This window comes from Lissotriton vulgaris, chromosome 2_1, assembly GCF_964263255.1.
Source record: "Lissotriton vulgaris chromosome 2_1, aLisVul1.2, whole genome shotgun sequence".
Lineage (NCBI taxonomy): Eukaryota > Metazoa > Chordata > Amphibia > Caudata > Salamandridae > Lissotriton > Lissotriton vulgaris.
In genome coordinates this window covers 1874562888-1874634976 of record NC_141687.1, presented here as the reverse complement: position 1 = coordinate 1874634976, position 72089 = coordinate 1874562888, and positions in this window count along the sequence as shown.

Sequence of the window (72089 nt, the reverse complement as noted above, 5' to 3'; positions counted from 1 at the left end):
TTTTAAACTGACAAAGCTGAAAATCCTTCATAGAATTCACCAACATCCACAAGTGGAATATCCTACTATTGGTTTCCTCGGCGAAATGAATGTATGATTTTTCTTTGTACCTGTTGACTTCCGCCCTAAAGCCCTAGCTCCTAATGCTATTTCACTCACCTTGCATGACCTCATGGCTCGTACTGTTTTGGAATAAAATCCTAGGATATCCTTTCTTGTTCCTGGAAGACAAAAATAAAAAGTTACAGGGGGTTACACGTGCCCTTTGGCAGCTTAAAGAGAAAATCAGTGCGATTTTAAAGGATTTCTACTTGGTTCGTGGATCAAAACATCAGGTCCAATACCGTGAAGAGATTCAAAGTTTATGTAAATCCGTACAGTTTAATGTTTTTATGCGTTATTTGCAAAGCTATGAGGTACATTCCAACACCGTTCTACAATCGTTAAATACTCCTCATTGACGGCATAAACTGTAAATACATGAATAAAAACACAATTTCACTTCACACCATTTTACTTGAAGCAACAAAGGGCCTGATAATTAAAACCTCTCAGCCACTGAGCCCACCTCTGACAAAAGTGTACATTTACAGGATGAGGTCATCTCACAAGTATGTATTACTCATGCACTTGTTATAATAGCCAAACGCGCATTAAAATGAACAAAGAAGAACATGTAAAAACACTGCAGTCATCAAGTGGCTGCAAATGAAAATTAGGCGCTCGTTAAGAATAGCATTTGGAAAACAAATGTAAATGCCAGCATTTGTAAGCGCACAGCTACCTTCAACTGAGATGTACCGGCACTGGGGGCCGTTGGGAAGATTAAGCAAGCTATTGCCCAGAATTACATGGTGCTGGGTTAACCTGCCGCTGGAGCCGGGGATCCCTGTAGTCCAGAGTTAGGCACCCTGGCGCTGCACCACACCTCTTCCACTTCCACTTCCAACAACAATACAACATTTTGAAGTTCACAGGTGCGAAAGGCAACACCAGCAATGCCAGATCTGATAAATGCTTCTTTTCAAGATAAGATCTTATTCATGCTCAAGTTATTTGAGTTATTTACAGCACGCATTTGGTAAAATAATGGGGCGTGTTAAGATTATGGAGTGCGACTCTAGCTAGCAAAGTCTCCCAGAAAAAGATGGCCTGCTAGAGACGGCTTTAGTGTGTTACCAGAGCTCATGTCATCCAGAGAAAAACAAGCACTGGAAATTCAGTACGTCTCGCATTTGTTTGAGTTAGAGCTATTGGCACTGTAAATTGCAATGCCTTTTACTTGCGTGTTATGGAGTGTATGTATGTGATGTGTAGTGGAATTATGTGAGTTTTGGATTGGATTAGTTGTGGAATTGTGTGGAGTGGATTTGTGTAGTGAAATTATGTGGCATGGTGTGCAGTGGAATTATGTCAATAGTAAATAAGTGGTATTGAGTGTACTGGAATTATGTGGATGGGCATTGTGTGCTATACTGTGTAACAATGTGGAATGTTATTTTGTGTTGTGGAGTGGTATATAGTGGAGTTTAATTATGTGGCGTGCTGTTGAATTTAGTGGCATGATGAGGAAATGTGTGGTGAGGATTGGATTTATGTAGTGTGTTATGTAATATTGTTGTTGAGTTGTATTATGTGGTTTGGTGTCTAATTATGTGGTGTAGATTTGAAATGTGTGGAGCTGAATTGTGTGGCCTGGAGCTGTGTGGATACATTTGCCTTATTGGTGATGAAAAGGCCACTTATCTATGTGTCATGGAGTTAAGTGGATGTATGTGGTGTGTATTGGAATTATGTGGGTTGGACTGTAATTGTTAGTTGTGGCATTGTGTGACATGGAATTGTGTGGTGTGGAGTGGATTAGTATAGTGGAATTATGTGGCATGATGTGCAGTGGTATAGTAATTATGTGTTTGAAAGTATTGGAATTATGTGTAGTGGGTTTATGAGTCATGGAGGGTACTTATGTGGAATTCTATTTTGTGTTGCAGATTTTTTTTTTTTTTTTTTTTGAAAACCTTTATTTATATTTCAACCAGTTACAAACATGGGCCTACAACCACCAGGGCCGGCCGCTAATCAGTGTCATCATAGCAAGTTAATGAGGACAAGACCCAGTCTCTCGGGAAGCGAGTGTATCACAACTTCAATTAACACTGGCTGTTGAACATACAATGCGAATAACAGGATACTAAAGGTTCCATTTTATAATATAATATAGAAGGATCAGGTGCCATACAATATCACAAAGTCGCCTAAAGGGCGGGCAAAATAATAGGAGTTCCACAATTAACTCGATCCCATTTGAGACAGTGGCGCAAAAGCATACAATCCAGGATAAACAAGATATAATCACCGTTCGCACCAATTAAGCGCCCGCCCAGTGATACTAAAATACTGTGAAGAGTATAGGCACAGATAAAAAGTCGACAGTTGACAGAAGAATAGACCCACTACGCTGACCCGAAAAAAGGGAGAAACGAAAGAGAAAGCGAGAGAGGATAAGAAAGAGAAAAAAGGCCATAGAAACAAACAAAAAACAAAATTACCCTCCCCCAACCCCCCACCCTGCACCCCTGCAGATGACTACGGCCTACCCCCCCTAGCAGCGTGCCTGTTGCCCCAAAACAGAAACCCGAAATATAGGGAGAACAAAGGGAAAGAAAGAAGGGACTAAACCCCTACCTGAAAGGAAAAGTGGAGGAGGGCTATATAATACTCATTCCCGGTCTCTCCCCTCCGCCTTAACGAAGAATCCCCCACTAAGCTGGCACAATCGAGCAGACCTCAATAAAAATACGCCGGAGGAAACTATAAACCCCGCCCCGGTCTCCGTTAATCAAGTGAAGCAATCCCATTACCAATGAAACCATAATGTGCAGCCCCAAACAATAGTCTCAGCCTTAGCCCCGTCGAACAATTTTGCTGATTCCCTCCGACGAGTAGAGCCCCATCGTCAAGTTGTCCAAATTTACACAGAAGTTGCCGAAACATGGTCTGTTAGATGAATAAAGGATGGCAAAACCCAAAGCAGACGATCGGTTCCAACGATGCCCCTCCCCGACTCTAAGGCCAGGCACTGTCCCGTCCGCCATCTTGATGGACCAGCTGGGAAGGGGATGCAACACAGTCCAACACAGTTCACAATGTCGACCAAAAATCTCCAAATCAGGAACAGCAGTTAAATTTTCCGGCAGTTGAATAACCAAAGATTTCGACCATATAGTTGAAACGCCGATCTCCGCGCATTCGAATCGTTCCACTTCTGTAGGGGTAGGCACAGCTCCAAGCACCGGGCCCAAATGTACCGCTGAGGTAGCTGTCGGGAAGTGAACTGGCCACCGGGCCTCGGGCAGCAAGGCAGGGTCCGGTCCCGATCCACTAATTCCATCCGCTGCCGACATCAGATTCCAGGCCTGGGCCTCCATAGTCGCCCGAAGCGCCTCAAGGGCTGCCAGCACTGACCGCAATGTCGGGCCGCGCTCAGCCCGCTCCACCAGGTTCCGCATAACAGCAGGCATCGTTATCCCCACGGAGAGGCGCCTTCCCCGGGGTAAGATTAGTCGGAGCAGGAATGAACCGTGAGGGACAGATCGGCAACAAGCGTTAGTGCTCGCCAAGTCTCCAACGCCACGGCACCGGCAATCCGAACGCCAGGCCTCCGGGTCAGGGACCACCACCACACCGCCTCGGGCGTCACTCGTCTCCTCACCTCCGGTACAGTGTCAGGCAGCAGATCGGCAGCTAAGCAATCCAAAAGGTGTCGGAAGTTCCATGGACCGGACCCAGCCGCCCTCACCGGTCCGCTGTTGTTCAACTCGGACCCGGCTAGACCAACACTCGAGACCCTGGCTTCCAGACTGGGTTAGGCCTCAATTCAAACCTCGACATTACTCCACTCCACAATGTCGTAAAATTCTCGGGATTGCTCCATCAGATTGCAAATTAGTTCACACACACGGATATGAGGCGGGAAATCAGGATAGATGACAGGATCATCGAGCGAAAGACGGAGGTCAGCGGAGCCGGGAGACTATGCGGCCATCTTGCTTGCTGTCGTAGCTCCTCCCCCGTGTTGTGGATTGTTATGTAGTGCAGTTTATTCATGTGGTGTGCTGTACAATGTTCAATTATATGTTGTGTTTTGGATATATGTGGTGTGTAGTGAAATTGTGTTGTGGAATTATGTGGTTTGGAGTGGAATGGATTTGTGTGGAGTTGGATAGTGTGCCATGGAATAGTATGGCATTAAGTGAAATTATGTTGAGTGGAATTATGTGGCATGGCGTGGAGTGTATTTATGTGGATTGTTATGTGGCATAGAGTGGATTTCCGTTGTATTGAGTAACGTGCAATTAGGTGGAGTTGAATTATGTGGTGTTGAGTGGTATTATGTGGAGTGAAAGTGTAGAATGAGCATTTTGTTTTTGTGAATGCATGGGTGAGCATTGTGCCTGTATAAGCACAGAGCGAGAATTTAGCCGGTGTGAATGCATGGGTGAACATTGTGTTGGCGCAAGTGGAGCATTGTGCCTGTGTGCATGCCTGGTGAACACTGAGTGCAGGGTCAGAGATGTGCCTATGTGATTGCAGGGTGAACGAGATGCTTATGTGAGTGTAGTGTGAGAGCTGTAGCTGTGAGTTAAGGATGAGGTGCACTTGTTTGAGTGCAAGCTGAATGTCAAAGTAGAAGCTTTGCTGTGTCTTCATGAGTTTGTAGTGAGCAGGATACTTGAAGCGTGAATGTCTGCTGTACCCGTCAGTCTTGGGTATTCAAAGAAAAAACAATGCATTTTTAAACAACTCTGCTGATCCCGCCATTCTGTTTCTAGCTGTACTCTTTTTAAAGATGTGCAAGAGTTTAACTTTTTTTCTCCTTTGCAATTTTTTTCCAATGCACTACTTAACACTTTTGATTTTAAAGAAAGTTTTTATTGGGAAGATTTCAACTAGAAGTTTAATCCTTCCATGGAGCTGTTAATGGGTGATTGATGTTATGCTTGCAATTAGATGTTAAAGAAACAAGGACAGCAGCAATCCGAAGCGCTGCTACTGCTGGCTGTACTCCTCACGCTGTGTGTGAATACCCTCCCTCTCCACAGCACTGCCTAGGAAGCTGGAAAAGGGACGTGTTGGATGACGCCTTCTTCATGATGAAAAGTGGTGGGAGGACTTCACCGCGAACCGAGGTCAAAGAAAACGTAATGCCCAAGCCAACAATAAATGGCCAGAAGAGAACTGATCCATGTAACAGGCACAGTCTCCGGGGCAGAACAAAACAGCCAAAAGGTGGGACAAATGTGAACTATTCACCAAAGTAAGAGACGGAATTTTGAAAGGCAGAAAAAAGGACCAATGGAAACCAGTAGGCGTGGCGAAAGCCCACAGAGAATATAACCACATGTCGAGAGACAGTGCATGCGCTGCTGAGGCTTGATCCAAAAACTCAAACCTCTGTGCAAACTGGCTCTTGCACCTGCCGTTTTTTATTTCCCCACCATGCAGTGCTTGTAATAAAATGTAATATAAGGTGGATTTGTTGAGCGCTGCTTGTCACCCATGAGGGTATCCAGGTGCTGTCACTCAAGCATCACCAGTTTGGTGAAAAAACAGAGGCCCCACAAATATGAGGCATAGGAACAGGCAGGTTGCAAAGGGGTGAGCATGTTGGCATGCCTTTATATTAATATGGTAGCACATTAATGTCAGAGGTCGAAGCTCAAATACTCAACCATATCTTTTAATCATGCTCTCTCTCAGTTTCCTGATAGCACAGATGACAAAGAAGATCGTCCCTGGTCAGGTATTCCATCATTTGTTAGCCTTGTCCTCTCAGAAGCAGTGCTGCAGAAAAGATGCTCTGAAGGCTGTGTTAATCTCTGGTGTTTGCCAGAGTGGGGGAAATGTTTTTCTTCTGCAGTATGCAGATGAGAATTATAGACCGAATCTGCACTTTGCACCACATTTGCATCCACCTGTACAGCACAAAGAACGCAAACTATTCTTAACGCTTACAGTCTCTCTCTTATTTGTCACTTACCTCCAAACTGCAGCATACCTCACTATGATATTCTTATCGCTTACAGTCTCTCTCTAATTTGTCACTCACTTCTTACTGCAGCATACCTCACTATGATATTCTTAACGCTTACAGTCTCTCTCTAATTTGTCACTTACCTCCAAACTGCAGCATACCTCACTATGATATTCTTAACGCTTACAGTCTCTCTCTTATTTGTCACTTACCTCCAAACTGCAGCATACCTCACTATGATATTCTTATCGCTTACAGTCTCTCTCTAATTTGTCACTCACTTCTTACTGCAGCATACCTCACCATGATATTCTTAACGCTTACAGTCTCTCTCTAATTTGTCACTTACCTCCAAACTGCAGCATACCTCACTATGATATTCTTATCGCTTACAGTCTCTCTCTAATTTGTCACTCACTTCTTACTGCAGCATACCTCACCATGATATTCTTAACGCTTACAGTCTCTCTCTAATTTCTCACTCACTTGTTACTGCAGCATATCTCACCTTGATATTCTTATCGCTTACAGTCTCTCTCTAATTTGTCACTCACTTCTTACTGCAGCATACCTCACCATGATATTCTTAACGCTTACAGTCTCTCTCTAATTTGTCACTTACCTTCAAACTGCAGCATACTTCACCATGATATTCTTAACGCTTACAGTCTCTCTCTTATTTGTCACTCACTTCTTACTGCAGCATACATCCCCATGATATTCTTAACTCTTACAGTCTCTCTAATTTCTCACTTTACTCCTTATTGCAGCATACCTCACCATGATATTCTTAACGCGTACAGTGTCTCTCTAATTTGTCACTCACTTCATACTGCAGCATACCTCACCATGATATTCATAACACTTACAGTCTCTCTCTAATGTGTCACTCACTTCTTACTGCAGCATACCTCACCATGATATTCTTAGCGCTTACAGTCTCTTTCTAATTTGTCACTCACTTCCTACTGCAGCATACCTCACCAAGATATTCTTAACGCTTACAGTCTCTCTCTAATTTGTCACTCACTTCTTATTGCAGCATACATCACCATGATATTCTTAACGCTTACAGTCTCTCTCTAATTTGTCACTGACTTCTTACTGCATTATACCTCACCATGATATTCTTAATGCTTACAGTCTCTCTCTAATTTGTCACTGACTTCTTACTGCAGCATCCCTCACCATGATATTCTTAACGCTTACAGTCTCTCTCTAACTTGTCACTGACTTCTTACTGCAGCATCACTCACCATGATATTCTTAACGCTTACAGTCTCTCACTAATTTCTCACTCTACTTCTTATTGCAGCATACCTCACCATGATATTCATATCGTTTACAGTCTCTCTCTAATTTGTCACTCACTTCTTACTGCAGCATACCTCACCATGATATTCTTAACGCTTACAGTCTCTCTCTAATTTCTCACTTTACTCCTTATTGCAGCATACCTCACCATCATATTCTTAAAGCTTACAATCTCTCTCTAATTTGTCACTCACTTCTTTCTGCAGCATACCTCACCATGATATTCTTAACGCTTACAGTCTCTCTCTAATTTGTCACTGACGTCTTACTGCAGCATACCTCACCATGAAATTCTTAACGCTTACAGTCTCTCTCTAATTTCTCACTTTACTTCTTATTGCAGCATATCTCACCATGATATTCTTAACGCTTACAGTCTCTCTCTAATTTCTCACTCTACTCCTTATTGCAGCATACCTCACCGTGATATTCATAACGCTTACAGTCTCTCTCTAATTTGTCACTGACTTCTTACTGCAGCATACCTCACCATGATATTCTTAACGCTTACAGTCTCTCTCTAATTTGTCACTCACTTCCTACCTCACCATGATATTCTTAACGCTTACAGGTTCTCTCTAATTTGTTACTGACTTCTTACTGCAGCATCCCTCACCATGATATTCTTAACGCTTACAGTCTCTCTCTAATTTCTCACTTTACTTCTTATTGCAGCATACCTCACCATGATATTCTTATCGTTTACAGTCTCTCTCTAATTTGTCACTCACTTCTTACTGCAGCATACCTCACCATGATATTCTTAACGCTTACAGTCTCTCTCTAATTTCTCACTTTACTCCTTATTGCAGCATACCTCACCATCATATTCTTAAAGCTTACAGTCTCTCTCTAATTTGTCACTGACTTCTTACTGCAGCATACCTCACCATGATATTCTTAACGCTTACAGTCTCTCTCTAATTTGTCACTTACTTCTTACTGCAGCATACCTCACCATGATATTCTTAATGCTTACAGTCTCTCTCTAATTTGTCACTGACTTCTTACTGCAGCATCCCTCACCATAATATTCTTAACGCTTACAGTCTCTCTCTAATTTCTCACTTTACTTCTTATTGCAGCATACCTCACCATGATATTCTTATCGTTTACAGTCTCTCTCTAATTTGTCACTCACTTCTAACTGCAGCATACCTCACCATGATATTCTACAGTCTCTCTCTAATTTCTCACTTTACTCCTTATTGCAGCATACCTCACCATGATATTCTTAACACTTACAGTCTCTCTCTAATGTGTCACTCACTTCTTACTGCAGCATACCTCACCTTGATATTCTTAACGCTTACAGTCTCTCTCTAATTTGTCACTGACTTCTTACTGCAGCATACCTCACCATGATATTCTTAACGCTTACAGTCTCTCTCTAATTTGTCACTGACTTCTTACTGCAGCATACCTCACTATGATATTCTTAACGCTTACAGTCTCTCTCTAATTTGTCACTGACTTCTTACTGCAGCATACCTCACCATGATATTCTTAATGCTTACAGTCTCTCTCTAATTTGTCACTGACTTCTTACTGCAGCATCCCTCACCATGATATTCTTAACGCTTACAGTCTCTCTCTAATTTGTCACTGACTTCTTACTGCAGCATCCCTCACCATGATATTCTTAAAGCTTACAGTCTCTCTCTAATTTCTCACTTTACTTCTTATTGCAGCATACCTCACCATGATATTCTTATCGTTTACATTCTCTCTCTAATGTCTCACTTTACTCCTTATTGCAGCATACCTCACCATGATATTCTTAACGCTTAAAGTCTCTCTCTAATTTGTTACTTACCTCCAAACTGCAGCATACCTCACCATGATATTCATAACGCTTACAGTCTCTCTCTAATTTGTCACTGACTTCTTACTGCAGCATACCTCACCATGATATTCTTAACGCTTACAGTCTCTCTCTAATTTGTCACTGACTTCTTACTGCAGCATACCTCACCATGATATTCATAACGCTTACAGTCTCTCTCTAATTTGTCACGGACTTCTTACTGCAGCATACCTCACCATGATATTCTTAACGCTTAAAGTCTCTCTCTAATTTCTCACTTTACTCCTTATTGCAGCATACCTCACCATGATATTCATAAGCTTACAGTCTCTCTCTAATTTGTCACTGACTTCTTACTGCAGCATACCTCACCATGATATTCTTAACACTTACAGTCTCTCTCTAATTTGTCACTCACTTCTTACTGCAGCATACCTCACCATGATATTCCTAACGCTTACAGGTTCTCTCTAATTTGTCACTCGCTTCTTACTGCAGCATACCTCACCATGATACTCTTAACGCTTACAGTCTCTCTCTAATTTCTCACTTTTCTCCTTATTGCAGCATCCCTCACCATGATATTCTTAACGCTTACAGTCTCTCTCTAATTTCTCACTTTACTCCTAATTGCAGCATCCCTCACCATGATATTCTTAACGCTTACAGTCTCTCTCTAATTTCTCACTTTACTCCTAATTGCAGCATCCCTCACCATGATATTCTTAACGCTTACAGTCTCTCTCTAGTTTCTCACTTTACTTCTTATTGCAGCATACCTCACCATGATATTCATAACGCTTACAGTCTCTCTCTAATTTGTCACTCACTTCTTACTGCAGCATACCTCACCAAGATATTCTTAACTCTTACAGTCTCTCTCTAATTTGTCACTCACTTCTTACTGCAGCATACCTCACCATGATATTCTTAACACTTACAGTCTCTCTCTAATTTGTCACTTACTTCTTACTGCAGCATACATCACCATGATATTCTTAACGCTTACAGTCTCTCTCTAATTTGTCACTTTACTCTGTATTGCAGCATACCTCACCATGAGATTCGTAACGCTTACTGTCTCCCTCTAATTTGTCACTTTACTTCTTACTGCAGCACACCTCACCATGGCTCTTCATACACAGCATTGCAACCAGCATCGCGCATAAACGCCATGTATTCGAGCTTTATTTTTCTGAAGCAGCCAGTTCCCAAAGCCAACTTACAGTAGCAATGAGTCTGCTTTCTAGAATATATAGGACTGGAATAGCCAGACAGGAGGTGGGGTAGTAAGGAATCTTCTGCTGGGAAGGTGATTTGAAACAACAGGGTGGGACTGATTTCTTTAGTGGTGAGGTTAAAACTAATTTAAAAAGCTGTATTGCTATATGGTATTACTTCTGTGTATGATAGCCTGTATCTGATGTATGAATAGGCAGCAGCACATTGGGTAGTGAACTCTGCAAGGTAAATCTTCAATGTGAACACACAAATATGGTATAAGTACAATTTGATAATAAGATACTCTGTTCACAGCTCATTCAGCAGAAATAGCAAAAGACACAGAACACTGAGTGCCAGATTTGTCAAACTTTAATGCAACACAACACGGCAATACATTTTGCTGCGCTGCGTGAAAGGGAGAGGGCAGAAATGCATCCTATTTAACATTATATGGTGCGTTCCTGTCCTTTCCTTGCGCTGGCACACAATGTGCTGCCTTGTGGCTGCATTGCAGGCAGCATTGGTTTAGTGCAGGAAGGGTCACCTTCCTGCAAAAAAACAATCTTCCGAGATTTTTCCTCCTTCTATACGTGCTGCAGCACATGCAAAAAGAGAAAAAAACGAGGAGAAATAAAGATATTTCTCCTTGTAACGCCTCCCCTGGGAAGGCGTCACATTGTCAATCATTCCCATGCCTACCATTATTTCTATTTGTTGCGGAAGAACATTTAAAAGTTTAGCGGAAGAGGTGCTTTTTAAGTCTTGCTGAGCCATTGCGTTAGGATATAAAGTAAGGGCTTTGAAAAGTGCTCCTAAAATGCACATTGGGTACAGTACATGTGAGCACAACCACGCACAATGTGCACAACTTCCATTTGCCACCAGACACTTCATGTACGCGCGCAGCGCTCCGCCTCTGCTGCCACACGCATTCAGCTCACCAGGCTGCACCCCCCCTCTCCCCCCATATGCTCGCTCGCCAATGTCCCTCCCACCCTTCCTTTGATCTCCGCTTTTGTTTGAACTTTCAGCGTGAGTTCTCACAGGCTCCTCTCCGCCCCCTTCCTTTAATGGCCCTCCCCCAGCACAGAGCGCGCATCGCTTGTTTATTTTATTTTTTTCATACCCAACCCTGCCGCATACTATAGCTTAAGCCATCATTGCTGCTTATTTATCTTATGCAACTAAAAACCATTGACAAAGCCAATAGACCCGACTTATTGTCAGTATGCTGCTACTCGTTGTATCATATATCTGGATGCAATGACAGAAACAGCCAAAATACAAGTTGGGCAGCACACTAAGCTAAGCACAATTATTATTTTTTTGCATGTTATTTAAGCCACTCCCTTTATTACATTACACACGCTACATGTGTTATCCTTTCAATCCACTTTTTGCTGCTGTACTGTCCGTCACATTTTAGCAAATTAAGGCGTTATGTGGGGCTGTTAGGGCAGGACGATGGTAGGTGGTATTGCAAGTTATTTCACCCTTCACCCCCTCTCAACTCATTGTAACCTCCTTCAGCGCTGTGCATCCCTTCACACACTCGCACATAGCTGACCATCACTGCATGCTCTCTTCATAGAGGCCAGGTATTGGATCGGCGTGTCTCCTTTTAAGGGGTGTCAATCATTCCAGTTACCTTACACAAAGTCACATTCATTTTTATTGTCCCGGGAATATTAGCTTATTCGTACAGAACTAAGGAGGTGAGCGACTACGTGACTCGAACCCGATTCCCAGTTCTAAAGTCAGCAGGTCTGGCCATTACACCGCATCCTGTGGTAAGGGGAGAGGTGCAGGCAGTGCCACATGGAGGCTCAGCCCATCAAGGGCTCGAGGTGCCAACAGGACCTTGGGCTGAGCCAGAGCCCCCACCCGTATTCAGGGAGCTGAGCCGAGCCTGCCCGGACCTCTCTGCAGGCCTCTGCTCTGCTGATGTGGACGGCATTAAACGAAGAGTGTACTGTAAGGTGATGCCTCGAGTCTCGCTTCCTTCCTGATGGCTCTGCGCACAAGGCGTCTCTTCTCCTTCTCTGTACATCTATCTCCTGTAGCGCCTCGCTCTGCACACAGCTGCTTTCTCCTAGTGCTGCATGCTTCTAGCTAACTAAAGCCTCACTAAAGCTTGACAATGAGTTCAAGCGCAGTGGAAGACCTTTTACAACAGTTGACTAGTTATCTTTCATTTGTTCATTGGTGCATTTGGATGTTAAACAGGTACTACTAATAAGGTGAAATCTTTGCCCAGATGGGGTTACAGTGAGTAAAAAAGACAAAATAGTTAAGTAATATAACAAAATGTGTTTGCATTATGCCGCATAATTTGCCTTTTCTTGCCATATATTTTAGCGGCATACTTTGGTCCATCACTGCCACATAATCCCAGTGGTCCTAGATATAATGTTGTAGTCAGACGAGTTCAAAAGCTCAGAAATAGACATGTGCATACTTTTGTAATCGTCTAGCGTGGGCGGCATGTCGGGGTCTCGCACATGACCTATCTTGCATCTATTTTCTCACATTTCTGTAGTTTTTGTAAATATAGTTGGGTAATTTAAGTGGCTCCTGGACATGTATCGCTTTGTTTGCCCTAAGTTGGCAGGGTATGCTAAGACGTGAGTCCCTTGCTTGCTTGGCCACTGGATTCAAGATAGCCTGGCTGATGAGGATTATGAATCCGAAACTGGTTCCAGGATGCATGTTTCCAGTCCAGGGAAGACATGGCTTGGCAGTTCGGGCTGGACTGTTCCCATGAGGCACGGGTCAGACTGATTTGCATCTGGCCATGTCTGAACTGGGGTGGCTGATTGAGCTAAAGAATGGCGATGGATTAAACCCAGATCAGTTGACTGGGGGTGAGTGTTTGATTTGCTCAAATGCTCCATCCATCATCCCCTTTTGTATCGCTTTGTTCACCCTAAATTGGCAGGGTATGCTCAGATGTGAGCCCCTTGCTCACTTGGTCACTGGATTCAAGATAGCCTGGCTGATGAGGATTATGAATCCGAAACCGGTCCCAGGATGCTTGTTTCCGGTCCAGGGAAGACATGGCTTGGCAGTTCGGTCTGGACTGTTCCCATGAGGCACAGGGTCAGACTGATTTGCATATGGTCATGTCTGAACTGGGGTGGCTGAGTGAGCTAAAGAATGGTGATGGATTAAACCCAGATCAGTTGACTGGGGGTGAGTGTTTGATTTGCTCAAATGCTCCGTCCATCATCCCCTTTTGTATCGCTTTGTTCGCCCTAAGTTGGCAGGGTATGCTCAGGCGTGAGTCCCTTGCTCACTTGGCCACTGGATTCAAGATAGCCTGGCTGATGAGGATTATGAATCCGAAACCGGTCCCAGGATGCTTGTTTCTGGTCCAGGGAAGACATGGCTTGGCAGTTCGGGCTGGACTGTTCCCATGAGGCACAGGGTCAGACTGATTTGCATATGGCCATGTCTGAACTGGGGTGGCTGAGTGAGCTAAATAATGGTGACGGATTAAACCCAGATCAGTTGACTGGGGATGAGTGTTTGATTTGCTCAAATGCCCCATCCAACATCCCCTTTTGTATCGCTTTGTTCACCCTAAATTGGCAGGGTATGCTCAGATGTGAGCCCCTTGCTCACTTTGTCACTGGATTCAAGATAGCCTGGCTGATGAGGATTATGAATCCGAAACCGGTCCCAGGATGCTTGTTTCCGGTCCAGGGAAGACATGGCTTGGCAGTTCGGTCTGGACTGTTCCCATGAGGCACAGGGTCAGACTGATTTGCATATGGTCATGTCTGAACTGGGGTGGCTGAGTGAGCTAAAGAATGGTGATGGATTAAACCCAGATCAGTTGACTGGGGGTGAGTGTTTGATTTGCTCAAATGCTCCGTCCATCATCACCTTTTGTATCGCTTTGTTCGCCCTAAGTTGGCAGGGTATGCTCAGACGTGAGTCCCTTGCTCACTTGGCCACTGGATTCAAGATAGCCTGGTTGATGAGGATTATAAATCCAAAACCGGTCCCAGGATGCTTGTTTCCAGTCCAGGGAAGACATGGCTTGGCAGTTCGGGCTGGACTGTTCCCATGAGGCACAGGGTCAGACTGATTTGCATATGGCCATGTCTGAACTGGGGTGGCTGAGTGAGCTAAAGAATGGTGATGGATTAAACCCAGATCAGTTGACTGGGGGTGAGTGTTTGATTTGCTCAAATGCCCCGTCCATCATCCCCTTTTGTATCGCTTTGTTCGCCCTAAGTTGGCAGGGTATGCTCAGACGTGAGTCCCTTGCTCACTTGGCCACTGGATTCAAGATAGCCTGGCTGATGAGGATTATGAATCCGAAACCGGTCCCAGGATGCTTGTTTCCGGTCCAGGTAAGACATGGCTTGGCAGTCCGGGCTGGACTGTTCCCATGAGGCACAGGGTCAGACTGATTTGCATATGGCCATGTCTGAACTGGGGTGGCTGAGTGAACTAAAGAATGGTGATGGATTAAACCCAGATCAGTTGACTGGGGGTGAGTGTTTGATTTGCTCAAATGCTCCATCCATCATCCCCTTTTGTATCGCTGTGTTCACCCTAAATTGGCAGGGTATGCTCAGATGTGAGCCCCTTGCTCACTTGGTCACTGGATTCAAGATAGCCTGGCTGATGAGGATCATGAATCCGAAACCGGTCCCAGGATGCTTGTTTCCGGTCCAGGGAAGACATGGCTTGGCAGTTCGGTCTGGACTGTTCCCATGAGGCACAGGGTCAGACTGATTTGCATATGATCATGTCTGAACTGGGGTGGCTGAGTGAGCTAAAGAATGGTGATGGATTAAACCCAGATCAGTTGACTGGGGGTGAGTGTTTGATTTGCTCAATTGCTCCGTCCATCATCCCCTTTTGTATCGCTTTGTTCGCCCTAAGTTGGCAGGGTATGCTGAGGCATGAGTCCCTTGCTCACTTGGCCACTGGATTCAAGATAGCCTGGCTGATGAGGATTATGAATCCGAAACCGGTCCCAGGATGCTTGTTTCTGGTCAAGGGAAGACATGGCTTGGCAGTTCGGGCTGGACTGTTCCCATGAGGCACGGGTCAGACTGATTTGCATCTGGCCATGTCTGAACTGGGGTGGCTGATTGAGCTAAAGAATGGCGATGGATTAAACCCAGATCAGTTGACTGGGGGTGAGTGTTTGATTTGCTCAAATGCTCCATCCATCATCCCCTTTTGTATCGCTTAGTTCACCCTAAATTGGCAGGGTATGCTCAGATGTGAGCCCCTTGCTCACTTGGTCACTGGATTCAAGATAGCCTGGCTGATGAGGATTATGAATCCGAAACCGGTCCCAGGATGCTTGTTTCCGGTCCAGGGAAGACATGGCTTGGCAGTTCGGGCTGGACTGTTCCCATGAGGCACAGGGTCAGACTGATTTGCATATGGCCATGTCTGAACTGGGGTGGCTGAGTGAGCTAAAGAATGGTGATGGATTAAACCCAGATCAGTTGACTGGGGGTGAGTGTTTGATTTGCTCAAATGCCCCGTCCATCATCCCCTTTTGTATCGCTTTGTTCGCCCTAAGTTGGCAGGGTATGCTCGGACGTGAGTCCCTTGCTCACTTGGCCACTGGATTCAAGATAGCCTGGCTGATGAGGATTATGAATCCGAAACCGGTCCCAGCATGCTTGTTTCCGGTCCAGGGAAGACATGGCTTGGCAGTTCGGGCTGGACTGTTCTCATGATCAAGAAGGGACAAGGGGAACCCATTAAATCGCTCTGGACCATGGGTAGCAAGTATTTATCAAAACAACAAGTGGTCCTGAGCTTACAAGAATGTGGAAAACAATTGTATATAGATCACAATGGAATTCTATATAGTTCAGGATTCCTTGACCAGCCGGCCAGGGAATGTTTATTAGTTCGATAAGTTTATAATCTCAGAATACAACATATAACCCAAGACATAATGGTTACATTAGGGCACAGTCCTGTGCCATACAAGAGGGGGAGAGGTGAGAAAGTGAAGGTAAGTGAAGAAAATGATCAGGCAAACAGAGTGAGCTTGCAGGTCACTGAAATAGGTTTACATTGACAGTGTATCCTGGAGTTATTCATACAAACAATAGTATCAGGGAGTTACATGTATGAATTACTCTACGGTCGACGTTTCGATCCCCAGCTCATTTACAACGGGATCATTATTAGGACAAGAGAAATAGTTTTGCCTGAACACAAGTCATTTACAACACCTGTTTTTGAGAAAAAAGGGGGGAAGAAAACAGAGATATATATACAGTCATTATTCGTATTGTCAGTGCTCACATTGTAACTGCAGTCTTTGCATTCAGAATCGCAGTGTTCGGTGTTGCCATGAGGCGTGAGTATTCTGTGCAGGCCTCTAATACTCATGCAATTTTTGATGGTAAAATTCCTTAATTTGTGAAACGCCACACATACTTATGTGGAGTAGTGGTGGTGAGTACTCATTGGGCTGGGACAAGTGAGAGTGGTTTTTAGGAACTAAAGATAAGCCGTGAAGATTGTGAGGCTTGTGGTAGTAAAACAATTGTGGTGTTTTTTGGGGGCATAATGGGGCCAGTGCTGTCAGGTGGGGGCGTGTGGCTCCTGTTGGCGAAGCGGACCTACCAAGTTGGTGGGTTGAAGTGGGATTATCTTCAACTGGGAGGTCCGTTTTGTGTCATCAACGCGATTCGTTCTGTTGGAAATAGAAGGTATTAAAAGCCGTCCTATCCAGAAGGGGAGTGGGGACATCAAGCCGGATTTGGCCTATTGACCTTCATAGGTGAACCGTTCCAATTGGGTGCGGTCGATCGGGAGTTCTGTGCAGGCGCCGGGATTAATGTGGAGTCACGCCCGATCTGTAATAGATATTGATATGACTACATGTACTTTTTGTCAAGGAGCGCTTTTTCTGTGTGGCCGAGGTGGGGGAGTTAAATTACCGTTTGTCTTGCAAGGGAATATACCACCGGAATAACGCGTCAAAAAAAATAATAGAGAGATTTTCCCTTTTTCTACTAGGGATACTATTGGTTTCCTTTGTGATTCTGACAGCTGTACTGAGATGACTTTGCTATTCCTCCTGAGACTCTTTCCATTCCATTTATGATTTTGTTGCTTATTGGCACTTTAGATAATTCTGACTTTTGACTATGTATTCTATACCTGAGCCTTCATGGCATGTATATTTTACATTTCTTTGTATTGCTTATTTTGAGATTTTGTAATACAACCCCTTTATGTTATGTTATGTTAATTCCACTTGTAACGCGCACGGATACTCATGAGTGTCCCGGCGCTGAGCCCGAGGTGGACAAGAGGAAATTAACAAACAAAGAAGTGATTCTTAAGTTTCTTTTTAAAGATGACAGGGTTCTGAATTGACCGTAAGAAGAGGGGGAGGGCATTCCAGGCTAGACTGGCCTTCACGGCAAGGGAGCTGCCCCCATCCTCCGAAGCCTGAATCGAGGTACCCGGCAAAACATTGAGTAGCGGAAAAAAGGGCACGAGTCGGGAGGTAAAAAGAGAAACGCTTCTGAAGATAGAGGGGACCAAGACCACGATGGGCCAGAACTAAAGATTTAAATCTGACTCTATCTGCAACAGGAAGTCAATGAAGAAAGCGTAATTGAGAGGTCACACTAGTCCTAGCAGAGAGGCCGAATAGCAATCTAGCGGCCGTATTCTGGACTACCTGAAGTTTTTTAAGCAGGTAGCCAGGGGACCCGACAAAGAGAGCATTGGCATAATCCAAGCGGGAAAGGATCAGGGCGCAGGTGACAGTTTCTCTAGCCGCTTGGGGAAGAAGCGGGAAGAAGGTCCGCAGAGTCTTGAGGAGACCAAAGCAACAGCCTGCCAGTTTCTTAATGTGGGAGGAAAAGGAGAGACTCTCGTCAAACCAAACTCCCAGGTTTTTAGCAGGCAGTCCTGACACCGAGGGGAGCGGGGAGTCAGGGGGCCACAGCTGTTCGCGAAAATCAGCGGGAAAGCTGCCAAACAATAAAATCTCAGATTTTTGTTCATTACATTTCAGCTGAGCATCAGCTAGCCATTTGAAGATGGAAACTAGGCACTGTTGTGCTGCTGCAACTGAGCTGGAGGTCTTATCCCAGGTGAACAGCAGCTGCGTATCGTCAGCATAGGCCATCACCTTAGCCCCAAGCTCCTCTGCCAGATGTAAGAGAGGCGTAACATAAATGTTAAAGAGGAGCGGGCTAAGGGAAGAGACCTGAGGTACTCCAGTGGTAACCAACTGAGGGGAAGAAGAAAAGGGGGAGCCAAATCTGCTCGACTTGCTCTTCCAGAAAGGACCTAAGCCAGCCGCGAACTGCTCCACATACCCCAATCTCAGCCAGACGGGCCAAAAGAAGGGCATGAGTGACAGTATCGAACGCAGCCGAGAGGTCAAGCAGGATTAATGCTGCCCTCCCGCCTGCGTCCCGACACTCCCGAATAGCCTCAACCACCTCCACCAAGACAGTTTCAGTACTGTGAGAGGTGCGAAACCCCGATTGAGCAGGGTGCAGGAGACCCTCTGTCTCCACATACTCTGTGAGTTGGCTGTTAACAACCTTCTCACAGACCTTAGCAATGACCGGGAGAAGGGAGATGGGACGATAGTTCCCAGGGGTAAGAGGATCAAGAGAAGCTTTCTTCAGAAGCGGCAATATCTTCACCTGCGTCCACCTCAGAGGAACCGCTGCAGTCCGGAGGGACATGTTGACCTTACAATTCACCTCAGAAGACAGGCTCCCAGCTCTCATTAACTTTTACTGATCTAGAACTCAGCTATTGAATGGTCCAGTCCCTATTTTTATTACTCTGCTAATTTTGTAAAAAAGGATATTGAGAAGGGCGGTGACTCCTAAAGCAAGAATAAGGGTGCATGAGTCGATCTGCCAGAGGTAAATTTTGGAGTGATCAAAATATTGGGGTGCAGTAAAATACTGGCTTTCAGATCCTGCAAAAATAATAGATGTGTATGACTGTGTAATAGCACTCCCTCTTAATTGGGGTCCATAGAAAAGTGCTGGAAAATCCCAGTGATTTCCGAGTCTTAAATGTCCAGTTCTGAGGGAGAAAGTTTATGGAACTGCCAAATGTCTGGTATTGGAGACTACCAAGAATTGACTTGCTTTGCATTCCTGAATGATTTGGAGTGTAAATATTAATAGGGTGAGTTGATTTGCATATAGTGTATGTATTTATGATGTATGTTAGAGTATTAGATAAATGGGTTTCTGTTTCTGTTGTGGGGTGTTTGGATATGTGATGAAGTTTGTGGGTTTATTGATGGATGAATTTCTGTTATACTGATGTATTATTCATAAATGTAAATGCATTTGAGGTTCTATCGGTTTGGTTTGGTTATCAAATTTGTTGAAATCCAAGATCTTGTGATACCTTGGTTTTACTTGTCTGTATTTGTGGTCTGTAGAGTGAAGGGCTGCGTACACATCCATAGGGATTCTTATTGAATAAGCTTTACTTTTCTAGGTTGCGTGCTTAATTTGGGTTGGTGATTTTTGCTCATGACTGCATGGGAGCAAGCGCATTGACTAAGGTGGATTACCACTGGACAGGAATTTGCCTAGTGTGAATTGTAGTACTTTGTAAATTGTTTCCGTCCTTGATTTTGGATTTCATCCTTGTTTTGAAGTTGTATGGTTTTGAATACATTGCCTTACTTGATTTACTGATGTTCCCTTCCTTTCTAGGGTAAACAGTCAAGGGTTGAACTAGTTTATTGATTTGAAAGAGGTTTTGTAATGGTTTCCTGTGGTACCAAGGGAGAACCAGATGTCACTGGCAGAGGGAATGCCAACCTTCGAGGTAATGAAAGAGATTGGGTACTATGCATGTGCCTGGATTTGAGACTGGAAAAAGTACACTGCACATGATGAAGTTTTGCAATTGCCATTAGAGGGTACCTCACAAAGCTATATGTTTGATGCAACCATTTGTGATATGAAGCCAATGCCTAGACCTACACAACTTTTTAATGAGCTTATGAATTCTAGACCTCCTCCATACACAGTAAGATCAGCAGCAACAGGTGGGGCTGACCTGATAAAGGTGCTGGGGGAGATGGTGGTATAATTGCACAGACATCGACAACTACTATAGGGGTACCAAGTACACCAACAGAGATAGCAATGGCTGCTGTGCCTAGTACAAGTGGAGATACACAATGAAGAGTACAGATTCAAGCTGTCGCACCAGAAAAAACTGGTAGTTGAGGAGGGGACTAAACAAATTAATATTGGCATTTTAACATTTAATTTTGGTAATATGCTATCAGGAAACACTGAGTTAAATAGACTGTTAATCTACAGTGTTGATGAAATGAAATATTTGATTAAAGAGGCGACCAGATGTGCAAATGAGGTGCATGATAAATTAGAATGCTTAGCTGGTTAATTAGAGGTTGACATCAGCAAGATGAAACATGTGAAATATGATGACATTTCAAGAGATGAGTTTAATCACATTGAGAGCTTATCTTTTAGATTTAATTGAGAAAACAAGGTATTGAAGTGATTTAAAGAAATATCGAAGAAGATGGGAGAAAGGGACTGCAAGTCAAAGGAGAATGAAAGGGATTGAGGGTAGAGCGAGAAAAATCACAATTGATTCAGAAGTTGTGACAGGAGTAGTTTTAGAGTTTCTCTCAAGAGAAATTCATGAAGGGCACTTTGTCTATGTGACCAGGACTCAAGCTGACTGGTATGCATAATGCATATACTAATCATTTTCCAAAACTTAGAGAAGACGCACAAAAATGGTATGAAGAGTTGCATAAATTGACACATACTTCCCAGATGGTGTGGGCTGATCTGAATGTGGTGTCTGAGATTGTGATTACTAGTGATTTGTGGGATGAGCGTAATGCTGTTGTGGGATCGCCTACACAAGCACCAACAACGATTACACCTAGTGGTGCCCCATCCAAAGAGGTGGCTACCAAATACAAGAATTTGATTGAGTATTTGAAAAAACAAGTTCCTGAGAAAGATATCAATTGGAATAACATTTGGGTAATTTCACAAGAGGCGAAAGAGTCAGTGCATGTTTTTTATGAGAGGCTTATGCACATTTTCAGGAGATATAATGGCGCCGAAAACCCCACAAGAGATCGGGCTAGTCAGTTAATGCCTTCTTTTGTGAATGTTTGAGGCCAGATGTTAATAATCACATTCAACAGAATGAGATGTGTTGGCAGACAAAGAGCATAGATGAGATTTTGAAATTGGTGAAATATCATAGTGACTATCTTGAAACAGAAAAAAGATCTAGAAGAAGTTAATGATTGCCCAAACAAAGCAGTTAGAGAAGGAGTCTCAGGGTCAAATGGATACATATATGAATTTTGTTCAGTCTGGTATAATTGGAGTGATTCAAATTAATATGCAAGATGGTGGTAGAGGTGATGGTATCAATATGAATGTTGAAATGATGAAAGACTGCAATGTAATGTCTATGGGAAGATAAAGACACTGGAAGGGGGAATGTTGTCAGAAATCTAACAGGATTCAGGACAATGTGGAACAACTGTCACAAATATAGAGAAATAACGTGATGGTCCTGATTAGGTACAATTCAGAACAGAATATGCAGAATCAGGAATCATTTTGAATGCCAATGCCTTCAGTGATGCAACAAAACATGAGTAACAAGATGCCCTGTAGTGCAGGGTACCAGCAGAATTGATTCTGAAAGATGAGTTGGCAGGGAGTAGTTCACAATGATGGTGCTTGCGGGAAGGAGGAATGCTTGCTTGGAGCAGTCCAAAGGTAGACTTAAATGGTGCATACATTGATGGAGAAGTGAATGAACATCCAGCTGAGAGGTTCTTGGTGGCCCTTGCAACTCTCCTGTGATGGGAATTAAAAAGCTGAATGGTAAGTGAAGAATCATACAGGATCTCCAAACATGATTGTTGTTCCATGTCCAGTGCTACCGAATCCAACAGTGAATTTGTTTCAGATTTTAGAGAGGCAGAAGGTATACAGTTGTCAAGTTATGACAAGCATTCTTCTCAGTTCCTTTACATGAGGAATCACAATTTCTTTTTGTGCTTCAGTTTTTGAGTGTTATTGAATACCACAAAGAAATCCCTTCGATTTTTAATCAAATCTTGGGGAAAGATCTAAAAAAATTTGAAGTTGCCATATAATTTAGTCTTAGCTAAAATATATAGATGACCTACTAGTCGCATCTAAGAAAAAAGAGGACTGTGAACTTGGTATGATTACCTTGTTAAATCATCTAGCAGAAAATGGGCAGAAGGATTCCACGGCTAAAATGCAGTATTGTAAGAAGAAAGTCATCTATCTTGGATACCATATTGAAAAGGGTGTGAGAAAAGTTGTTACATTCTATAATTGTAGTAGATTTAGTATTACATGTGGGTTATGTATTTGTGCCCCTTTAAGACATGCAACTTGTATATCTTCCAGGACAGTTATTTATTCTAAAACAGAACTGTGCTAAGTTATTGTTCTACCTCTATGAGTCAGTTGCATCTGGCTTTCATCTGATGTGGACCTATATGCTGTGCTGTGAATAAGCATCTTAAATTCATCCTCCTGGATTGTTTACTTGTGGAATTTACCATAATTTGGGCACGAGGATGGGATTTTACTCCTGCTATTTTCAGCACATGAGCGGAGTATTTTTGAATCCACCTATTTATTTTGTTTTTGGAATCTATCATCGTTAATTTGCTCTCTCTTGGGAAGAAAATATCAATCTATCTTGTACTTTCTACCACGTTTCGGCGATTCTGGATTGCTTCAGTGATTTTGGTTTGGCTCGGCAATTTTGGATTGCTTTGTGAATTTTTAGCGGTCTTCCTGCAAGAAGAGCGTACTGTTTTGGCACTTGGAGATCGTTGAAGGAATTCGTGAGTAATCATTGCTCATGTTTGCTTGAGGAGAAAATTTCACAAAAAAGTGAATGTTATCTGTGGCTGTTGGGTGTTATCGCCTCCGGCTGCATTATTCGAGCAGCGGTGGCATTTCATTTCACTGAGTGCAGAGCAGGTAACGCGGCCTCCGGCTGCATCATTCGAGCAGCGGCCGCATTCCACTTTTCTGGGCGTGAAGCAAGTGACGCGGTACTGTTTAGCGCGTCACCAAGCATGCGCAAACTGTGAATGATGTATTGACGTAGCATCACGTGAAATTCCTACAAAATAAAGGTGACCCCTATCATGCCCTGGTCCAGATGGAAAGAAGAGTTCTTTAATTACATGAAGGCCATTGATGGGGAGCGCATGGGGGCGGAAAGAAAGAAATGCATTTTGCTTCATTGTATTGGCTCAGAGCGTCAAGAAATTTTCAGGACTTTGCCCCAACTTTCTTCACATTCTGGTGATGGTGATTCTATGAATGTTTATGTTGAAGCCTTAACTAGACTTGACAAGAGGTTCAAACCAACAGCTAACATTGCTCTCAATAGGTTTAAGTTATATACCAGAGCTCAGAAGAATGATGAATCGTTTGATGATTTTCTCACTGCCTTAAGATCATTAAGTTTGCATTGCAACTTTGAAGCAATGTCTGACGAAATGATTTGTGATCAGATTATTGTCCACGTTAAAAACAACAAAAATCAGGATAAACTTTGGTGCATGGGCGATCCCAAAGTGGAAGAAACTATTCCAATAGCCAAATCAACTGAAATGTCAGAGAAATGGATGGATGTGGTTAAGCAGAATTCTAATACTAGCAAATCTACAAGTGATGAAGAAGTTTGTATTGTCAAATCCAAACTTGACAACCAAAATTCCAATCTAACACAAGGAAAAAACCAAAACACTCCTATTAATTTTAATAACAAGAGACAAGATCATTCTAATAATTCTTTTTCCTGTTTTAGGTGTGGTAGTAGAGCACATATCACTTCTTTCCAGGCTTGCCCGGCAATAAATAAGGAATATAAGAGTTGTGGAAGAATGGGACATTTTAGCAATGTCTGCAGGGATAGACGTTACAATAGTCAACCACGTTATTCTACCAACAATGTTGATTCAACAAAAGTGTCGTCTGTTAATGAAAGTGTAGAAGTGAATCAAGAGTCCAACAAAGGTTTTGTTGTCTCTATTATTCAAAGAAGTTATGTAATTATAAGCAGTATGAGATCACCCAAATGTTCTTTTCACATTCTCAGTATTGAAGTGGAGCTCATGGTAGACTAGGGATCACCATGGACAGTTATTACTAGAGAACATTTTAATGAAACATTGGGAAATGTATGTGACATTACTAACCTGCAACCATCAGACATTATTGCAGAAAGCTTTGATGGTTCAAGAATTGATATTGAAGGTTTTTTTAAAGTACCTTTAGTTTTTAGGGGTAGATCAGCTCGTATAAAACTGTATATTGCTGTCAAGGGAGTCAATGTTCTAGGTTGGCATGATCAGTGGGAGTTGGGCATTATGCTCAATCCACGATCCAAAGACCCAATTATTCTTTGTAGTGAACAAGACATGGTAAATGTCATGTGTCAAGGTGCTGCTGTAAAGGTGGATATAGACTTTTGGAGTCATAAATATAATAAGGTATTCTCCGATAAATTAGGTAGATTGAAAAACTTTGCACATAAAATTGTGTTAAAGGAAGGTGCTCTTCCGGTCAAGCAAAAATTGAGAGGGGTTCCTCTTAATGTCAGAGATGAGTTGAAAGAAATGTTAAACGATTTGCTTAAAGATAACATCATTGAACCCATTGAATCCTCGGAATGGGTTTCTCCAATTGTTTTGGTGAGAAAACCCGATCAAAAATTGCGTGTATGCATTGATTTAAGGGCTTCGAATTCTAACATCATAATTGATTGTCACCCTCTTCCTAACATTAATGAGCTTGTTTCCATGTTTGATGGTGCACAAATGTTTTCTACCCTCGATCTCAGATCGGCGTATCATCAAATTGAACTTACTGAGGAGTCAAAAAAATACACTGCGTTTATCAACGCCAACAAGTTTATTTCAGTTCAAAAGAATGCCATTCTGGCTGGCTTCTGCAGCCTCAGTGTTTCAAATTTTTAGAGATCTTGATTCTGTTGGTAAATGTTTCCAAGATGACATTTTGTTTTTTTCAAAGAATGAGTTTGAACATGTATCACATCTGGATGAAGTATGCAAGAGACTTGAGAATTGTGAGCTCACTCTCAAGGCACACAAGTGTAAGTTATTTAGTAGATCGGTGGAATACTTAGGACATACCCTTTCGGGTGAGGGTCTGGTTCCAGAAAAATCTAATGTTGAAGCCATTCTTAAAGCTCCACCCCCGGTCAATAAGGAAAAGTTACTCTCCTTCTCTGGTATGTGCGAGTACTATAGTAAACTTGTTGAAAACTTTGCAACTAAAATGGGACCGTTAAGGAGATTACTAAGGCAAAAAGCTATCTTTGAGTGGAAGGATGAACAAGACAAGGCATTTTTAGACATTAAATGGGATATTGTGAATTCTCCGACATTGAAACCTTTTAGAATAGGAAAAAAATGTATAATAACTACGGATGCTAGTTTATATGGTCTTGGTTGTGTCTTGTCTCAAAAGGATGGTGATTCTGAATGGAATGTGGCATTTTCTTCAAGAACACTTAATGAAACGGAGCCCAGGTATGCTGTGATAGAGCGAGAGTTGCTTGCGTGTGTGTGGGCGGTGGAACATTATAGGATTTATGTTTGGAGCAGTGTGTTCGTTCTTAGGACAGACCATAAACCCCTGATATACATCTTGTCAGTCGGTGGTGGTTGGAACTCTACAGCGAGAATTGCACGTTTGGCATCTAAACTTCAAGAGTACAATTTCACAGTAGAGTATATTCCAGGGAAAAAAAATATAACTGCGGATTGTCTCTCACGCCTTCCTTTTAAGGATAGTGTTGACAAAGTGAATGTTGTTAAAGAGGTTGATTTTGTTCTAGGCATTTCTGATGTAATTCCTCCTCAATATCAAGATATCACTGAGCAATGTTGGAAGGAGTTTCAGGATGCCGATGACAAATTTGTTCAACTCAAGAAATGCGTTTTGGAAGGTTGGCCAAGTAAAAATCATGTCAGATAAGGTTTACTACCATTTTATAATGTGGCAGATGAATTACTGTGTGAGGGAGATTTGTTATTTAAAGCTGGAAAATGCCTTCCACCCAATGGTGTACGAGATTTGATTTTAAAATTAGCACACAAAACACACCCTGGAATTTTGGCAATGAAGCGTTTGAGAAGATCATATTTTTGGTGGCCAGGCATGGATAGATTTATTGATCGTACGGTTAGAGAGTGCAATGATTGTTATGCCAGTGATAAAATGTCAAGAGTTCACACTCCTCCACTCAAAACTGTAAAATGGCCTCAAGTCCCATGGAATAAGATTGCTTTTGACATAACAGGGCCTTTCCAAATCTTACCTGAGAATTCACGCTTTGCGCTTGTCATTATTGACTATCACCCAAAATGGCCCGAAGTAAAGTTTGTTGCAAAAGCTACCACTAGTGCGGTGATATGTTTTTTTAAGGAAGTTTTTGCACGTGAAGGGTGTCCATCCACTTTGGTTACTGATAACAGGGTGCAGTTCGTTTCTTTAGAAATGGAAAGTTTCTTGAAAAGTTGCAAGATTAAACATATTCGCACTTCATTATACGAACCTCAAGAAAACGGCCAAGTTGAGCGCTTTTAAACATTTTTTTCTGATTCTATCAAAGAAAAAGGAAATTGGTTGAGTGTTCTTAGAGAGAAATTGTGGACTTATCGTATGACTCCACACACTACCAGGTAGATCATTCCTTTCAAATTACTAAAAGGTAAGGATCCTGCTTCAGATATTTGTCCTTGGTGGTTTAAAGAAAAGTGTAAAGATTTGATAGAGGATAAAATTGATATTCAGGAGACTGCCAATAAGGTTGATCTCAAGCAAGACAGAGTTAGGTCATGATACAATAATAAATGGAGGACAAGGGAACACAATATAAAAGTGGGTGATTGGGTTAGGATCTTGAACCGTTTCTGGTTAGTAAATGTATGAGCAAATATAGTAGATCTATACAAATAAAAAAAGTGTTTAAGAATACTGTAATTACCCAGGATGGTAAAGTTTGGAATTCAAGAAGAGTAGCTAAGTGTCCCGTACAAAATGTTAAACCGTTCCAAAATATTACTGTTCAGAATGATAAAGGTAGTGATGAACTCACATATGATTCAGTGGCGTCAAGGGTCAAACATGATGCACGTGTTAGAAAAAGGCCTCCTTTGCTTCAAGATTTTGTATGATTTGTTGTTCAATTTTTTCCTTTTTGTTTTAATGGGAAAGACGTGTTACATTCTATAATTGTAGTAGATTTAGTATTACATGTGGGTTATGTATTTGTGCTCCTTTAAGACATGCAACTTGTATATCTTCCAGGACAGTTCTTTATTCTAAAACAGATCTGTGCTAAGGTATTGTTCTACCTCTATGAGTCAGTTGCATCTGGCTTTCATCTGATGTGGACCTGTATGCTGTGCTGTGAATAAACATCTTAAATTCATTCTCCTGGATTGTTTACTTGTGGAATTTAACAAAAGTCTCAAAAGAACATTCTGAAATTGAGTCAGCCGACCACCAATAGTGAGACTTGGATGTTTCTTGGATTTGTTGGGTACTGCCATCAGTGGATTACAAACCTTTCATTGATTACAAAGCCTTGGTTGACATGTAATGATGCTCATATTCTGCTATCATTTGATGATGAATACATTGATGCATTCAAGAAACTGATCAGAGTTTGTGTCGTTCGCCTGCACCCCAAATGCCTGATTACAATTTGATATTTTTTCTGCTCGGATATGAGAAAAATGGTTGTGCACTTTCAATTCTCCCACAGAAACAAAGAGGTTTAATGCACCCAGCAGCCTATTTTTCTTCTGTGTTGAATCTGGTAGCTGTAAGTCTTCGATTTTGTTTGAAATCGGTTGCAGCTGTTTGCATTGTTATTGAGCAAAGTGAAGGGATTTTTTATGGACCATACTTTAATTGTATATGTCCCACATTCAGTTCAAATTATTTTGAACAGAATGAAAACACAACATACAACCAACAGCACACTGACTCACAATGAGCAGTTCATACTTGGAGCAGAAAACATCTCCATTAGGAGATGCAATATTTTGAGCCCAGCAACACTGCTTCCCAATTTAAGTAAAATCTGTGCAGACAGAGAAAATGATAAGACTGATGACGAACCAAATAACAACTGTATAGAAGTTACCGAGGGCATATGTATCAAATACTCTCTCAAATAGCGATTTTTTGAGAATCACTACTTGAGAATCGCAAACGAGATTTATTTAAAAAATCACAAATAGTTCGCGATTTCTTGGCATTCCTTAATTGCAATTAGCAAATTGCGAATGACAATTAAGGAATTTCTTCCCTTTCATTCCTATGGACCAGGAGGCCCATAGGAATGAATGGGAAGACATTCCCAATTTGCGATTCGCAATTTGAGAATTGCAAATTAAGAATGCAATTTCAGGGGTCGCAGGGTGTCCAAAGGACACCCTGATCCACCCCTGAAATTAGCATTTGTGCACAGGTGGCGCACATACATGCCCTAAGGGCACTTTGAAAAATGCCAAAAAGTGCATTTTTCAAAGAAATCGCAAATTCCCACCAACTTCAAGTTGGTGGTAATTTTCAATTTCTTAAGGAGAAATCGCACAACTAGGTGCTTCCTACATTTCATTTAAGGAATTGCAATTTGCGATTCCTTAAATGTAATCACAAAATTGAGAATTGCAAATTTTGTGATTCTCTAATTTGCAATACACTTTTGGGATGATACATCCCAAAAGGCCTTTTCCTGTTCGCAAACGACCGATTCTGAGAATCGGCCCGTTTGCGAATGGGAAAAGGGCTTGATACATATGCCCCTTTGTCATGTACAAAACCAAGACTGGACATTAATGAGACACTTTTGGAAATGGATGCTCCAACATTGTTTGTCGATGGTTCTTATTTGAGAGTCCAATAAAGAGCTGCCTATGCAGTATGTTGCATTTCTGAAACTTCAGAAGCATCTTCTTCGTCAACGTCACTTCATCATATGGGGCAGAATTGGTTGCATTTAACTGGAGCTTGCTGCTTATCAGAGAATTTGGATGTGATGATTTATAGAGACAGCCAGTATGGTTTGGAGTTGTCCAAGACTATTGTCAATGGTGGTAACAAGGGGGTTTTATGACATCTTAAGCAGTCCCTATATTAAAATGGTGTTTACATACTGGATTTGTTGAAAGCCATACAAAAGCTAAAAGAAATTGCTTGGAAACAAGTATGCAGATCCAGTGGCAAAATAATGTACATCACAAGATGAGACAGTTCTACAAGAGAGTGTTGAGAACAAAGTCAGAACAAAATGCAGAGGATGTGAATTATTACTTTACAGATTAAATGCAGACTGTTTGAGCAAACTGAGAGATCCAATGCCCCAGAAAATGAGAAAAGAAAACGGAAGAAATTAGGCTGCAAATAAATATTATCAGGTTTTGTATGTGACTGCTGAGCCCAAGTATGTCTTACCTGGCTCAACGCTATATCCTATGTACAAGTATTTGCACAACAGGTCACATGAAGGTAGAGATAGTCTAGTGACGATATTCAAAAAGTACTGGTACAAAACAGGATTTCACAATGTTGGTGCAGATGTTTGCAGCCGATGTTTGATATGTCATTTAAATGATCAAGAACAGTTACTGTTATGAATTATATTGGCAAATCGGAAGAGACATTTGCAGGACACCAAGCTGATTTTATTTAAATGCCAAATTGTAATGGGTGGAAGTATGTTTTAGGGCCTTCTTAATAGTTTGACAGTCCAGGAGGGGAACCGCCTCACTCCAGCACTGCCAAACCCATGCACAAAGCTCCTGCCAGTTTAGGAGTTTTCTCCTGTCTGGCGGGTGATTCTTTGGCATTCCCAGGGCGGTGCCTAAGAAATAGGTACCGCAATGGGAATTTCAAAGCAGGTCTTGCACAGCATGGACTGCTGAAGTCCATGCTGTGCAGGTACTGGTGTGCATGCACACAGGAGGGCACATGTTGTTCCCCCTGTGTGCATCCACATGGCACAAGGCACCAGGGGACCCTGTAGGGCCCCCTTTGTTTCCTCACTTCCACACTTTTCATGACTGTCACACAGCCATGAAAAATTTGGCGGTGAGGAAACTCATTATATGCTTGACATGGCAGGCGCCCCACAAAGCATATTGCAGCCTCCATACTGCTGAGCCACTGCCAGAGATCTCTGATTCCTGGCGGTTGCGGTGGTCCCAGGGCAGCCTGATAGCCCTGGTCGTGATGAGGCAGTCAGAAGACTGTCACCACCCTGCCCCGCGAGTCTGGCAGACCACCAGACTCGTATTAAAGCCCTTAGCAATTATCGTCTTATTTTCTAAATGGGTGGAAGCATTTCCCACCAAGAGAGCAAATAACTTTGCAGTGGCCAGATTGCTGTTCAGGGAGTTGATACCCAGATTTTGCCTTCTGACTTCTATTGAGACTGACCATGGAACTTATTTTAGAAATGAGGTTTTGCATATAATCTGCACAGCGTTTAAAAAGAACCTGGGTTGTCATTCTAGTTATTGACCACAATCTTCAAGAATTGTGAAGATAACCAAAGGCACTCTTAAAACCAAACTGGCAAAGGTCTGTGCCTCACCAGGTCTAAATTGGCTTAATGCCCTTCTTCTTTTGATGAGCATGAGAAGTACTCCTGACAAAAGGACTGGTTTACCTCCCCATGTGATTATCACAGGAAGAACAATGAAGCTTGCCTATGATTCTTCCGCTACACTAGATTCAATAACTGGTGCTAGATTATTGCAAGGATCTGGCTGATATAGTGAAATCTGTTCTCATTAGGTAAATATGACAACAGAAGAATCCAAGGATATTTCATGCCATAGCCTTAATTGTGGTGACTGGATCGTAAACTGAAAACACGTTAGGAAGGGATGTTTGGAGGAGTGTTGGAAGAGAACATATCTGACTGCCTTGACGGAGAGCACATCCATGAAATGTGCTGGTGTACCACAGTGGATCCACACTGCTCACACAAAGAGAGAATCAGCTGGTCCAGGGTCAAGCACACAGAGTCCCGTGCAAAATCAAGCTTTAAGCCAAGCTCAAATTTGCAGTGTGAATCCAGTGGGGGTTGAAAAATATGAACATTCGAAAACTGGTGAAGATAATGAGCAAAAGTAAACTGAAGGAATGAAGTTTCAAATTGGTGAAAGCTCTGACAAAGAACCTGAAAATTCTGAAATCTAGCTTCAAGACAGAGATCAGAGTGAAGAGTTGTTAAAGTGCAATAGACAAAGGCATGAATGGCAGCAAGACATATTCTCTAATCCAAGCATTGAGAAGTTGCAACTGAAGTTCAAGGTTACAAAGACCCCAAAGGAAAGAGGTTTACAGTGAATAGAGCTGACAAAGACAAAGCTAATCATAGTTTACATTCAATTTACAGTTTGAGCTCAAGCCAGAGTTCCTTGAAGAGTAAAGAACCTCTGACAAAGACTGTGGTTTAGGATAAAAAGGTTTAGACGGTTTCCAAGGAAAAGAACTTGCACCAAAAAAACATTGTAAACCAGAAAAGAAGCCTGAGAGAACAATAGAGTCTGAAACTGCTTTTGCTCATTGTCTTCACATGTTTCAAAATTTTTGCATTTTTCACCAGCAATTCAGGAAGGACCTCAAGAGCGGGATGTTCAACCAATGGGAGAACAGGCAGCAGGATCCAACAGCGACTTGAAACCCTCACGGGTGAACCAGCCACGCTTTACAAATCCTGATTGATTGATTGATATTGCAATTCCCTCCCGTACTGTTTCAACCCCCAATACTACTTCTACTGCATCAGGTAAATGGAGTTTTCCAATAAAATGAGTACTCTTAAACTAAAGCTAGAGAGCACTTCAGCAGAAAATTATTAGCCATCATAAAAAAGAATACAATCCTTCTACGCAATTTAGTCCATGTAGCACTTTGGTATCAAGTCTAGAATATACAAACTTTCCAATTGCCTAAACTTTCATTCTCGATTACCTCTCCGGGGATGCCTGGGGATGACATTGATCACAAAGTATGTTGTTTCTGTGGACAACATTAATGTGCCTTGCTACAGGGTAGGAATATTCACTACTTCTCACTGCTCACAGATGTTGAAGGAGGTGTTTGTGTTTTCAGGATTGTGTTTCCCACGTATTATAAGCCACATTTAAATGTGAGTACATATATGGCGAATTCAGTTTTACGACTGAAGAAAGTCTCTATTTTGGTGGGTTCTTCATCAATTGGTGTTATGTATTCTTTTGTGTTCACTCAATTTTCACTCACCTTAAATGTATGGCATTTATAAAAGTCACTAGCTTGCTGAAGCCAATTAACCTGTTGTGTCATCGCTGGGCTGTTTGTCACTAAAGCATCTATCATAGAAAAAGATCTTCTGCATGTGATGTTGTGTGATTTCGGTACCGCTTGCCCTATAACTGGATCTTCTCTTACTAGGTGCCAATGTTTCTTGAGAATCTTTCTCCAATGGTTATGTTGCCTACTGTATGTTGCAATCAAGTGAATGACAGGTTCTTCCTTTGTTTTCCAATACACTAGGGAAAAGCAGTGATTCTCTATCTTTAAGTACTACTTTCTCTGCGGTTTTGACCAACAAATCCTCTGCAGAAATCTCACAATCATTTCTTGTTTCCTATCCTCTTAGTCCTTGCTGCAACTGCAATTTCCCCTAAGGCATAGAAATTCCCTGTAGGGGATGCTAGATTTTAGATGCTGAGGATGAAATCTATGTGCGTGAAGCATTGAGTTACCTGCAGTCTTCTTTCTAAACAGGCTAGTTTGCAGCTTATCATTCTCCACATACACTTGAACATTCATAAATTCAATCTTAGTCTGATTGATATGGGCTGTGAACTGTAAATTCAATGTATTCACACTGATTGCTTCAATAAATTTAGTAGCAGTTATTTGTGACCCCTTCCACACCACAAAAATATAATATATGTAACGGAGCTAATACACAATATTTGCCTCCCAAAACTGACTGTGTTCATTGATAAGCACTTGCTCCTCCCACCAGCCCATATGCAAACAAGCTTAGCTAGGGGCTAAGCAGGTGCCCATCGCTGTTCTGTTTGAATACCTGGTTGTGGAACATGAAATAGTTGTTATTAAGACACCATTTGATCATAGATGGAAACATCATTGTATGTTTATACAATTTCCGAGGTCTGGATTTCAGGAAATGTTCCACCGTCTGAATCCCATCTTGATGGTTAAAACTTGTATATAGCGGAGTGATAAACAGCTATACCTCCTGCCACGGGACCTCATTCACTCTCTGCAAGAAATGGCCAGTGTCTTTCACATAAGACTGCAGATTGCATACATATGCCTGTAAAAATGGGGAATGTACAGTAAGGTATTTTCAAAAAGACTGGCAATGGATGAAATGATGGGCCTCCCATGTTGTTATAGGGGATATTTGTGCACCTTGGGTATGAGATACATAATTGGTGTCCGTGGAAAGTAACTTCTAAAGAATAAGTACTCATCCTGGTTCAAAAGGCCTGAATTTCTCCATTCAAGAAGATCTCGATAAGACGATGTTGATATTACGCAAGCATTCAAAGCTGCTTTTTATATAGCACTGCTGATCATATAGCTGCTTCTATGCTTCATCCATATACATTTCAAGGGGCCATAAGACTGTGTTTTCACCCTTGTCTGATTTCTGGACTGTCACTTTTTTCTCTGCTAGCAGTATTTGCACAAAATTCTGATATGCACTTTTGCAGTGAGTCCTTTGTTTCCATCTTTTGCTCAAACCTTTATTCAGTGACTTGTTCTGGTCTAGCACGCAATCATTGAGAATATCAATACTGTCTTTAGGCATGGTAAGCATAAAGGTAGAGGCTGATTTAAAGAGAGTATTCACGTCCTCATACACATCCAGTTGTGTTGCATCTATGATACCTTGTTCACTGACTAGGTCTTTTAATTCCACATTTTCTTTCTCCAATTCATGGAGTTCTTGCATAAGCCTGAGGTCAGAGACCTGTAGATTTTGCTGATCAACACTGTTTCTTCTTTTTCTATTTGTTTGCCACTTCACTTTCTGCAAATGATACTCTGGAAGTTTTAACTTCCTGACATATTTGTAGAAGTCCACCCTTGTTTTTGCATAATCGAAGGTATATCTTGGGCAGAAATAAAGTCCCAAATAAAGAATACGTAATTCTGATTCACTGAGTTTTATGGGGACAGATTATATACAGTCTGTGTTACACCACTATTTATTTGCGTCTACGTTTTGGTTGTTTTATTTTTATGTTTGCTGCATTTCCGTTGCTCCCTCCTTTGCTTGTTTTGCCTTTGCCAAGCTTCTGTTGCTGCCCCCTTGGCCTGAGAGTCTGAAGCTTGTTCAATCTTAGAAAATACAGCTCATCTGTGAGAGAGGGCTTGACTCCTTCCCTGTACTGTCCTGTTCACTGACCTCCTTCCATCTTCTGAGTCTGTTTCCACTTCTGGACTAAGGGGTCGATTAGGATTGCAGTGAATCCGCATCTTTCGGGCCGGCGGAAGCCACCACCGGCCGGAGGATGCGGATTCACCGCTGCGGTACATGAAAAGACCCCCCGCCACATTAGGATGGCTGGGGGGTCATCGGCGGACGGGAAGACCGCCCGCCGCTTTTCCGCCGTGGTTGCCTTCCGACCGTGAAGGAAAAGCTCTAATATGGTGGCGGTGTCTATCAGACACCGCCAGCCCTAATAGGATGAGCTTTAGGACATGCCTTTCCGTGGCGGAAAGGCATACTGTCTTTTCTTTGGGGGCCCGTTGCGGGCCCCCAGGTTGAAGGGGGAGTGGGGGGGTGCACATGGGGGGTACCTATGGTACCCCCTGCTTTTGCATGCACAATGTGGCAGGCACTGCATGGTGCCTGCCGCTTTGTGCATGCAAAAGCACAGCATGGATATTTAACTTTGCGGTGGGTGCTGCTTAAAGCAGCACCCGCCGCAATGTTAAGTATACGGGATGTGACCGCCAGGGTGGCGGTCACATCCTAATTCCACCGGAGGGAACGCCACTGCCCCTGCAGACAGTCCCTCCTCCTCGGGGGTGGCCATCCTAATAGGCGCCTAAGTTCAGTGCTGCTTTCACAAATGTTATTCTCTTGCAGCACCATGTTGCCCTCTGCGATCTTTTGCGCTTGGCAAAAGTAATCACCTGCCCCTGCTCATAGTCTACTTTGTCTCTGTGGAAATTATGTGCTATCCTTGCTTTAAAAAAATCTTCTTGTGTTTTTTTAATCTAGTTGTCATCTCCTCGTGCAGTTTTCGCAATGCTTCCTCTTGTGTGCATGCATTAATTTCCTGATTTAGTTGATCAATGTGTATTTGTAGATTATTGCAATCAATTTCTGCGTACGTGACCATAGTTCTCAGGATTCGCATGGAGGCCTCAATGTTACTTTCTGCCCATTCCTTCATCACATCTGTATTACGGTATTCATAACTGGGTGCTATAAGAATTCGCAGGCCACGTAGTATCTGAACCACCTCCAAATATTTTACTAATTCACTCTCCATCAGCCATTTACACAGACACATTTTTGCTTCCTGTATTGCCCGTACCACTACTAGCTGCACTGGGCAGATTGCTGCTGCCAAAGTCCTACACATTTTCAGATAAATTCTCATCTCCCGCTTCTCTGTCTTGCAGCGTGTCGGCCGTCTGATTTGATAATAGCTGCTTCCAGTGTAGGTTAATACACACATAACAACATACAGCTTGCACGGATCGGGAACTCTGACTCGCTCACATGCTTGCAGCACTGTTGCACTGTGCTATCCAAAGCGGGAGTTACGCGGCTGGAGCAGCCCATGCAAGTAAGAGCGGTGTGGCCAGGAGGGGGGGGTTGGGGGGTGGGGGGGGACTCGTTGTCTGTCGAGTCCCCCCACCTCGCCCCACCTCTTTTACCTGCACTGGCAGCTCCTGCACATCTGCAATGGACCAGGCGCAGACACCAGTTTTCTCCTCAAATGTAGTTTATTTAGAACAGGTAAGATTTAAGTGGTGGTGTAGAGCTGATGGGGTTTGCGTGCAAACAGCCAGGCCTCTAAAACTGATGCAGATGCAGTTAATCTGTCCTGTGGTCACACCCCAAAGTCCACCGAATTTAGGAAACAATTGTCAACATGGAGACAGATCCTGATTTTTTGTCTAGGTTCTTGGAAAAAAGCTCGCTTACCTCGGTCTTGTCTCAGAAGTCCTTGTCTGCGGCCGTCTCTCCGGTCTAGTGCTACTTTACCCCAAAACCGCCATTTTACAATAAGGGTCAACATGTGACCTGATGGCCGGGAGCGTGGCACGGCTTAATGTGTACAGGGTTTGGTAACGGATTGGCCATCTTTAAATGTGGTAAAGGCCGAAGTAAGCAAGCTTAAGATAAGCAGCTCGTCAACCTGCATATTTCCAGCTATTATCTCCACTAGCAACCTTACAAGCCTAATATTATTTAGCAGTTTCTGATTTGCAGTCCGCAGCCCAATAATCAGCATATTGGTATCTTCCCACAACTTTCCTGACCAACAGTGTTAGCAATCCGTTAACCAGCATATCAGGTCACTGACTTGCGGTGCCCTTGATTTAGTGAACATTCCAATATCAAAAGGCATATTATCATTTTTGGTTTCTGAAGCGAAGTGTCCCTGATTTCCCGATGGACATGCCCTTAGAGTAGAGAATGCTTGCCGCTTAAAAATACCACTCTCTCCTAGTTACTTACTGTCAGGCATCTTACCTCATTCTCATTGTTCTATTTTTCTCTTATTCTTTCCTCTGCTACTCTATACAGACAAATAAACTTACAATATAATGGAAGTGACCTTAATTATTTGTCTCACTCACTTTTTATGCCCTTGGGCACATACCAGTCAGTACTATATACACGTGGTGTCTTTCGGCATACAACACTTTTAAGTTTTGGATTTACTTGTTATCTCGCGTCTGAAGAATCTCAATACATTTCACTTCTTAGTGTCTTTTGCTGTCAGCTTGTCCTTCTCTGGTGAAGACCCTCTTCTCTGCTTGCAGCTGTGAGTTTGACCTTCTAGCTGGAGGCCCTTATCTGTGCCTACTGCTGCCAACTTCTAATTCCATCTGTAGTCTCCTCATCCCTTTTTGCTGCTGGCCTCTTATTCAGAAATGTTCCTGTCTGCTGAGGAAATTATTAAACACTGTCCATGATGTGTCCGATTATTTTCTAGCTTGATACCCTCTTTTTTGTCAGTGAACCTTTCTTCTCGGACTGGTTTCAGTTTTCTCTTGTCTCTCTGGTCAACCTGTCTCCAAAGAGGAGGTCAGCCTAACTGAAGGAATCAGCCCTGTTATCTTTGAAGAAAGGCAAGAAAGACACCACCCAGCTTTGGCTTTAAAGTGTAACTCTTATGTTGACTCAAGTTACAGAAGCAACACCACTTGCCATCTCCTAGTAATATCCTTGTGCTATATATTTGAACCTGATACGGTTGTTCCCTTAAACTGTATATATGCTGTACCTTTAACTTAGTAAGTATTATGAAAAAAGGAATTTACAACTTCCTTTGGTTACTGTTAACGTGGGATTATGCCCACTGGGTGTTCTGCACCCTAGCTTCTTTACAGGGGTTCTTTTGGTTGTAATTTCTCTGACATCTTTAAGAAGTATCTTATGATATATCTGGATAGAATTTATATTCTGTACAGCACTTGGGATATGTTTGAGAAGTCATTTGAAAATTGTTGGTGAATACTTTGACAATTAAGCTTGAAAATGTGAATTTGATAAGTTGAGGGACGAGTGCCTCTATTTATTTACTTTCATCCTCTTCCCCAATATGTATATTGTAAAGTTAAGGCAGGGAGTAAGGAGGAATGGCAACAAACACCTTACTGGAGCAGAAATAAGCATCACAATAGCAAAAGCCATCATATTCATCACGCAAAATAAAAATGTATAGGTCATGGAGAATGGAGTTGTGGTTAAGGTGAAGAAAGATTTGTTTTTCTATGCCAAAGCATATAACAGAAAAGTGACAATTGTTTCATGGAATGTTGTGGGCTAAGTTCAGAAATTGTTTATCAAAGCTGCAGACCTCAAAATGGCAGTTCAGGCATTAGTAATCTCGAGGATCGAATATGGATGCACTCCTGTGTTTGAGTGACAGCCAGGCCAAGGGCAACACCAGCAATACAGTGCGCATGTTCGGTTTTGGGCTGGTCATTTTTATGACCAGCCCAAACATGCACACTGTAACTAGCCTTCCCCTGCCTTGCCTTAATCCAAAATGAAGTTCCCTGCCCTTAGGAGAGCAAACGAGTCGCAGCATAGGGTGACCAGAATTTTAAAGCTAAAAACCGGGACATTTCACAAAAATAGTAGAAGGACTACAATTTTACTTCAAGCGATGAGAGCGCTCCTCAGCAGAGAATTACAGAACCGGCAGTAAGAACATACATAAAATGCAATTTTTAAGCCCAGTAGCTTGCCTGTTAATTAAATTGCTTTCTTGAAACAACTGCTAACTATCCCTGCTTTGTAAAACATAAAAAACACCTCCCACTGTTTTCAGTCGACCCTCTCTCAAAACGGGGACATGAGCTAAATTTCTTGAAATTTGCTGGGACAGCTGTTTAAAAACAGGTACCGTCCTGGCAAAACGGGGATGCCTGGCCACCCTAGCGCAGCAGCCCCCGGTCTCCTATGGGCGGGGGAGTATCCCTGCTCTAGCCAGTCCGATTCGCGGAGAGTGAGCCCGCGCACTCACTACTGCCCTCCCTTGAGGCAATAGACACAGAATGCCCTAAGGAGACGAGCAGCACCGTCGTGCCCCTGCTCTCAGACCCTGAAGCCCGTCGTGGCCTAGAGTGACCAGGTGTCCCCGTTTTGCCAGGACGGTCCCAGTTTTTAACCAGCTGTCCCAGCAGATTTTAAGAACTACAGCTCATGTCCCCGTTTTTAAAGAGGGTCGACTGAAAAAGGTGGGAGGTGTTTTTTATGTTTTACCAAGCAGGGATAGTTAGCAATTGTTTCAAGAAAGCAATTTAATTAACAGCCAAGCTACTGGGTTTAAAAATGTAATTGCATTTTATGTATGTTCTTACTGCCTGTTCTGTAATTCTCTGCTGAGGAGCGCTCTCATCGCTTGAAGTAAAATTGTAGTCCTTCTATTTTTCTGAAATGTCCCGGTTTTTGGCTTTAAAATTCTGGTCACCCTAGTCGTGGCCACAAGACTTCAGAGGCAGCATCTTAACCTCTCCAGCACACGAGCACGCCCAAGATTTGGACAGAAGCAGCGGGCGCAGTCTGATTGTCTGAGGAGGTTCGAGGCGGCAACCAGGCTGCACTGCACATTCACTGCTTTGAAAACCACTTCTTCGATCTTCATCGTGCAGCCAGGTTAGTTAGTGAGTTGACTGTCAGTTGAGTTGACCTCTTTAATCCCGAAGCAAGAAGTGCTGTGTATTTAGGTGGCTGTGCGTCACGGGTGGGCCACTGGGCCCCAGTTCATTTTTAATTAAAAGTGTTACAGTGCGTGCAGAAAGAGCTATCATTTCAGAGTAGGTTTTTAAAAAGGATTGCAGGTCTTTAAAAAAAGAGCTTGTTAACATAACCACGATGAGGCGGGCAGGAGAGATGCAACAATCTGGGAGGTGCATGCTGTCGTGTCCTGACTCAAGGAAGACAGACACGATTCTTCATGTTTCAAGGAGCTTTTATTATTTACATCCTTCCCTGTCCCTGTCCCTACTCTATCTGCCCCTTTCCTTCCTAGGCTCCTCCTCTTCCCCTGGTGCCCGGCTAACTCCACCCACCCAGCTACTAGACTGCTGACTACATTATATCTCCCCCTTTCTTAACAAATGAACAAAACAATGAACTGGCTCAGATTTCTTCAATGGGTCGTTGTGGTCGTTGAATATCTCGGCGGGGTCGCAGAGACATGGTTCCAGTCTCAGTCGCAGAGTCTCCCGGAGGATCTCTTGTCTGACTCCCGCTCTCTTGGTCAGACCGATCATGACCTTCACTGACCGACACTGGTCATCTTTGTGAGTGCTTCTCCCATGTCCGGAGTGAACTTCTTAAAGTGTGATATGTTCCTGGTGATTCGTCGATGATCGGACACCGCCGTTATCATGGTGCCCTTCTGCTGGGTGACCAGTAAAGGTTCAGCTCTAAAACGAAAATCAGTCTTTCTTTGTTGGTCTTGTTTGACAATGACACAATCTCCTTCATGTAGAGGCAGTGATCTGGCTCTCCTCCTTGTGTCTGCGTATGATTTCATTGTGTCCTTGTTGCGACTGTCCGCCGCCATCACCTTTTGATGACTGCGGAGGGGCGACACCGCTCGCAGGGCTCCTTCCCAGGTCGGTATGCGAGTCCTTATGGGGCACCCTAGCATCAGTGTTGCAGGGCATTTCCCAGTGGTCGCATGAGGGGTTGTCCTGTACGCCCTGAGAACCTCATTCAAGGCCACTTACAGGTCCCTTTTCTCAATTGTGACTTGTTGAAAAGTCTTTTTGAGTGTGGCTATAAACCGTTCAATGGTGCCATTTGCCTGCGGCCATAGAGGTGTAACTCTCCTGTGTTTGAAGTTCAAGTGCTTTGTAAAGGCACTAAACTCGTGTCCATTGAAAGGAGGTCCGTTATCTGTTTTCAGCTCTTTGGGAACACCCCATGCTGCAAATACTTCATCCAACACATTGAAAGTGCTGGAAGCACTTGTTGATGACACAAATTGAGCAATGGGGAATCATGAGTATTCGTCAATTATGGCCAAGACATATTTGCCTGATTGCAGAGGTCCATAAAAATCCATGGCGAGTTTTTGCCATACCCCACTAGGTAGTGTGGTCATTTGCAATGGAGCAGGAGGATCTCCACGGTTGACCAGCTGGCACTGGGGGCAGTCTCCCAGAGTTGACTCTACCATCCGTTCAAGGAGGGGAAACCACACCCGGTCCCGGAGAGCTTGTTTTGTTGACACTACTCCTCTGTGGCCTTCATGAGCGAGATTGACAACGCGCTGTCGTAGTTGTCTGGGAATAACAATCCGCTGGCCTCGCAGTACCAACCCATCTGTGGTAGCAGACAGTTCGTCACAGACATGTCGGAAAGCTTGCATTTCCTGCTTGACCGTCGGATCACCAGCGTCTTCTTCGCTTTCATGCCTCCACCGGTTTGTCTGGAGCCGACGTAGCACTTTCTGTAAGATGACATCTTGTGCAGTGGCTTCCTGAATGGCTTCCATGGGAATAGCAGGTGGCTGTGCTTGATCAACCACGAAGTGGATATACTCCTCTGCAATGGAGGGCTTGGACTCAGACGATGCTTGCGGGTGCCGTGACATGTAGTCCGCTGGGTTTTCTGATTTCCCAGGCTTATGTATGATTGTGAACGTATATTCTTGCAATCTCAGGCATCATCGTTCAATCCTCGGTGGCATCTTGGATCTTGGATTGCCATAGATTGTGACCAGTGCCTGATGATCAGTGATCATGGTAAAGTGCTTGCCATAAATAAAGACATAAAAATGTTCACACGCCCATACCACTGCAAGACTCTCCTTCTCGGGTTGAGAATATGCTTTCTCAGGATCTGAAAGACTGCGACTGGCATAGGCAACAATGCGTCTCTGATCAGAGTCTTTTTCGTACTGCGCCAGAATCGCACCTAACCCCACTGGGCTGGCATCCACTGTTATCTCTGTTTTTCGGTGGGGACTAAAGTATGAGAGATTGTCGGCAGACTCCACCCCCTGCTTGATGTCTCTGAAAGCCTGCTCACACTGGGGGGACCAAGTAAATGGTTGACCTTGTTTCGTGAGAGCCCGAAGTGGATGGCTTATTGTTGCATAGTCCTTTATATAGCGGGCACAATAGCTGGCCATGCCCAGAAAGGACCTCAATTCGCTAACATCTTGAGGGCTCTTGCTTTCATTCAGAGCAGCTATCTTGTCCGGTCAGGCTTCATCCCGGCACCAGAGAATATGTGCCCGAAAATGTTTAGAGTGGATTGGTGGAACTCGCACTTGTCTTTGTTAAGTGTCAAATTGGCTTCCAGCAGGGCATGGCATACCCGGTCTAGAGCCTTGTCATGCTCTTGAATGTTGGATCCATGCACAAGGATGTCGTCACTGTAATTTAAAGTGTTGGGGATGTGATTTGTCGAATTGCCTCCTGAAAGATTTCTGCAGCCGAGGAAACGCCAAAACTCAACCATTTGTACCTGAATAGTCCGAGGTGGGTTGCAAAGGTTGTGATGTAGTGAGATTTGGCATGCAGCTCCAGCAGGTGGTAGCCCTTGTTTAAGTCCAGCTTCGAGAACACCCTCGCTCCATTTAGTGCAGAGATCATGTCGCTGAGATGGGGCCCAGGGTGACGCTCCCTCTCTATAGCTGTGTTGGGGAGTCGCATGTCGACACACAACTTCACTTTGCCAAGGGTACCTTTCTTCGGAACGATGACTACCGGCGACACCCATGGAGTTGGACCATCAGTCCTTTCCACGATGTCTGCCGATAAAAGTTCCTGAAGTTCATCCTCTACAGCCTGCTGGAGGTGAAATGGTACGCGTCGAGGATGTTGTGCCACTGGTCTGATTTGTTCATTTATGTGAAGACGGACTTGGCACCCTTTCATTTTCCCTAATCCGTGGAACAGTTTGGGAAACTTATTGATAATATACGGATCATCACTGACCCTATAAAGAATCTCGACAAGCCGGAGACGCTCTGCAGTTGGCAAACTGAGGAGACAGTCTGCTTCTGGGCCTTCAATGACGTGTATGAACGCTGGTATGGTTACAGTTTTATGACTGAGTGTTGTTGGAAACTTCCCCAAGCAGGGAAGTGGCTTCTTGGCCATCCATGTGAATACCCGTACGTGTGCAGGAGTCAATGGTGGCTGAGGCTTCATCCTCTCATATTCAGTGACCGGAATGTAATTTAGTGAAGCTCCACTGTCTAACACAAATTTGTTTTTGTGGTTCCCCACACTGATGTCTAGGCCTGGACATTTCTTGAGCTGGTCGGGATCTACAATCATGTTCGCCTATTCCATGTGTATTCAGAATCTCTGGACGTTGATCTAGAGTCTCGGGATGACGATCTCCGCTCACATTGAGACCTTTGTGACTCCCGACTGGAATGTGATGAGCCTGAGGACAACTGTGTTCTGTCTCGGACTGCTCTTATGTGGTGCTTTCTGGCCTCGGGGCGAGATGGCCTCGTTGTTCCACTCCGTCTCTCTTTTTGATATTCCCCACACATCGCCTCAAAGTGATTCGTCCGCCCACATCTTCTGCATCGCTGACCCATGGCAGGGCATGCATCGACGTGTGGATAGTCGTATCCGCATCTATAGCACCTTTTTGTTCTTTCTGGCTTCCTTTCCCTTCGACCAGGGTCACGCCTCCTATGCTCAGTGTGTCGTTGACGGGATGACGGCCGAGGTCTCCATTGTTTCTCCCTTGAGTTTCGACGGCTGCTGCTGCTGGCCTGTACTCGACACACCTGTTCTCGGCTTACGTGCTGTCCAGTTTCAATGCTTTTAGCATGCTCCTCCGCCTGGTCATAGACGCGGGTCATTTCTTCAATGTCATCCAATTCATGATGTTTTCACCGCAGCCGCCTCCAGATTGTTTCAGAGTGGCATTCATCGATGATCTGTGACTTGATGGCAGCGTCTTTTGAAAAGGTGTCGAACTCGCAGTGCCTCGACAGTCGCCGCAGTCGGGTGATGATTGTGCTCATTGCTTCTTCTTTTCCTTGCCGTGCCTGATGAAACGCATGTCTTTCGTAATCAACATTCCTTTTGTGGAGGAATTTCTTGTTCAGGGCTTCACGCACCTTGTCATAGGTTCCTACTTCTGCAGGAGGAAGTTCCTTGATTATCTTACTAATGTCTTGGCCCGCTAGATTGCAGAGAGCGATCATTTTTCCTCATCTGCTGTCACGTTCGACCCCTTAATGTATTCCTCAAAGTCCTCAAACCACTCCTGCCATCTGGGGCCCATGCTCCCTCCAGTGGTCAAAGTCAGGGGTTCTGGGGGCCGCATAGGCGACACCCCCGTGATGATTGGTTTGACCTCGTTTCGTTGTGGGGAGGTGTTTGGGGTCACCATTGTGATGGCACGTTCCTCCCTCTCTTTTCCTTTGACTTGGGTTCACTTACTGTTTCCTCTTTACAGGTGCTCGGGCTGATTTGATATTTCTGCTTGTTTTGGCTAATGCTTGTTTATTATTTTTGTTTCCCATTGGCTAATGCTTGTTTGTCATATCACATTTGCTTTTGCTCGTGGTTGTTTATTACTTGTCACTTGCATTAACCTGTGCTTGTTTGTTTTCACCAGTTCATGTGTACCAATACTTGTTTATCAATGGAGTGACTGACTTCAAAATGGCCGCTCCCGAATTGCACAGGGATGTCCTTTCAGGCTACCTGACTCCAAGATGGCCGCTCCCTTGCAATTCTCATTCACCACGAGGTTTGGGTTGCATTCGATTTTCAGACTCGCGGGGCTCACACGGCACTCACCGGCAGCTTTCCTGGCAGACAGCAGGTCTCCTTCGGTCTCTCTCGTGCCTCTTGTCCACTTACACCCTCAGGAAGGGTCGGGGTCAGTTCCCGATCGTTTGTATGCCGTTCCCCACGCATCGGGGGTGAGCTCCGACTTTCGGCAGTCTCAGCACGGGGTTTTGAACTTCTCACGTCTTTCCTCACCGCTCCAGACGGTCTTGGCTTTCAGGGCTCTTCAGGAAGTCTGGGGTGGGCTCCCAGCTTCTTCGTTGGCCTCTCACGGCTCCCGAGCTCGCACTCACTTTTGGGCGTGAAATGGCACCGGGTTTAAAATTTCATTTAGCGCCCGACCACGCTCCTCTTGCATGGCTCCACGCGATCGCTGAATCGCGGAGCTGGGACACTGGCTGCTGGCCTCTTCTTTTGAGCGGCAGTTTCTTCAGGGCACATCGGTCGCGACCGCGACTGTTCCTCAAACGATGCCCTCGGACAGGACGCTGTTTCCAGGGTTCAGGGCTAGTAGGCTGCTGATCCCACCCTCATCGCCAGTTGTCGTGTCCTGACTCAAGGAAGACAGACACGATTCTTCATGTTTCAAGGAGCTTTATTATTTACATCCTTCCCTGTCCCTGTCCATACTCTATCTGCCCCTTTCCTGCCTACGCTCCTCCTCTTCCCCTGGTGCCCGGCTAACTCCACCCACCCAGCTACTAGACTGCTGACTACATTACACATGCCTCAGTCCGCTGAATGGCTATCATTTTTATAAGTAGCCTGTTGTGAAATGTACCCTTGCACAGAGCAAGGGCAAGGCACACTGGTAATATGACTCAAAGTGCTGTATAACCATAACGGCAAGCGGCTTTCAAATGTATGCCTTCATATTCAAATCACTTACTGCAGTGCTTTCCCGGGGAAATGGTCAGAATGGAAACCACCATAAGACCGAAGCCCCTCATTGAAACAATCACGGGAAAGCACTGCAGTAGGCAGTAGACAGGCTGCACACATGCACTGATTTGAAAAGAGCTTTATCGTGCAGGTAAGGAGTGACTCGTTTAGTGCCAATCCTGAGTCTTCACATTTATGACGTGGCTTGTAAATCTGCGATGTGGGCCCGGGTGGCTCAGCATGCCAAATAACACTCAGGTGCCTGGGCATTCCAGAGTCCAGGCATCTGCTGCTTCGGCTGAGTCAAATGTTAAATAAATGCTTGTAAGTGGCGTGAGCTCTTAAGAACTTGGGCTAGCGCTGCAATGGTGCCATTTCAGAGTCTCAGAAGCATTGCTAGAATGGCAAGAGTGCCATTTGCTGTCGAGTGTTTCGGCCCACACAGGTTTAGCTATTTGTTTCAGGATAGTTATTAAAGCGGAAAAATGCATTCTAAAGTGCAGTCAGGACTCAGGACTGGTGTTGTGGATGTTCTTTTATAGTGAAGAGAGGAAACAAACGTGTATTCATTCTGCTGTAATGCTCGGTGAAGACTTTTGCGTGCTGAAGTTATGTGATCTGAAAGTGTGCTCCGTTATACTGCACTTGTGACATGTTGTACCAAATTGTAAAGCAACCATTTACCACAATAAAATAATCTTGGCGTTACGATGACATTTGGTTTGGTAAGGTTTGATGGAAATGGGCATGTGCAATAATCACGTCATGGTTTCTTGCAACACCCCAGTGCCTGTTTAGTCACCGGCTATGATTATTGCTCCTATTTACTACCATGTTTCAGTACCAGGTGTTTTTGAATTGTGTAACGACCTCGATGAGTAACGTAGATGAAAATAAATTCAGCCCTGACGTGGTCGTGAAGCGCATGTTCAACACTGTATTTGTTATGACAGCCAGATCCCTGTTAAGTGTAGTTTATTTGTCCCCCAGTTCCTTTACCATGGCTCTCTGGCACTTGTAGTCCTGCATTTTGAAAAATAGGAAAAAGTATGAACCTTCAGGAATTTAACCTGTTTCAATACTCAGCTGCAGCCCGTTGGCCTTATATTTTCAATTCTAAAGCTGTCCAGCCAAGCTACATTCCACTCCAATCTAGACCTTTACTTCTTTTTCAGGATCAACCACCATACCCATGCTCAACGATTTGCACAGATAGGTAGGGAAGACACATATGTTTCTTGGTCTGAATTAGCATTGGTGCAGTGTGTTCTACTGGGAAATTGTGCTGTGCCCTCGTGTTCACCAATGCAAGGACATTCTTGAGAATGTTCTTGACAGTGTATAGCACAAATGACTTCTTGCCAGTGTAGGCTTTCTCTTTCATGGCTGCAAATAAAAGTTCAGCCCTGCCAACTCCACCTCGGAGAGTTTGATGCAGTTTTAGGAGTGGCAGACACAGAGGCAGTGCATCCACATCACTTTTTCAAATATGTGTTTGCTGCAGTTCAAACCACATCTGCTACCTTCCCCTTCTAATCACATCTCTGTGTTTTTGTACAGTGGCACCCGATGTGTAGGTCTCCTTTAATTTCATTCTTGTTGCTCTTCTTCTTTGGTATTTTTTTGACAACTGGACATTGTCTGGCACTGGCCTACATTGCCACTTGATGAGTAGTGTACGGATTGACAGGGAGTGCTAAATTGGGCACAGCAGAATCATAACAGCACTGTTGAGTGCACTAATGAAAAAATGCTTCTTACACTGGGTACTGAATGCTCAGCCTCGCTCAATCACATGAGGATCACATTTACTCTATATGGTATGCCATGCTTTAAGTCTTAGATGTGTGGAGCATGGTAGCTCAAGAGGTTGTGTCAATACCCAGGGAGGTGAACTGTGTTTATGCTGAATATGCAGCTACCTATGTCCTTATCATATGAAATCTCTTTATTGATGCCATAACTTCACTTTCACAATTGCCTGTTAACCTTCTTGCTGTCTCAAATTTGCTTGAAAATGCATCATTTCTCCACTCTATTTTCAAAAATTTTCTTCGGGGGAGAACACCCCCAACTTCCTTATACCACTCAGCCTCGTTCGCTACGCTCGCTTGTCAGCCTGCCCTCATCAGGAATTATTACGCCCCCACCACTTTAAAATGTCACCAGCCTCCACTGTGGATGGATATACTATTAGGTGAGCTCATCTGTTTTGGAACACCAGCATGGGGTTTCCAATGGTTTTGAGGTTTATTCTCCCCACATTTTAAATTAGAAGTGTGGTGTATACACAATGTTTAATATTTTTGATATGTTATTATGATAATGTGTGTGATTTTACCTGTGTTTAGGATTGCTCTTCTTTAACAAGAATAACTTTAGATGAGAACGCATGCTAAGATGTTGGTTTTAAAAGAAATTTGGGCACTTAAGATCAACCTTTTGATCACCTTTGAGCACACTGGTGTTGTGGTGGAGGTGATCTTGTGTAAATATTCTTGGCATGACTCAGAAATATGCTTGTTAATTTATTTATAGACCTGATGAAGTCAGAGATGCGGAGGCATCAGAACTGACGAAACACGCATTGGCTATTTGTGATCTGGAGAAGGCTATATGTGATTGAGAGAAGATTTTATTGAACATCATGAATACAATCATTGTGGATAAAGAAGATTGATTGGACTTCTTTGTGATACATATGGTGTTGTGCTCAGTACAGTTTTCAGTTTTTTTTCTACTGGACTGGGTTACTGGTCCATTTCTGGGGATATGAGTGGCTGTCCCCGTCCTTGGAGCGCACTGTATAAGTAAATTGCATCTAATATAGGGGAATACTACTTTTTGCGAATGAAAAGCCTTGCCACTGACCATTCGTTTTCCCTTCCCTTACTGTTGCAGACTGGAATAGTAAATTATACTATTCCAACATCCAGTGCCCCCCTTAGAGCAAGTTGTTGGTTCGACTTGCCTTGTAGTGGAATGTGTTGTTACAATACTGTCATTGTAATGACTGCATGGTAATGGCATGCCTTAAAAAGCATGTGATGTAACATGGCCTATTCTTCAGAAGTACAGCAGCTCTCGTAATGCAAGGCTTGCCCAAGAGGTACATAAGAACAGCACAGGATGCTAGCTTAGCCGCAAGTACTTCAGCACATCATATTTAGAAATAGCCAAGCTACGTGCTATTATATTGCAATTATTTGTATGGATAATAATATTAGAGTTGAAAGTTCCAGAGTGGCCACCTACTCAGGACACATGGTCAGCCACAGTATATCTCAGACCATAAATGGTACAACGGCCTTCCCTTATTGGACAATTATTCAATGCTTAATTAGTGCCACATATATTATGATGCTCTTTCCTTTTGTGGTTTGTACCAATACAAGCTGTCAGAAATGTCACCTCTTCGAACACTCAGCGGCTATGCTGACTGTCTCCGTGCTGCATGTATTTGCATTATCTTGTTTATCTATAATAAAACCTATTTATGTTATGTGCTGACAGAGAGTTGTTATTATTTGTTTATTCTTTATTTTAGACTTCTACAACATGTTGCCATAATAAAATCTCTTAAAGGTTGCCAAAATCATTTACTTAAGGGACTACTCCACAGTGACGGAGGAGTTACCCACAGGGATGCACTTGTTACTAGCAGTCAAGATAATGATAATATAGGGTCCAGGCAGGGGCAAAAGGAGAGTGACAAACGATAATGCACTGGGTACATACATGATCTTATGAGTCATTCCCAAGGCGATTAGCAGAGGCGCACAAGCAATGAGAAGCAGCCACAGGCATGCATGGTTGCAATAGCCAGGGCAGTGGCAGCCATTGCAAATAAAAAGTGGTTGGTGGGTGTCAGGGGCACAGGGAGAGCGCAAGAGGGGAGCGCACAGGGGTTAAAAATAAATGAAAGACATTCCTGATGCTGGCGACTGCCTCATGCCTATTGTTCCTCTGCTCTCAAGCTCCCAGCACATCACAGAATCCCTATCCAATCCAGACACTGCTCTCATGCTTTATGTAGCATGAAAACAGAGTGAGGATTGGGCTGAGGGGGCACGTATGACGCTCGCTCAGGCACAGCGAGACTGTGCTGTTTCCCCACCCGGCTGCGGAATAAAGCTGGATAACAGAAACCTATGTGTGCCTGTCGGTTTGGCTGGCCTAAGACGGCCAGTTAAACTGACATGTGCATTTGGCAACAGTGTGTACCACTCCTCCTCCCAGCCTCCCGGTGTCAATCAGGATGGCCTAGGCCTGCCCCACCCTTGAATGATAATATAATTTTATTTTTCCTTCATCCACTGCTCAGGAAGCAGCGGGGTGGCGCTTCTACGCCTTAAGAGTGGAGCCGCCGTTGCAGCCTGGACAATATATTCTATATTTCACCTATGCGGGCCCCAGAGTAATAACATTGGTAGTAGTGTAGAGCTGTGGAAAGAATATGATTACCATATTAAAGTACGTGAAGGAGAGCAGTATTAGATGTGGGAGGAAGGTGAAGAAGCAGGGGGTTTGAACCTAGACTCAGAAAGATACAGGAAGGCGTCCTTAACTTCTCTGCATTGTAATGGGGCACCTGAGCTGAACACCCTAGAAGAAAATGTTAATAAGAGAAGGATGAGGAAATGTAGAGAAGGGCCACAGACCCCCAGATGATGTACTAAGAGAGCCCATAAAGGAATATTAATATGCTCTTTCTACTAAACTATACGAGCAGGGCCTGGCCACCTCTGAGGAGGTGTCATTGGAACTGAATCGGTAGGAGAGACTAAGTCACAACTCTCTTCTTTTGTCGGTGAAATGCCACTAGGAGGCGGGGTTGGGCTAAAATCACCTCAGAGCTCTGGCCTCCGAAAATTAACTAAAAACCCCTATGTTCACCTGTTGCAACAGCAGTAATAGCACACAATAGGAATACAGCACACACACAAGCCTAGATGCAGTATTATAGTGCTCAGTCTGCTTAATTAGTCGGGCAGATCCTGGCCACCTGAGGGGTGTGAGTCCGGAAGACCCGGGGCACAGCAAGTCACATATCTCACCTTGAGTCCAGTTTATAACTCAGGCTGGAAGAAGAATAAAATACCACTTATGTTGACTCCAACATGAGGGTGAAACTCTCTCCAAATGTCACATTACCGTAAAAAGTATGGGGGTATGCTAATTCTTTTGGTGTTATCCAAACCCCTTCGCCTGCCACATTTACATCTCCAAATCTCATCGTTTTAGGATTTATCATGCAGATTTTGTGCCAAGTTGCCAACTACTTGGTTAGTGTCTTTATTCGAGGTGGCAACGAGTTCTGGAACATGATTGTTTCTTCATATGGACGATACATTGGTCCATGAGAGGGTTTTTCAGTGCAGGTCTCTTTGTCATAAAGGTTTTTTTAAAGACACATCCTTTGTGGGCCTGGCATAAGAAGAAATACCATAAAAATCGAGCGGAAATTGTTTTGAAAAGCAGAGATAATGAACTTGGCAAATGTGGGTGGAATATGTTTTCATCCACTTTATAGTTAGGAATATGTTAAGTACATTTCCATCCCCAAATAGCCTGCACATGCCACATTTTCCCTCCTTTTCATTAGTTTGTTTAAAATATCATATTCTTCGTTCCTCCCTGGAAAACAGTCTGAGGAATTCTTGTTAATAAAAATTTCCCTCTTGTGGTTGAAAATTATCTTTGGTAATCAAATCTTTGGCAGCCACAAGGGACTTTCCTAACGACCAAAATGGCATATGTTCTATTAAATCTCCATTATAAGCAACGAGGTTGGGGTTGCATTCTCTATAATGTATTCCTGGGTAAACAGAATCTAAGTTAATTTTGCATTATATTGATATTGTTACGATACAAGAAATAGAATAAAGAGATTATCCTCTACATAAATGCTTCAATGTGCCAGAAATGGTGTAAAATTGGTTTAATCAGTTTGTGGCACTAAGAAACCTATTTTTAAAAGATGGCCGATCTAGATATTGTTAATGTTGGTGCTTCATCTATGAATTTCCACTAAAATATAGATCACGTTTTTGGCTAATCCTTAACCTGAGAGAAAGACAGAGACAGGAAGAGAAAGGGAGAGAGAGAGAGATGGTGGAGTAGGCCAGCATGGTTCTAATTCAGCACTTGAATATGTGCAAATGAAAGATATCACGCAACTGTACGTCTTGGACGTGCCCCAGCACTAGTGTACTGACTTCGGAGAGAAGTGTTGCCCTTACAGCTGGGGAGGCCTTTAGCAGGTCCGAAGAATTTTTTCCTGAAAAGAGTTTCAGAAGGAGCTGAAGAGACACTACTGTATAGTTTCTCTTCATATTATCTCATATTGATGCTCTATGCGGCTCTAAGAAATAATATCCCTAAATATAGTACCAGTGAACTGCGTTTTTAGAACATTGTGTGACTACACCAGAAATTGGAAGTATCTTTTCGCTGGACTACTCCAAGAAGCAGACTTTTGTGGACAATTGCAAGAGATGCTCACTAACTAGGTTTGTCAGATCATTCCATGTTGGCAGGACATATGTTTTGGGGCAGGGGACTCTTTTGAAAACAAAATAATTATAAAGCTTAATAGGATGCCTTGATTTGTTAAATGAAATCCAACCACGGGATACATGATTATGTGAACACGCAGGGCAGTTCTCTAAGTAACGCTGCAGGCCAGGCAAAGACATTACGGCCATAGGCATTGCAAAGTAGAGGCCAGGCCGAGCATCTCATTGCCTAATTATCCCCACTGCCAGCTAACCAAGATTTGTGCGTCCAAATGTCAGGGTGACTATGTAGGCTGGCACCACCCCTGCAATGGCACAGATGAGCTGAACCCAGGCCTGATCCTATCTACCAGTCCCTGGGACCTTTCCATCTCCCAAGTGATTGTGAGGAAAGTGTATTCATTGGCTAATGTTACTTTGTGCTTTTTATTAACTATTTATAATGCAATTGAGAACTTGTGTTAATATGTGGTGCATGACTGAGCTACTTATTGCGATTTAATTTAAATTGTGCTCACTAATACGTACCACTCTAAGTATCCCTGTTATTTTAAGGAAATACTTTTTTTAAATTAAAAGGCATTTCTTTCACTTACCAGAGCCAAATATTAAATTAGATACACTGAGTTGTTTCACCTTTTATAGTTTCAACCAGTATGTAGATTTTGGTTAGGATTGGACCTATTATGTTGAGTTTGAAGAACGAGATCCTCCACCCTGCCAAACTCGGAGTTACCCAGCGTTGGAGGAACTATAGTGTTTCTGATATCAGCGCCTCAGCTGCCTCGCTATCAGAAACCTGGACATGGAAGCCTGTCTATTTTTCCTTCCCTTCGTCTGCCATGTGAGGCAAGGCAGACCCAGGCAGGGAAAGAACACAACGGCCTTAGGAGAGGGAGAAAACGTGTCTGTGGGGCAGAGTCATTGCTATTTTGTTTTTCACAAACAGAATGCATGGTGCCTGTAGCAAAGGACCTCTTTTTGTATGATCACCCCCCCCCCCCCTCTCCCCCACCAAGTTTTTGAACTGATGCTGCCGTTTTTTCGAGTCTGTAGTGCACTGGGCCCTGCTGTCCAGGCCCCAGTGCATATGCTCTGACCCCCAAAGTTAGTGTACAATTGGCAAACACTCCAATTGTTAACTTAATTTATTCATTTATTCATAAGTCACTAGTATATGGTACAAGAGGACTCACAGCTAGTAATTTAAATGCCACAAGTGGACTGTAGCACTTAATTGTGCAGCCGCTACACTGACAAGGTAAAAACATTACTCTCAGGCTGTCTCTGCAGCCTAGCAAGGCATCTTTAAACCAAATGGCGATCACACGTTCTCCTGCCCACTTCTTTGTGTAAGCAGGCAGGCTGACATCACCGCCAGTGGGGAAAAAACTGTTGCAAAGCCAGTTTCCTGATTGGAGTGGCTCGTTACGCAGGGCATCCTCAGGAGAGACATGGGTAGAAGGCGTGCGCCATCTTGGATTCGGGTACAGATGAGTTTCATGGGATTGTTCAGTGGCTAAAATCCCATGAAGTGATATAAAGGGGGAATGGTAGCCTATGGGAACTATTCCCCCATTGGCTAGAGCCCACCTCTCCCACAAATACTAAGAAGGCATAAAAGTTGCACCCAATACCAACAGTCCTCAGACCATTACTGGAGTGGAAAAAGAAGGAATAAGGACTGCCCTGCTGCTCCCTGGACCCATCAGAGAGGTTGATAAGTGGCTAAGAACTGCTCAACCAATTACAAATAATTTACTTACCTTTGAAAAATCATAACTTTGGTTTCCCTCAAAGGATTTTTGTCATTTTAGTGTCTGATTTAAGATTCAATTACTTTTTTAATTTAAATCTACTGTTATAAATTGTTGTTGGATTTTTATTGTGTCGTGTTTCGTATGTACTTTGTTTTGGTACTTCTAAATGCTTTACATTTGTTTCTTTGATTAAGCCTGACAGCTCTGTGCCACAGCTAACCAGGACTGAGCTAAGCGTTTATAAAAAAAAAATTCTAACTGGTCTCACAACCGCACCACTTAATAATCAACTTTCCTACAGTGCTTTGCTCAGTATTAATCTAAGCCTTAAGTGCATTGATGCACTGCAGATGCTTTTAAGATGAAGAACTTTCCAACAGGCATGTGGGGATCTTAACATACGGTGGGCGTTCAACCCTTAATTGGGCAGAGATAGCTCCTCCTAGATATAGCTAACTTGGTGGGCTAACCATTGTTTTTTAAATAAGGCCCTTTATTTCTGAAACCCTATTTGCAGCACAGGATGGACGGAAGAATGGAGTAAACCAGTGACAGCCGGAACAGATCGCGGTTGGGGGTGGATGGGGTGTGAGGGCACACGGGAGAGGTGGGTGTAAATAAAAAAAGAAAGAAAAGAACTTACCTTCACGCCACATCTCTCCTCGTAGTCCCTCGCTGTGGCCGGAACAGAAAGCACACCCAGGCTCCAAGTCAGCCAATCACAACGCTGTATTGCAGCGTTGTGATTGGTCTGAGTGCCGTAGTTCAGCGCTCTGATGCTGACTCGAAGCCTGGGCATGTTCTCCATGCAGGCTGTAATGCAGCCTGCGTGGAGAAAATGCACAGTGAGCATGAATGTTTGGCCAGTACGGGAAGGCTGGTCAAACATTCATGCGCACTTACAGTGTGCACACCACTCCCCCTATTCCTGTTGTGAGAGCAGCCCGTCCCGCAAAGCTGCCGGACATCAGGCCAAAATAAAATTATAAAAAAGCGAGTTATTATCATTTTATTTTTCCTTAACTTCACTGATTAAAAGCAGTGGAGTGACGCTCCTCTGCCTTAGCGGAGGAGCCGCTCCTGGAGTAATCTGTTAACAGCAATTGAGCACCATTAGTTGACAAATACCATTGCATAGGCAGACTAAAGCAATGTAAACATCCACCATCAGAACGTTTAAAAGGAACACAAAGATGTTAATTTAGATGATAGATGCAAACCAGGGTGTATAAACGGAGAACCTAATAAATGTGTTTGTCTTTACCAATTATGAGTTGCCCCAAGAAGACGCCGATCGTATCACCACTGAGTCGGTCGGATTCCCGCACTGCGGTTCACTTTACACCGAGTTTACGTTGCGGCGCTGCTGCCCAGTATTTCCTGACCCGGCTGTCCTCGCTGTCAGTGACCCCGGGACAGACGGCCAGACTGCCCTGTGTGATGAGCAGCGGGTTCAGCATCGGCGACTACAACACCTACTGGTACCAACAGAGGCCCGGGAGCCCCCCCAGGTGATGCGCCTGTTGTGGAGGGCGAGAACAGCAGTTGGGGTCAGGACTCAGAGCCCCAGAGACCAGCGGGACGCAAGAGAACCGGCAGCCCCTCCCTCTGACCACCTGTGGGCCATATTTACCTCTTGCACCTCCCGCTTTGCGGGAGACGCTGCGCCTATTGTGGAGGGCGAGAACAGCTGTTGGGGGCAGGACTCAGAGCCCCAGAGACCAGCGGGACACGAGAGAACTGGCAGCCCCTCCCTCTGACTACCTGTGGGCCATATTTACCTCTTGCGCCTCCCGCTTCGTGGGAGACGCTGCGCCTGTTGTGGAGGGCGAGAACAGCAGTTGGGGGCAGGACTCAGAGCCCCATGAGACCAGCGGGACATGCGAGAACCGGCAGCCCCTCCCGCTGACCACCTGTGGGCCATATTTATTTCTTGCGCCTCCCGCTTCGCAGGAGATGCTGTGCCTGTTGTGGGGGGGCGACAACAGCAGTTGGGGGCAGGACTCAGAGCCCCAGAGACCAGCGGGACACAAGAGAACCGGCAGCCCCTCCCTTTGACTACCTGTGGGCCATATTTACCTCTTGTGCCTCCCGCTTCACGGGAGGCGCTGCGCCTGTTGTGGAGGGCGAGAACAGCAGTTGGGGCAAGACTCAGAGCCCCAGAGACCCACGGGACGCGAGAGAACCGGCAGCCCCTCCCTCTGACCACCTGTGGGTATTTAATTGTCTGCTGTCTCCCGTGTCGCGGGACGCATGCGGGTGGGTGCCGGGCTAAGCCCGTGCAAAGCGCGGGCCGTCTGTGGCCATCGAGGGGCGAAAGAGGCCGGGATGGGCCCCCCCATTTTGCTCTTTGAACAGGGACGATGGACTAACGGCGGAAGAAGATAAAGTGTGACCTGTACAAAATTCTATTGATAAACACATTCCTCCCAGAATAAAAACTCACTGAGTGCTCTAAGATATTAACTATCCCCACTGCAAAAATGAGTAAACGGAGGGGGGTAGTTGGAACTCTAGATGATTTTATTATAAGGGCTGAATCGGTGCTTATACATGAGATACAGGCAACCGAAAGAAGACTGTCCTTAGATCTTGTCCCGCTCCAACCGCGTTTGTCACCTGGGGGTACTCAGGACTTAATTTCTTCTGACACTTTAAGATCGTCTATTGTGCCTTTAAGTCCTGATATAGTAGTCACGCGCACACCGTCTTTATCCCCTCCTGCTACCCAGGATCCAAGCGCTCCTGCTAGTAATACACGAGGGATTTCGAGCAAGACAGCTAGAGGGCAGACACTGGCTTCTTCTGCATTTGGGGGAAAGAAAAATGGAGCCAAATTAAACCAGCCAAATACCAGACAACAAACAAAAGACTCTAATACAGGCATCTTGTGTAGTAGTGTAGGTAGTAGTGGCAGCGGGACAGTTGAAGCTCTGTCGTCCAACTCGATTTCCACTCAGACGGAAGTTCTTCTGGAAAATGTCTCTAATGCAGCCGAAATGGGCATTACAATTTTAAATACTTTAATGGAAGAATCTGAGTCCAGATTGGATGACCTTATGGAGATTTTTGTTAAAAAACTTGATGTATTATGGAAGAAAATGCCTAAAACAAATACTGTGGCAGCTACTACAATTGGGGGCGGGGTCGGGGAAATTGTTTTGCATCCAGCTTTGAATCCTGTATTGAATGGTCAAATTAATGTAATGGTGCATCACACTACCAGAGCACACTTGACCTCCTGGCGCACCCTCAAGCTGCTTCCTTTGAATCGTGTGGGAATGGGGGGCAATGCCAGTAATAAGTGATGACCATATCAATAGAAGCAGTAGGTTGACAATGGGGAAGGCTGGTATAGGCAATCAGAGGGGGGGCAACAACCAAGATAGGCCGTCTAAGCAGGGCTCAATGCAAGTCAATGGCACTAATGACGGGAACAAAGATCCTAGTAAATCTGGTACTAATTTTAATTCAGATGTTTTACATCTCCCACCAGCCTCCGCCCCATATGTGCTTGCTTAACCAGTGTCTCTGCGCTTAGAGAGGGACAGAGTGAGTCCTGGTCTGATGTCCAAAAAAGTCGATAGACTGGCTTCATAAACACAAACATTTCGAGTAGGGTGGGTCGGACCATCAAACAAATGCATAGATGGGGATTGTATTGTTTTAAACTTTAGAAGAACCCAACAGGGCCGTCGCCTACTATCTATTAGAGATCAATCATTTACCCCCTGACTAACATTTGCATACTTCCCCTGGGTTATTTCTATAAACCAACCTTAACACTAAATAGAAGCATTGAAACAGCTATGCCCCTATGGAACGGATATCATGTCCTTTCTAGTCTGGATACACAAGATTGATCATTAGACATGGTATGCGAGGTACAAGTCAATGATATGTCAACCATAGACGTACCGATTAGACCTGATTGCTCCCCAGAGAGGATAAACACATTAAAAAGTAGCAATGGAGCAACCTTGAATGTATTGAGCTGGAATGTTGCAGGGTTACGTCCAAAACCTGATAACATAGACTGGATAAATATGATTAGGGAATATGATATTGTCATGTTCCAGGAAACCTGGGCCACGGAAGAACTTTACATCGAGGGGTTCCATTGTTTTAGTGTGACATCACAAACACCTAGGATGGGGAGACCATCGGGAGGGTTGTTTATAGGGATTAATGTGACTGCTGGGGGAAGCTTCAAGATAATTCCATCCTGCAGTTTAGATTATCAGGTAGTGCTTTATAAAAGAGGGATTCACTTCCATCTGATACATTTTTATAATAATGATTTTCAGTCAGTTCCAAACAAGAGTTTTATTAAGCTCTTTGGTTTTATTTCAGATTTGGATACCCAGTCCAATAATGGGGACCCTCTGGGTTTTTTATTGGGGGGCGATTTCAATGCTAAAATTCGTGATAAACAACCTGAAAAGGGAATGGCTTATCATGGCCAATCGATCAGTAGAGGCATAGAACTTGGCCGGTTTATAAGATCCCACAATCTGTCCAACGTTATGGACCTGGTTGCAGGGTCAACCACGACTAATTTTCCAACTTATAGGGGAAGGGGCTGTAGTTCTATCATAGATTTTATCTTTGTATGCCCTCTGACAGAAAAACAGTTAGTATCTGCCGAAGTTGTACTTTCCAACTTTGGAGACCATAATCCCATTAAGATATCGATACATACTGCCCATAGGCCGATTTTTCAGATTGAATGTGGGGCTACACATTTAATGGTGCCTACATACAACTTAAGATTGTGTTGGAAGGGGGTTGATAACTTTGATATATTTAGAAGATTGGCAAGGGACAAAATGCCCCTTATTGATTCCTGCCTCTCATTACAATTACCAGCAGCATAGATAATTGAGGATTTTGGTAAGCTCTGTCAGACGATCAAAATCCTCCTCTCCAGACCCTCTCCCCAAACGGCACCCGCCCGTAGATGGTTCAACCATGAAAGCACACAAGCAAATAGGAAATTACGTAGGGTACTTTCAGCCACTCCGAGGTGTACAACAGAAGTTAAACTGGCCAAAAAAAGTCTAATGAGGTGATCAGAGATAGGAAGAAGGACCTCCTGAGTGAACGCTGGGACAAATTGTCTGAGGCTGCTAGCCAGAAAAAGGGCAACATTTTTTGCACAGCAGTTAGGGACCTTCGTTCCATGGGCCAGTCCTCGATGCCAATTAACTGTAACATCTCCAGTGATGCATGGGTTGAACACTTTTCAGGAATCTATAGCTCACCACTCCCATGCGAGGCAACCTTTAGCCCAGGCAGCCCGGTACCCATAGAAATAAGTATTTTAGAAGTTATAGAAGCCATCAATCAGAGCCTAGGTAACAAGGCGCCGGGTCCAGATGGGCTCCCTATTGATTTAATCAAGTGGAACCCAGATTTCTGGGCTCCTTTGCTTTTGAACGTTTTTAACAATTTAACTTTGACAAAAATACCCGAGACATGGGCCAGAAGTATAATAGTCCCGATTTTTAAGAAGGGAGATAGATCTCTTCCTTGCAATTATAGACCTATTTCTCAAATAGACAACACCCTTAAAATCTTGGGAAGAGTCTTGTACAACAAAATTTTGGGATGGACAGAAGCAAATGCCATCTTGGATCCATGCCAGCTGGGTTTTAGGGGTAAGGTTGGAACCATAGAACAATGTCTCAACCTAAATTTAATTGTCGGGAAATATACTATCGCACGGAGGACCCCCATTTATATGGCTTTTATGGATTTGTCCACAGCTTTTGACCTAGTGAATAGGTCAAAGCTGTGGGCAATCCTTCCGGCAGGAGGGTTGGATGAAGCATTAGTACATTTTTTAGCATATTTACATAGAGACCTCCAGGCTCAGGTAAGGATTGGCATGGGAGGAGAGGTTTCAGGGACCATTGATATTGGCAGGGGGGTCAGACAAGGTTGTGTACTGGCCCCCTCCTTTTTATCATATATATTAATGGGCTGAATAGCTCCTTGAAAATGGCTACTCGAGATGTTCCATACATTAATAAAAAGCCCATCCCGTGCTTCTTTACGCAGATGATGCAGTTCTTATAGGGCGCACTCCAAATTCCCCGTGTCTTCTTGTTCAAAATGTTAACAAGTATATGAAGGAGTTAGATCTGCGGGTAAATTTTAAGAAATCTTTTTTAATGATGAGTGGCCCAGGGAAGCGTGAAATAGGCTCAATCACAAAAGATAGCCAAAAACTGACCTCTGTAAGATCTTTTGTTTACTTAGGGTTGGCCTTTGCTGCGTACGGCTCCTGGAGTGAGCATCTAGCTCACGCTAGGAGCAAGTTCTCAAAGACCACCAATTCAATTTAAGCCTGCCCCGCCCTAAGACCACAGGGGCTCTTTTAGCAGTCCAGAAAATATACAAACTCCAGTGTACTCCGGTGGCCACATATGGTGCCGAGATTTGGGGAATAGTTAATTGCTCAGCTATCCAGCAGGAAGAAAATAGGTTCTGCAGGAAATTACTGAGCACCCCAATCTCAACCCCCCAATCTATATGTCACAAGGAGCTCAATATTAATTTTATAACTGATTTTATCCGTGCACGACCGGCACTTATGTGGGTATCACTGTGGAAGAACGAAGCGGCATCTTTGACACAGCAGACTATTATGGATTGTTTACATTGCAATAATGGCTTAGACATTCCATGGCTAATTGGTGCGCTCGAAAGTTTGCGCAGTGTAAAAAGAGAAAATGTTTTCCTGGACCTAACATTAGCAGAATCAGTTCCAAAACAGGAACTGCGGAATGCCTTGTACTCCCTATATAACAATGAGCGGGATGTGGTGGAGTCCAGGAAAAGATTTGTACGCAACTACATGGCCATCGAACAGCACTGTTATCCGCTTCATATGTATTTGTCCTTGTTGATGAGTTGTTGGGAAAGGAGCCTCTTGTTTCGATTAAGAGCTGGCACAATCCGATTCGCACTTTGTTTTCCACTGGGTTATAGCCCAAATTTTAATCAAAATTTGTGCTCTTGTGATGGGAGGAGTGAGCAAACTATTATGCACTTTATATTTTTCTGTAAATATTATCTTAAATATTCTAAGCAGTTTTTATACCCGTATTTTAATAAGAGAAGACCAATTACTTTGGATGTAGCGTATCGTTGCATTTTAGATTTAGACGATGTTGAATTGATTTTCCTCACTGGCATTTTTCTTAAAACTGAAATAAGGGCAGGTAGGTCTATGATGGACCCTTGATCATATATGACACAACTTTAGAATTGTTTTAATAACCATATGTTAAAATGATGGCTGTTTCTGCACTAGGCACTTTAGATATATGTATATGAAATTTTAATCTTTGTATTAAATATTGTGATGTATTTACGTTTTTGTGCTTTTATGGGTACTATCGTATCCGAATAAAGTTGAACTGAACAGAACAGGAACAGGAGTTGAGGATAGCAGAATTCCTGTGTGAATTCTGCTTCACTCAGTCATGAGTGGGCCATCTTTCTGCTCTCCTATTTCTCAGGTCAGGAACCACAAACCCGATTTTTAAGTTTGAAAAAATCCAGCTATTAATGACTTTGGGAATGAGCTGCAGTGCAGTCCCGCCACATTCCCTGGCCCCCTTCTTAACCTCTTTGTTATGACAATTTTATATCTTCATAGAACTCATAGTATTTGAAGATTCTCTTGATCTTGTTTGTACGTTGGAATGTGAGGAAGGTTTGATTATGGGAACTGTCAGATGAGGCTCCAGGCTTAAGCGGGCAACACCTTGATGATTCACCCCACTTATTCTACAACTAACTTACCTGTGGCATCTCTTTAAGTCTTTCCTCATTGAGAACACAACAACTTCTGTTGGCAATGAGTTGAAGGTCTCGCATTTGCAATAGTTGGAGCTATTGGCATTGTAAATGACAATGCCTTTTATTCTTTTGTTTTGAAAACCTACAAGCCATACATAAACATGCACTTTGTACGTATAGTCCTTGCTTATGAGAAGCAAGGCTGTCAGTAAAAGAGACTGCCAGCTTTGCTTCTCATAAGCAAGGACTACAATTACAAAGTGCTTGTTTACGCACAGCTTGCAGGTTTTCAAACACTTTTAATAAAAGGCATTGCCATTTACAATGCCAATAGCTCAAACTCTCGCAAATGCAAGACATATTGCATTGCAAATGCTTGTTTTAATGAACTGTGCAACTACAGATTTGACTCTAGTGAGTCCCCGCCTGTGGCGGCGTAGAGTACTGTGAGCCACAGCATCCCAATGCTAGCCGTGCCAGGGGAAGGCCAGATTCCGACAAAGACGGGTATCCCTGAGACAACATAGAAGGAACAGTTCCACAGTGTCAGGAAGCCATCCGAGCCCTGTGAGCCACGGATTTCTCAAGTCACCAGAGCCTGTGGCCGGGCAGAGAAAAGCAGTGAGCCATGGTGGCACAGAGCTACCTTAGACCGTGGCAGGGCATCCTTTTAAGATGAAGTTTCGTGCAGCTCTGTCTTAAATGCACCAAAATGATTACAAACACAAAATTGTTTTTTCCCCAAGGACTTGCGAGTCTAATAGGCACCAGAGAGGCACCAGTGCCACCGTATTCACACTTATAAACGTTTGCATAGCTCCCACGCGGTTGTCTCTTGAGAGGCGCTGTATCAGCTGTTCGTTTTCCTGCAGACCCCGGCCAGTATGCACTAGCTGTAGTGAAGTGTGGGGGGAGCAGCAGCCCAGACCCCTCTGCGGAGGACGCCCACTAACCATTAGTGCGGGGCTAACAGAATGCGGTGGGATATTAAGCCGGCCTTTGATTAGTAATTACAGTTATATGGGAATCCCAGCATATGACATGATAATCCACATTTGTAAAGCGGCACAATCACCCGTAAGGGTCTCTAGACGCTGGGGGCCGTCGGGAACATTAATCAAGCTATTGCCCAGAGTCATGATGGTAATTTGGAAACGTTACTATTGATGCCAAGCCCCTCCAGAGATCAGCCCCAGCCCGCTTTGAGAAGGTTGCAAAAGTCCCTCTGAAGCCCCCTCAAAGGGATTCCTCAGATCTTGCGGTTGTCGAAGTGCACATAAATCTGAAAGGCGCTGCTTCTAAGCGCTCCATAAAATCATAGCTCCCCGCCCCTTCCTCCGGGAGAGCCCCCTCTCCTGACCATTCACCCACTCCCCGCCTCGTGTTCATTTCTAGGCAGATGCATTCAGGGGCCGGCGGCGCTCAATGGGGGTGGTGGCAGCCACCCCTAATTGGCGTTAAAGCACTCAGTACTTGGGAGCATATGCGGGGAGGGGACTCCCAAGTCCCATCGAGCAGCGCACCCACCCGCAGGACCCTCAACCTTGCTAAGTTATTGTCTGTTACCATCTTTCCAAGCGCTTAGAGACCTGCAGGTGATTAGGCGTGATATAAAACCATAATAACAATAACAAGAACAATAACAACCCGGAGGGGAAAGGCAGAGCAGAAGCTGAAAGTGTCAGGGTGTGAGGGAGTGGGAACTGGTACGGACCGAGGGACATTACCCCTTGCATTCCGCAGGTGTGTCAGCAGGAAAGGGGTTAATGGAGACCTGCCTTCTACAGGCAGAGGAATCTCGCTATAAGCCCCACAGGCCAGGCCACGAGGAAGGGCCAGTTGTTCTGCACTCTGGCTCTGCAGTACAAATGGGAAAGGGTTGGGGGATGCGCACCCCATTAGGGGCATCGATGGAAGGACATTACCCCTGCATTCCACAGACGGGGCCCAGTGAGGGGGGTTCATGCACAAGTGCCCTCTACAGGCAGAGACATTGCAAAAAGCCCCACAGGCCAGGCCAAGAGGAAGGGGCAGGGGCTCTGCACTCTGCATTACAAATAGGAATGGGTGGATGCGCACCCCATGGGGGTCCTCGATGGAGGGACAGTGGTTTGGCTCCCCTCAGGCAAAGAGCCCGGAGGGGATCTTGGCAAGCTGCACTGTACAGGCAGGGCCTAGAATGAGGGCTGCGGGCATCGGACTGAGCGCCACACAGGCAAAGCCCCAGAGAGGGTGCTTCAAGGCTTTGCACCCGCATGCAGGGGCCCAATGGGGTGTGAGGAGGCTCAATACCTCAGAGAAGAGGTCTGCTTGAATCTCATAGGAAGGGCCATGAGAGGCTGGGAGAGAGTCCCAGAGGATAAAGGCGGTGGTCTCACCCGGCATAAAGAGGCCACTAAACAGGGTGCATCCAGCTCAGAGAGCCTGCAGTGAAGTCTGCCCAACAGGTGGATCCAAAGAAGACAGGATCTCGCACAGCTGAGGCAATCTTTTTTCCTCCTAAAACAGTCTATAAATGGTAACATTTGTCTAAGGCTATAAGAGTAAATAAATTTGCCATTCAGGTCAGAGTGAGCGTTGGAACTTCAGACTGAGGTGAGCTGGGGCAGAGTAGAAAGTGTGTCTCTCTCTCGAAGAAGAAGAAGAAGAAGAAACCTAGGTTGGGATCCCGGCTCCCCACTTCATCAGCTTGTGTGATTCTTGGCCTATCGCGCCTCCTTGTATACAGCAACATTCGCAGCTCTTTAAAATGTAAATATTCTTATCTAGCTAATTGAAAGCTTAGAGCGCATCAAACAAAGTTGGTAGACACTGCTGAGAAACGCTGCAAGCAAATGCCGACCACAACAAGCAACGTACCTTTCTTGGGTTGAGTGTTTCCGGTCCCTCTGCACGAGCGAGACACAGGAAGCCAGGCTGGACTGCCCGGGACTGCCTGCTTGAGGGCGGGGTAACCAGCACAGACAGGAACTGGACGGGAGCCTACCACGCGCTCCTGTGAAGGGAAGGGAGATAGCCGCCTACGAATCCCGTGCGGCGCCACTACCGCGGGACTAGACGAGAGGAGTATGAGAGACCCGGTGAGTGGGGGTGTCGGGGCACATTGACGGCTAGACTGATAGACGGAAGTCATTAGGCACGTTCGGCACGTTCACAACACCAGAGCTGCAGCGCCGAGGAGAGTCTGAACACGTGATGCGGGCCCGCCAGCTGAAGCGCGTCCTCGAGGTGAAATCGCCAAGGTTATGCGCGTAACCACCCCCTCTCAGCCATTCCCAGGAAACCCACAACAATAGGTCTTTCGCTGGAGCAGCGCAATGCGCTGCTAACACCAGCGAGACCTAAAAACTGACATTTAGTTATATTCATACAATTGTATTGTCACTTCAAACTAAGTTTCAGTCAGGTCCACAATAAACCACGTAGGTACCTGACAGGCCTCTTCCTTATGATCTACTGTTTCAGTAATTACCCTGAGGGCCTCACTCTTGGAAATATTAGTATACAATGATTGAATATCCATTGTTACTCGCACGTTCTAATGTGTGTCAAAATACTGGTTTATTGTGAGTGAGCTGCTAGGGGGTTTTTTAGAGATCAGATATCTGGGGCGCACTGCCTCAAATCTAACGTTACTGTGTGTAGTAAGAAATTGGTAGCTGTGTGGTGCGTTAAGAGCAGGCGGAAAAACACCCTTAACCGTCTAAGAAGTCAGAGACTATTCGATTATTATACAGCTGTGCTCTCGCAACCACAAAATAGTGTAACACAATTAAGTACAATAAACAGGTGTCAATAATACAATAGAAGCAGATTCTTTGGTGTGTTTCTTGTCCCAGCAGGGCGAAGATTTATTGTATCCAGACGTAAGGAATATCACAATATGCCGACACGTGTTTCGTCGTGTGCCGTTGAGTCAACACGACTCTTCAGGGCTTCAGACTCAACTCCTGGGTGTGGGTTGAGATAGTCTGGAAATATGGTGATGTTTCACGTAGGTAAACTCGAGAGAGACGCTAGGATTATCTATGTTAAAAAATTGTTGATTGGTAGTAGTAAAGTATCCAGTGGAGTTATGAGCAGGACGAGTAATCTCTACTCTGTTGAACCCCTTAGGGCGTGTTAAAAACTTCAGGGTTAGAACGCTGAATAGCGGTGTGTTTCAGGTGTTGACCGGGAGGGGATCCATCAATTTAGGAAACTTCAGAAAACGGGTTCGTTTTCTCGAATGGCGGTGTACCGAGGTTAGGGATCCCTCCTACGTTGCTTCCCGGTGGCCGTCTGTCGAGAGCGCTCTCAAAAAGATGATACAGTGGGGCCTCACGGGGCAGGCCGTTAAGGAGACCATCTCCGTCACAGACAATTCTTTGTATTGTCAAATTAAAGTTGCTGCAATGGGGGCTGGATTCGCCCCCGATCCAGCAAATCTCTTCATGTCAGATTCTGAAGAGAAGTTTGTGTTTTCAAATAATCTATTCAGCGACAACATTATGATTTGTCATCAGTCAAATGTTAAAATGAACTTCAACGTGGCCAAGGTTAAGGTCTTGGTGTTCCCGGACTTCCCTGCCATAGTACTGACCAAACAAGCTTCCTTCCTGGAAGTCAAGAAGGCCCTCCGTACTAAAGGATTACAAAACTCCCTGATGTTCCCTGCAAACTGCACTGATGGTAGCGCTCACTTCTGCAATTACCCCAGGAAGCTCTGGGATCGGCAGGAAGCCTATAATCTGGATCGGGCCTTTCAATGCCGTGCCCTGCACCCAGGGCGTTCCGGCACAGGGCAAAAAGATGATACAGTGGGGCCTCACGGGGCAGGCCGTTAAGGAGACCATCTCCGTCACAGACAATTCTTTGTATTGTCAAATTAAAGTTGCTGCAATGGGGGCTGGATTCGCCCCCGATCCAGCAAATCTCTTCATGTCAGATTCTGAAGAGAAGTTTGTGTTTTCAAATAATCTATTCAGCGACAACATTATGCACTGGGTTAGATACACAGATGATGCTTTGCTAATCTGGAAAGGATCTGATGAAACTTTGCAAGAATTTTCCTCATGGCTAAATGGGCAGCTACCTGATTGGATGTATGGGTGAAAACCGATGAAGGAAAGGTATATACATCACTATATAGCAAATCGTCAGAAAGGAGCTCACTCCTACAATATCAAAATCATCACCCAAGGAGTCTGACAGATAATTTGCCATTTGGCAAATTCCTAAGGATTCATAGGAATTGCACAAAAATGAGGACTATTTTACTGAATCTGGAATATTGGTAAAGTGATTTTAGAGAGAGGCTACCTGAAAAAACTTGTCACAAAAGCTTAAAAAAGGGCCTGGTACAACCAGACAGAGCATCTGTTGGCACCTAACGCACATAATGAAGATCCTGATAGACTGGCTTGTGTAAACACATTTATCACAGCCAGTAACAATATAAAATAAGCTAATACTAAAACGTTGGGATCAGGTAAAAAATCGACTCACTATTAAGAGCTGCTCTACCTAGACAGAATGTATCTACTTTGTACCCACAATGAGGTCTCCCCCAATTGTTGGGACATTAAAGATGTGGTAATTTTTTGGCATGGAAATACATGTATGGCACTAAAAGATTTGTCATCAGTCAAATGTTAAAATGAACTTCAACGTGGCCAAGGTTAAGGTCTTGGTGTTCCCGGACTTCCCTGCCATAGTACTGACCAAACAAGCTTCCTTCCTGGAAGTCAAGAAGGCCCTCCGTACTAAAGGATTACAACACTCCCTGATGTTCCCTGCAAACTGCACTGATGGTAGCGCTCACTTCTGCAATTACCCCAGGAAGCTCTGGGATCGGCTGGAAGCCTATAATCTGGATCGGGCCTTTCAATGCCGTGCCCTGCACCCAGGGCGCTCCGGCACAGGGCAAAAAGATGATACAGTGGGGCCTCACGGAGCAGGCCGTTAAGGAGACCATCTCCGTCACAGACCGAGCAAAAATGGGCTGCTGCTTTCATGGCATTGGGCGAGATTGCAATGACACAGAGTTCGATCTGAGGGATTTGCACCCCTTCTGAACATAAATCTGCACTTTTGGGATCTGAGTCCTCCCAAGCGGATAGAACTGGCCTGCCTAAGGTGACGCCAGGATGCATGGATGAACAGATTTAATGTACATTATTGTTGGCTCTTTGGTATGTTGGGGTCCTGGGTGGGGTCCAGGCTGGGAGTCCCACCATTATAGAGGGTGAAGGAATTGGTAGGGGATTAGTCTTGAGATCTTTCCACGTGTACAGCCCCAATCATTGTCTCTCTTTACCTTGACGGTACAGAGACAAGAAGTGCCAATGGCTAGAAAAGGACGATACTGAGTGCCTGGGCAGTGGGCACCGAAGAAAGACAGGGCCGGAGTGAGAATAATAAGATCCCTCTGCCTATATGACATAGCCTGCCCCTCTCCAGCTAGTGCTCTACCAGGCAACTGGAGGAGACTTACTGAAGATGATGTTTGCACCTTTAAAGTTGGATGGCTAGCTATTGTTGGGCTGCTCTAGGGTCAGGGAGTTTACAGATGGTGGATATTGTTCTTTGTTGCAGGGACCACGCTATATATTGAAAGGGCCCTGACATGGGGGAGACCTGGGTGGGTTGGAGGGGACACCCACACCCCAAGACCACATGCCTGACCAACACCACACACTGAACATTTTGTCCTGAAACATCTGGGGGTTGGGCTTGGCCACCAAACGCGTTAGCATCCATAGGTATTTGAGGAGTTGAGGGGTATAAGTGGCCATGCTCCAATAGACACAGCTCACACAGATAGAAGTAGATCAATTGCACCACAGGTGGTGAGGCCAGTTATTTGCCACCTCCTACTCCGCCTTTGCCCAAGGGGAATTGATCTGGGTTAGGTCGGGGACTCCATTTGAACCCATTCACGCCTCCAGAGATAGAGAAGGTAGCTATGCCGCTATCAAAGGTAGGTTGCGGGGCCAAGATATCACCCTGGGAAGCATTTATGCCCCAAACCAGGACCAGTTGGTATTTCTCCACTTCCTTTTGATGTTCCTGTCACCGCTAGTGACAAACAACCTCCTGTTAGGTGGGGAGTTTTACTGTGTAGCAAATGTGCTACTTGATCGATCCACTCCCGCATTGCTGGGTGCCCCTGACCATAAGACTGCAGAGAGCATCAGAGACTAGCTGGGACACTGGGACCTAGCTGATGTTTGGAGTACACAACATGGGGAAATTCAGGATTACTCATACTACTCACATATTTATCAATTACACACTAGAATAGATACGTTTGTATACTCCCATTGAGTCAGCCAACATGTACTCAATACCGCATATTTATGACACACTCTCTTCAACCACAGTCCCTTGCTGCTGGACTTACTACTGGATATCCAGCCAGTTGGGGAGCGCCCATGGATCCCCACATTAATCCACTGGCCCTAGAGAACACGTGCTTCTATGATTCCCTGGGGAGTCAATCTCTGGTTATTTTTACATTAACTAGGTCTCTGCATCCTGTGGTCTGGTAGAGTGGGAGGTCTTCAAGGTTATAGTCCTTGGTCATTGTTTAGGCCACTCGATTGGAATACAGAGAGAGTTAAATAGGGAACTCCAGACCTTAGATGGCAAACTGCATGAGTTGGCTAATGCTCTGGACGTGGATGCCAAAACTTTAGACAGACTCAGAGAGACTGTGGGGCAATATAAAGCCACCTTGGAGCTGCTATGCTGCCATGATTATGAGGCTAATATTGCCAGAGCACATGAGGGAGAAGGTCGCCCAGGCATATTACTGGCCTGGCTTATTTGGCCTGAATCTCAGGGTGCACCCTATTACACAAATTCAAACAAGTGATGGCGAGTCACTATACTCTCCAGGGCTAATACCCTATTCCGAGAGTACTACGAGAGTACTACTAAACTCTGTAAATAAGCCCACACCCACTCCCAATGGAGATCCAGACAGCCTTCCTGAATGGACTATCGCTGCTGAAGTTCCCCAGGACACAAAGGAAGACCTGGGGGGCCGGTGTCTGTCCAGGAGATACGATTCACCTTTAAATAAATGGCAACTGGTAAGACTCCAGGCCCGGATGGCCTGCCTGGGGAGGTTTACTTCACATTTTCAGCTATGCTAGCCCCAAATCTGGAATCACTGCATGCTATGTCTTTGAGAATGTGGGCACTGCCTTCTTGCTTTCCGTGGAGCTGCAAGTCTCCCCCAGCCACCCCCCTCAACGCCTCTTAACCACCCTAAGGGATGTATGGCGTTACAACGCATAATTTTACATCGCATACCATTACAACGCGATTTTTACAACGCAGGAACCATTACAATGCATGCCTTTACAACGCATATCATTACATAGCAGATGCTATTACAACGCATACCATTACAACGTAAGTATAGGTAAGTATATCTTTTAAAAAAAAAGAAATTAAGTTAATTTAATTAATTTAATTTAATTAATTTAATTTAAATAATTTTAAAATTGAAATTAATTTAATGTAATTAATTTAATGTAATTAATTTAATTTAATTAATTTTAAAATTGTAATTAATTTAATTTATTTAATTAATTTTAAATTTGTAATTAATTTAATTTATTTAATTTAATTTAATTAATTTCAAAATTGTAATTAATTCATTTTAATTAATTTTAAAATTGTAATTAATTTTATTTAATTAATTTTAAAATTGTAATTAGTTAATTTAATTAATTTTAAAATTGTAATTAATTTATTTTAATTCATTTATTTTAATTAATTTAATTTAATTAATTTAAAAATTGTAATAATATAATTTAATTAATTTAATTTAATTTAATTAATTTAATTAATTTAATTTATTTAAAGTCGTTTTTTTAAAAAAACGGAACCCTAAAAATACCCCTGTACCCCAAAACCCAAACCTAGCCCTGAACCCTAAAAATACCCCTGTGCCCCATAACCCAAACCTAGCCCTGAACCCTAAAAATACCCCTATACCCCAAAACCCAAACCTAGCCCTGAACCCTAAAAATACCCCTGTACCCCAAAACCCAAACCTAGCCCTGAACCCTAAAAATACCCCTGTACTCCATAGCCCAAACCTAGCCCTGAACTCTAAAAATACCCCTGTACCCCATAACCCAAACCTAGCCCTGAACCATAAAAATACCCCTGTACCCCAAAACCCAAACCTAGCCCTGAACCCTAAAAATACCCCTGTACCCCAAAACCCAAACCTAGCCCTGAACCCTAAAAATACCCCTGTACCCCATACCCCAAACCTAGCCCTGAACCCTAAAAATACCCCTGTACCCCAAAACCCAAACCTAGCCCTGAACCCTAAAACTACCCCTGTACCCCATAACCCAAACCTAGCCCTGAACCCTAAAAATACCCCTGTACCCCATAACCCAAACCTAGCCCTGAACCCTAAAAATACCCCTGTACCCCATAACCCAAACCTAGCCCTGAACCCTAAAAATACCCAAACACCCCAAAACATATACCTCAGTACCCCAAAACATATACTCCTATACACATACTTATTTTTTAAAATTACTTAAATTAATATATTTAATTTTTTTTTTTTAAATACATAACTTAATATATTTATTAAATAAAAAAATTAATTAAATTAATAAAATAATGTTAAATAAAATATAAAATAAAATTATATACTTACCTATACTTACATTGTAATGGCATGCGTTGTAATAGCATCTGCTATATAATGTCATGCGTTGTAAAGGCATGCATTGTAATGGATCCTGCGTTGTAAAAGTTGCGATGTAATGGTAGTGCGTTGTAAAAGTTGCGTTGTAACGGGTGTTTCCCACCCTAAGCCCTCTCAGCGGTACTGGCAGGTGCGCCTACGAGCACCCGTGCGGGGAGTGAGCCTCGCCAGTCCCACCAGAGTTTCACCATAGGCAGCAGGATCTGTGTGAGACACCCAAAGCAGCAGGAGCTGTAGAGGAGAGTAGAGAGTAGCGGCCATAGCTGAGGAGCTGCCGAATCGCCGTGGAGCCCCGTGGACCTTCTGGGGGCGCTGCACAGGAGACTGGAGATTGAAGTAATGCACCTGGAGTGATACACCTGAGCGGTTTTGGAGCGGATGGG